The following is a 52,346-nucleotide window of genomic DNA, read 5'->3' as shown; positions in this document are numbered from 1 at the left end:
GCAAGGCAAATGCCTTACCCACTGTGCTATCGCTCCAGCCTCTCTTAGCAAACTTCTAATACTGTATTACTAATCACCATGCTGTACATCCTCAAAGATTTAATTTGTAACTGGGAGTTTATTTTGGGGAGAGAAGGGTCGAAGGGGGGTTGTATTTTCAGCCACACTGGCAGTGTTCAAGGATTTTCCTGTGTGAGCACTGGGGTGACTCCTGTACTACTACACCCGTTAAACCCCTTAACCATGTTCTGCCCAACCACTACCCATCCCGAATGCTGGCAACTACCACTCTACATTCTCTAAGAATTGGCTTTTGTTTTGGTTTGATTTAGGGGCACATTCAGTGGCCCTCAAGGGCTAGGCCTACATTTGTGCTCAGGGATTACTCCCAGCAGTGCTCAGGAACCATGAGGAGCTAAAGTTGAAACCAGCTGGGTTTCCTGCATGCATAGCAATAACTTTAAGCTATTCTGTGGAACTGAGCCTGCCTTTTTATTTTTGCAGGGAGTGGGCTCCCCCTTTGCAGTGCTTGAGAGCCACTTCTGAAGTGTGAGGAACCATGTAGTGCTAGGGATTAAACCCATGCCTATTGTACGTGAAGCACGAACTCAACCCTTTGTGCCTGATTTTATGCTGTTTTGGATGCCACACAAGGTAGTATGGCACTCCTTTCTCTTATTCCATGGAACATAATATTCTGAATATCACAAATGGAAATTTAAAAAAAAATTTCTTGGGTTGGAGCCAGAGATCAAAACGCTGTTGTGACTTATGACCAAAAGGGGATATGTGATACTAGGGATCAAATTCAGTCCTTGGCTTACACAGGCCATGTGCCCTGACTTATCTCCTGAGCCCTGGCTTTCAAGTTTTCTTTGGGGAATGGGGTTTGGGTCACACTAGCTTTGTGCCCAGAACCTATGAGGTGCCAGGACTAAACAGGGCTGGAAACGCTTTACCCCGTGTACAATCTCTCTGATCCCAGTTTGATTCTTTTCTATATATAAATAAAAATAGAATCGATGAATGTGACATTTTTAATAAAACTTGGACTTTGTCAGAATCTTTTGTAATCAGGAGTTTCCTCAGCAGGAAGGTGCGCATGAACACACTATTCTGCACAAGGCACTCTTACCCAAGCCTAAGACTGCAATTAAGAACATTTGATGGACAATTTATACCTTTGTTTTCCCATATAAGGACCACAACCAATGGTGCTTGGCCCAACAGTGTGGGGTCCCATGCTTTATTGCTTGGAGAACACGAGGAGGAATACACTCAGTGTTGCTTGGGGGTGAGGGGAAGGCAGTACCAAGAATCAAACTTAGGGTCTTGGGCTCAAAAGACAGTATAGCAGGTGGAGTGTGACTTGCAGATGTTGACCCAGTTTCAATCCCTCCACCCAGGGTGGTCCTTTGAAACAACTAGGAGTAATCCCTGAGTACAGAGGCAGGACTAAGACCTGAGCACAGATGGGTATGGCCCCAAACACACAACCATATACTTTACCATTGGAGTCATATCCCTGGTTCCTTGCTTGAAAAAAATTTTTTTAATGGCACAGGTGATTCTGTAGGTAAGCCATAATTCAAAAGCAGTTAATGGAGGTCAGTGTATTCCAGACCCCAGCACTAAAGGAATGTGGTTTACTGTGACACCCACTCATCCAATTTCACTATTAAGCTGCTAGGACCTACCTTACATCCATTAAGCTGTTTAATATAACTGCTAGATTGGATTGTCACTATGTTAAAATTATTGAATACAAAGGCACAGTGGAGTCTGAGAATTTCTGTCATGTAACTTCCTTTTGAACTTAGGCTGTTTCTGGCTTTTCTGGTGTGATATACAGTGGCATTTGGTCTGCTCCCAGCTCTGTGGGGGGGGGTCAGTCTCCGCAGTGCTGGGGAATCAGGTAGTGCAGGGTTCAAACCTGAGTTTCCCACATGTACAACATATGCTCAACCAATGAAGCCATTTTGTTGGCCCCTAAATTCAGTTTTCAAAAAGTGTTATTATTTTTGAAATAGTAACTGCTGGTATTGGATTGTTATCTTTATACTATGAAATTTCTACAAACTGGCTGTTTGTTGTTTTAAAACCAACCTCAGTAAAGAGTAACATTAAAACACCAATGTTTCTCTCTTAGCATATATAGTATTTTCACTTTCTATTAGGCTTGGTCAAGCTACCCGTGGCGTATTGGATATGCCAAAAACAGTAACAATAAGTCTCACAACGAGAGACGTTACTGGTGCCCGCTTGAACAAATCAATGATCAACGGGATGACAGTGACATTAGGCTTGGCTTTTTCCCTCCCTAGAGTCAAGCATAGTAAAAACAAATCACAAAAATAGTGAAAAGAACAGTAGAAAAGCACGAAGTAGTGAAAACACAATAGCTCTAATATTTTAAACCCACAGCTAAAATTGTAACAAACATTATCAACTGTAATTGACACTTCTGAGTATAAGGAAGGCTGGGGGGGGGGGGAGTGAGCTTAAACTTAATCTGCACTTAAAAACTCAGTATTAGGTTAATAAGTGTTTAGGAAAGAAAACTAGAAAGCAATGAAAAATAGAAAAAGCAAAGTGATACTGAAAGTATTTTAATACACAATTCACACAGTCCATTTTTGCACATTTTACATTCTCCTGGCATTTAAGAACACTGCAGAAACTGAGTTAATATTCACCTGTTAATACATACAAACTACTGAATGGTCAGAATGGTTCTTACCTAAGCATCTATGTTTAGTGATTAACTTTCAAGTAGGTTCACTGTCCCCTAAATGTGTCTAAGTTAAAAGCAAAATTAATTTAAAATCAAACATGACTCCCCAAAACTAGACAGTTTTACAAAGTCAGTTGCTACTCATATGGCTTTACAATGATACGTCAGATTAAAATCGGCAGGCACAAGAAGTCTTCCCAAAAATTCAAAATTTGGAGGAATTAAAAAGCAAACAGCATTCCAATATATGTTAACGTAAATTCCAAGTGTAATTGTAAAAGTCTGCTCAGCAAAGAGTCATTTCAATTGAAAGCACTATGTCTAAACATTTACACTAGAACTTATTTTCAAGCCTTCTGGAAATATTACTGCTCGTTAGATTCTTAAAGAAGCCCAGTATTGCTAAATTAGTTTTATTCTAATATAAATAATTCTGTCTCCATGGATAAAAGTATATTTTAGTTTATATTCATAATTTAGCCTTTAGTAAAAATGAAGGTTGAAAAAACAATATTTAAAAAATACAAAACAAATTGTTTATTATAGTGTAGTTTATTTAAAACAATATTAACTATATAAAAGTTGATACAGATTTGAGGCTTAAGTTCTGTAAAATGCAGTTTGCAGAAAAGTTTAACAGTTACTAGACTGATGGTAAGAGAAGCAGCATTTTTAAACTAATTATACAATTACAACAGCTTTATTCCTAAATTTCATTAAAAAAATATACATCACAGTGACTTTAGATCTAGGAAAAGAAGTGCATTAACTTCATTTGTTTTTCCCTTCCAGAAAGAGAGCAGCCACCTTTAAAGTTCCCACACACAAATACCCAATACACTTATCAATCCTTCCAAGAACTATAAACACACAAGAGGGGAACAAAATATACAGCATGTGCTTTTAGGAACATATCAATTTGCATTGAAATAAAATTGCAAAAACACAATGCAAAGCCACCACTCCTGCTTGTACCTAAATAAAAACCACAATCAACTCTCTTCTCCAACCCTGCTGATGAATTTCTAGCTGATTTTTCCTTTTTCCCTTTAGATTTACTTGCGTCACTCCACAGGCCAGCTGGCATTTGCCAGAATCCTTTACAGGTAGAATAGCCTTACTATGGGCAAGTTTTTGTTAATGCTGTTTCCTTGAGTTTATTTTTTAAGTCAATTTTCTAACAAGACACATCTTTTGACATTAAGCAGATTATAAACCTACAACCCTTAGAAAGTATATTCAACCGCAAATGTATGACTGCTAAAATGAAGTTATAATACACACGACCAAAAGGAGACAGAAAATTGCCAATTTTGTTTCTTTATAATAATTAACTATATGAAATATATTTATTTTCTGATGAATGTAAAGGGAACAAGTTTCTACAGAAATCTACTACAGAAGGTTCAAAATGGGACTAAATTACCGTAGACTGAAACAATAAACTACTAAAAAAATACTTATCTGTCCCAAACGCTAACTTGAAAGCAAATTAAAATTGAGTTAATACTATACTCAATATACCAGAAATTCAATGTGTTTCTGTCCATAATATAACTTTAGAAATTTTTAATTCTAGTGGGTACAAGAATCAAAGGTAATTCAGCAAAGTCTGTAAGAATCAATATCATACTTGTGCAAAGACAGAATTAGCAGTAAAATTATTTGACACGTGTGATTAGTGAACATAGAAACAGCATTGTTCTATGAACTTAGTAACTGTAGAGTAAAAAATGTTTTCATGCAGCCCTCTAAGCTGTACTACATTAATCTCTGTGTAGAGTTCATTTCTTTTTTCTTTTTCTTTTTTTGGTTTGGGCCATACCAGTGGTGCTCAGGGAGAACTGAATCCGGACGGGTCACAAGCAAGACAAGAGCCTTACTTATACTTTCTCTCCAGTCTGTCTGTAGAGTTCATTTCTATGGCAGATGGTTTACCCAGAAAAATTAATTTGAAATGATCATAAAAATATTCTTAGATTAATGCTCATCAAGCAATAAAAACCAACTTAAGTAACTCTAAAAGGTCGTTGGGTAAAGATACTCTGAAGTAAACTTTAATCTCAGACATAACATTATATATATATATAATGGCATTATATATAAATACCAATTATATATATAAAACCTATATATATAATACCATTTTTACAGAAAAGAAATAGTGGGCTTTTAGGAAAACAGTCATGTTCAAATAAAAACTAAGGATGGCACTACTATTTGAAATGTAGTAAAAGGACTTTTTGAACCATGTGCTATTCAGATGTAAAGGCAGTTCTGAGGTACAAATTAATGCTGCTTAATCTTTTTTGAAATGTTCTTATATTCTGAAAACCTAGTTGATTGTCATCTATCACCTCAACTTCATTACATCTGTCCTACTATAAAAAGTTTTATTTAAGACTATAATGCTTAATAGAGACTTGCTATTTTGATAGCCCAAACAGTAAAATACTACTTACAAAAGTTACTAATACCCCTAATGCCTCCCCCTCAAGAAAACACTGTGGTTGCTTATCTATAATCCTTAGTAGATAAAGCTCTGGAATCAGACAATAAAGTATTTTTATTTAACATGGTTTTTAGATTTTTAAAATATAATTGCTACAAATCCTTTCTTAAATAGCACCTTTCTTGAAGTTCAATAGATTTACATATTAAAGATTTTAAATATGCAATTCACTAAGTTTAAAATAATTAGTTTGAGGATTATATAGTTTGGGCACTCAAGACCGAAAAGGTGGGTTTGTAGCCAGAACTCATCAGTCACAATGGATGGTTATCTTTTACTGATATCATCAGGATAAAAATTAGAAAGACTCCACTGTGGATACTGTTCAAGACATTCTAATTTCATCTTCTATCCTGCTCATTCTATAATTGAATACAATGCCAAATCATTATTGTATTAATCAATAATGCAAAGTATTATGTCAAACATTGCTTTGCTCAGCAAGAAGCATTAAGTAGCTGCTGGTAGCTTAGACACTACCTTGGTAACAGAGTTGAGGCTATGATGACAAACACGAATATACAAAAGACTCTGAAGACAACTATTATTAATTGTAATTCTGACATTTCTTTTCAAATTAGGTAGGTTTTGTGTTTGCTGGATGCTTAATATTTTACTGGGGTCAGAAAATTACAGAAAAGGCCACATCACAAACATACAACACACAAAATTCTAAATGTGTCCATATCCTTAGTGTTTAATTCTGTAAGCTATCAAATTTTGCAACTTTCTACTCTGTGGCAAAGTTAATACAGGCCAAGTTCAAATAATATTAGAGTAATGGTATAAAGCTACCTGAAAAAAAGTCATCAACATGCCATTGCTACCGTGATACATATATATAAAAGATGCGTTTACTTGCCATTTGAAACTCACAGCTATGAGTTAGACAGTTCAAAGTTTAAAAAAATTTTTTTGAAAAAAAATACCCGTGCATTGAACACTCAAATCTCTATAGGTCAATAGCCAACAAACAACAACAAAAAAAACCCAAAAAAATAAAACAAAAGAAAAACCCAAAAGTGAATGAGTTGATAGTAACAACTTTTAGAACCCATCTAATTTAAGGACCAGCACAAGTGGTTTTAGTAAGGCCTTAAAAATTTTTTTAGAGAAAGTCAATAATAATACAAGTGTTCCCCCACTCAAAAACATCACCTCTCCCAAGAGCAACAAAGAATTACAATGTGATCTCCCAAGGAATAGTTCTTGTCAATGTTGTATAATGTGTAACATCAACGCTGTATAACAGCAAGTCAAGCTCAATCAGTACATCAACTGAAAGATAACCTTGAAACAAACAAACAAACAAAAAAAACCCCAAAAATGCAACTATTTTTATCAACAGCTAAGTAAAATGTATCTGGATAGAAAAAGTAATAATATGATACAAGTTATGGATGGAAGATAATAAGATAACTCTTCATTTTAAAGCACAAATTACTATAAAAAGTGACTAAGATCTCAAGTTATTGGAATCCCACTTCTGTGTAATTAAAAGCTGCTGCTGCAAGCTTCTGTTATAATGCGATCAGAAAATCTACGCAAGACTTCTACCTATTTGGTTCTAAAGTTACTTTAATCATGAGAAACACAAGCTTCTGTAACAGTGTATTCCAACAATCAGATATTCCCGTTTCCATTTGGCTGACCACAGAAATTGGGGTGCTCGAGAGCAGGGTTTGCTACTGGCTGATTGTTGCAACACAAAAATGCATACATAAAATAGTTAAACACAGCACACAATATTACACCAAAGTGTTTTTCTCATTTCAAGTTTATTAAAACTTTAGCAGTACAAATTATCCAGGTTGCAGATTATCAAAAGATCAACTCAATAAAGTCCACATTTAAAAAAAAAAAGAAGAAAAAAGACAAAACACGAAACAACCCCAAAACAATGAAGAAGAAAACAACATAAAAGAGATTCATCAGCAAGTCTCTTAAAACTTAACATTTGAGACAGAAAGGAAATAAGTTTACACAACTCACTCATCCACTTTTGTCTTCATCTGTTCCAGGGCTTGATTCATGATCAGATTTTTTATTTTTATCCTGCACTTGGTCATTTTCTTGACCCTTTGATTTTTGGTTTTCTTTTTCCACTGAGGATCTGGTCTTCTCATCCTCTATATTTTTCAATGTGGAGAACTTTAATTCATTGTCCTGACTTTGTTTTGTTTTTGAGAATGGACTTTGATCTCTATCACTTTTTTTCCCCCTGTTATTGTTTGAGCTATTGTGATCACGATTTTTAGAGTACGTTCTTTTCTCACCTTCAGAATTTTCTCTTCTGTGTGAACTCTTACTTTCTTGGTTTCTGTATCTTTCTTTATTTCTGCTTTGACTTTCTTCTCTCTCTGAACTCCGTGAATCTCTTCTCCTTCTCCTTCTATCTTTACTTCTAGATCTTCCTGATGTTGCTCTTCTTTCACGACTCCTTGACCTTCCTCTTCGTCTGTACTCCTGCTCTCTGTATCTATGGTATTCCTTACTCCTGCTGCGATCTCGGTCATGGCTTCTAGATCGCACTCTTCTGCTCCTGTCCCTACTTCGACTTCGTTCTCTTGTTCTACTATTATAACTGTGTTTGCTTTTAGTTAAATCACGTTCTCTACTCCTAGAATGGGCGCGTCTATCCTTTTCCTTACTTTTGCTATGATCATGCTCATTACTTTTTGATTCTAACTGTTTAGACTTCTCTTTACTTCTACTCCTTTCCTGCTCTTTTCCTTTAGAATCAGACTTTTCTTTTTCTTTAATGTTCTCATGATCCCTTTCTTTACTCCTTGACCTCATTCTCTTTTCTTCATGTCTATTATGCTTTGTATCTTTTTCCTTACTCTTTGATTTCTCTTTGCTCTTACTTCTACTTTTAGATTTGGCTCTTTTTTTCACCTTGTTTTTAGTATATTTATCATCTTTTTCTGAATTTCTTCTGATGTCTCTCTCTTTGCTGTTAGATTTATGATCTTTGACTTTCTTTTCCTTTTCACTTTTTCTGTTTGGGCTCTCAGACACCTGTCTGTGATCAGTCATTTTTTTCTCTTTTACTCTAACTGGGCTTCTTTGATTTTCTTTTACTTCATTTAACTCACTCCTAAAAAAAGAAAAAAAGATTTTTGAAAATATATTTGTGAAAAATGTGTCCATTAACAGACAAAATAAAAATCAATTTGAGTGACTATAAATATTTGACATGCACAGAAATTTTATATAAAGTACTTATTACTACCTCTGCAATAAATAATTAAATAGTTAAAACTTACTTATCCCCTTTGATCCATCTTTCACCACTTGATACCCTCATTCTTTGAGCTCTCTGCATTTCTTGCCTCCAATGTGGAGGAGTTTCACTTCGTCTGAAACGATCCCTTGATCTGGATCTGGAAGGAGTTCTGTAACGCTTGAGGAAAAAAAAACATAAAACTATGACAATAGCAAAAGAGTATATATATCTAGGTCCAAAGAGAATGATTTTGTCCTCTAACAATATAATTAAGTAATGTTAGAGCATATATTAGATATAATAACCCCTATAAAAGTCTCCAAGATCCAACTTGGAAGTATGCATTCTTCATATTTCAAAGCAACACTTCTCATGTTATAAGGAAGACTAAGTAAATACAGAGATATCCATTTACTCACCCCAATATTTATTTAGCACTTTAGAGGGTGAACTACTTTACAACATACTGGAGAAACAATAGGAAGCTAAAGCCTACTTAATTTTTTTCTTTTGACTTCAGATTCCACAGGGCTAAGAGAATACAGAGAGGGGCACACAATCACAGGTACTAAGCACAAATATGTCTACAATCAGAAAGAAGGAAACAGAAAAAAAAGTTGCTCAGAGACTAGGGAACAGATCTAATTTAATATAAAAGAAAACAGAACTAAAGAATTTCTATGAACTACCTATGAAGGGTGAGAAATTGGAGGGGAAAAAGGTAAGGATAGATTAGATGGATAGACGAATAATCTAGGAAATAGCAAGATAAATAAGACAAAAAGAGGAAAAACAAAATAACTCATGGGCGTTAGGTGGCGTCTGTTACCCAGACCAGGTACCAAAAAATAAGATCAGGTCTGACAAGGAATTTTTTATGATCGATACTATATACAGAGTTTAAGGTGCACACTGGACAATAAAATTACTGCAAAGTACTGTATTTCTCAGCATAAACACTGTACTTTGTTTAAAATACCGCAAATACATAAAAAAGCTTTATACAGTGGTCACACTTCAGCCAAAATGTGTTAGAAAATCTAAGAATTATGTGTAAAATGATGCAAGACTTTGGTGTCAAAGAGCAGAAAATGAGTTATCAGGGGGGTCAGAGAGATAGTGGGTATGGTGTTTGCCTTGCATATGGTTGATCAGAGTTCGATCCCCAGCATCCCATAAGGTTCTGCAGTCCACGGCCCACCAAAAGTAAGTCTAGAGTACCACTGTGTGTGGCCCAAAAGCAAAACCAAAAAGTGTTACCAGCATGCAAGTATAGAATGAGGTCATGAAAATGATATGACTGGCTATACATAATAAGAAGAGTTTAAAAAAAACTGAGACAATAATTTAAAGGTCACTAGCTTAATTTAAAGGTAGAAGAATGAATTGGCACAGGAAATTCAAAATAGAAGGGCAAGAAAGACAAGAAGAAAATTCAATGGAAGCAAAGGGTATTATGTGTATTTGTAAGTGAGAGATTAAGGGAGACTAAAAAATTCACTAGATTTTGTGTCTTGGAGCTGACCATACAACAAGAGTAATTTTCAGCAAAATGGTAGAAGCTAAAGTGAAATGACTGAGGACTGAGAAGGAAGTGAAGGATTAATTTACATAGTAAAATATCTTCAAAATTTTTGAAACATCAAAAAATATAAAATCTGATGTAGAGAACATGAAAAAGAAATCAAATAGGTTCAAGTGTGTGTTCTCTCTTGAACTTGTACTTTTTTCTCTACCCTCATAAATTACCCTAAATAAGTTGCAATAAAAACTATCTTGCAAAAAAAAAAAAAAAAAGAAAAAGAAGTAAAATATAAGAATAAAGTTAATTCTTAATATTTTAAACAAGACAAAGTAGGAAGAGAACACAAGAAAGCCCTTGTCTAGAGTGTATACTTTGCATACAAAAGGGCCCCAAGGGTTCAGATATGTTCCCCTTGAGCACCTCCAGGAGCAAGCTAGGAGCACTGAAGGGTGTGACAAACAAAACACACATATATATGCAAAATCCCCAAAAGACCTTGATCTCATTTTACATGATGTTTACCCATAAAATTTCAAAGTACCAACATAGAGAAGTTACTATAAAAAATAAAGAACATGTAATTCTATATCTGTATCTACATTAAAATTTAGTTATACGCTAAGAAACATTCCAAAATTACTTCAGATAAATACAATACTCTTCAGATACTCTGGGAAAAGAATCACCTACCCTTGGTCCTCTTCCTTTAATTTTCCTACCAGACCTTGTAACTAAAAGTCGTCTCTGGTATGAAGCAGGCTGGGAGTTAGGTGGATTACTAAAAGGAAGCAAAGGTTAAATAAAAACAAATTATTTTATTAAAATACATCTGAAGAACCTAGTTTTACTGATCTAACCATAATTTTTTTTTAAGAATATATAAAACCATTGATGAACTTTCACTGACTAGATAGGCCACTGGTATTTATTGTCCACAGTTAGGAATGCTAAAATCTTGCAATGTTGAGAACAACTATTTATTTCACCAACATGCCATTATGTCCTCTTAAAAGGTACACAGAAACCCAAAGATGGCTCTCAGTAGTAAAAAGTGCTTGTCTTGCAGACATGAGGGTGTAAGTTTGATACTTAGTGCTGCTGGTATTTGCCAAGTATGACTGTTCTTGCAGCCACGCTGTCAGGAATTGCCGCAGCAACTAAAGAAGTATCAGTACTGCAACAAGAGTATAACTCTTTGGCAAGGATGTGTCTGAGTACCACAGCCACCCCCAGTGAGCACTATAACTAAAAGAATACAAGCTCCTTAATTAAAGACTGTAAGGCCCTAGTGAGAATGTGTGTAAGCACCAAAAGTAGTTTGCAACTGGAGCTGAAGAGCTAGCTCAAAGGGTTGGCATGCATACTTTGTATAAAGAAGGCTTTGGCTCAATCTCCAGCACTGCAGGGTGCCCTGAGCAACACCAGGGTCATCCCCAGAGCAATATGCCAGGAGCAGTCCTGAGCAGCACTCAGTACGGCCCTAAAATAGAGTAAAAAATAAGATATGCATACAAATACCTCCAGTCAGCAAACAATATAAATAGGAGAGGGAATGAGTAATAATAAATCTTCTTCACTGGTGAAAATATACCGTGATGTAAGTTAGCAGAGACAAACTAATGCTATCAACAAAATGTTTGTATCAAAAAGAGAAACCATTTTCCCCCAGTTCTATGGTTCAATATTCAGTTATGGATAGCAATATCCACAGTGATTTAACGTACACAAATAACTCAGTAAGTTGACAATCTCTTTTTTTAGATAGTAGTTCTGTTTAATACTTATTTTCAAAGCAATTTTGTCTAAAATAAATAAAAACTTTTTCTGTTTTGTTCTGCATTACACCAGGCTGTGCTCAGGGCATATCCCTGGCTCTGCACTCAGGGACCACTCCTGGCAGGCTCAGGAACCATATACCGTGTTGGGAATAAAACCCATGTCAGTTGCATGCAAGGCAAGTGCCCTAACCAGCTTTATTATCACTCTAGCCCAAAAGCCTTTTGCTTTAAAAAAGGTCCTGTGGCAAAGAGTTTTTGGAGTCTACACGATAGACATTTACTTACCACTCTCTCTCTCTCTCTCTTTCCCGGGTTTTTCTTTCTTTTTCATCAGCTTTAGGAGGACTTTTTCTCATTAGGAATCTATTTTCAGGTATAGGGGGAATCTCTTCTGGACGAACAGTAGACTGTGGCTGTGCTTCAGTATTTTCAGCCTCACTTTCACTAGATGCACTAATTAAAAAAAAACATCATTTGGTTATTATGCATCTACCCCAAATTTTCACTAGTTGATATTTCTTTCCTTTATAAGAAATGTCACAAGTCATGAAAGCTTTGTAACTCTATCGCACGGTGATTCAATAAAGTACAATAAATAAAAGAAAAAGAAATGTCACAAGTACCCACCATCCTGTTCCCCTAAAGATGTTAACACAAAATACTCCTTCCTTTGATAAAATGACTAACCAATCTAACACCAAAACCAAGTATTTTCTGTGATCACAGTCTCAAAAAAAAGGCAGAGTACATGTCTTGTATATATGAGGTCCCGGATTCAATACCTGACACCAAAGTAAGTTAAAATAGAAAATGAAATAGGACCAGAGGGATATTTTATTTTATGGAACTGGAGTGCATACTTTGCATACTAGAAGCTTCGGTTCATTTCTAGCACTGCTAGGGGAGAACAGAATGAGTCAGGAGTAACTTCTTAGTATGAACAAGTGTGGAAGGAAGGAGAGAAGGAATATAAAAGGGAAATAGGAGTGAGGGATTCAAAATACAAAATTGTGACAATAAACTAGAAATTTTTTAATACTTTAAATACAGATCAAGAATTTTTTTAGAGGCAACAGCAGATACAGAAGTTTTAGCATATATCTAAAAAAAATTAAAAAGAAAGCAAATGTGCTGACATCACCTGGTCATATACTATCATGGAAGTAGAGGAAATAAAGGACAAAAAAGACACGACTATAGAAAATAAGTAAAGCCACTGCTGTTTTCCTATAAAACCAAATACATCATTTGAGTACAGAAAAAAATTAATGAAATGGTTCTGAAAAAATGGAAGTACTGAAATTTAACCTATAAACTGTAGAATATTTAAAAAGGTGTTATACTTTATTCAATGAAGTGTTTCTCAATATTTTAATCTTCTCAAATTACCAATAGATGTGTTTACTAAATAGAATACAAAGCTACTGACAAAACGACATGCCGCTGGACCGTGCACCAGGCTATTTCATTTGGGGTATTCCAAAGTGGATGGGTGAGACTCCTCCCCACCCCAAGGGACTCAGCCCTGGCGGCCGAAATCCTCCAAAACTCAACGGCTGCCATGCTCGCAGCCGCTCTCCACACGCTCGGACTGAGGCTCACCCATGAGTGAATCTGCAGAAAATCCAGGTATGTAGGACCTATAACTGAAAAGTCTGGGTTCAATGGAACCAGGAATGTGTGACCTCCCCCTCATATTTCCCCATGTTTGACAACTTGGCAGTCAAGTCATGCCCATAAAGCACCTCAGGCTGGTGCCACATAATCTCATCAATGGCCACGATCCACAGTCTGTCTGTCTGTCTGTCTGTCTCTATCTCTCAAGAGAGCATAAAATAACACATACCATACTGCAACATTAGGGGCAGCCTGAGAGAGGCGGCTGAGGCCCCTCCCTGCCACAAGGGACCCAGCCCTGGTAGCCGCAAACCTCCAGACCTAAACATGTTCAAGGCCGATCTCCACATGCTTGGGCCGAGTTTAACCCATGAGTAAACCTATTCCTGGTGACCTATACCTAACACCACACATACTCCAAGAGTAGCGCACCACATTAGATGGGGTTTCAAGTAGAAGGCAACCAATCTTAGAGGGGAAAAAAATCTTTACAGATATATATATACGCATAAGCACACAAGGCTCAACCTTTAACAACCTATTAGTAATCTCTTATAGAAGGGCCTAATGGCCCCTGGGTGAAATACAGCAATCTTCACACACACTCTCCTAAGGGAAGTTTTTTGGGAGCAGTTTCAGTGGTTTATTCATAACAAACAACACAAAATAAAATTTTTTGGTTCTGCTTTGGGGCAGGGGTTTGGGATTTGGGAGGAAACATCCAAAGTATGATGGTAGGAAGGTGTAATGGTGGTGGGATTGGTGTTCGAATATTAAGTGTAATCAAATATTGTGAACTACTTTATAAAATGAAATAAAAAGGAAAAATGGAAAAATAATACATAAAATATTGTTTCCAGAGAGAACTCTAATAAAAATTAAAAAATTTAAAAAATACAAAGCTTCTATTGTATAAAGAAAATGAACACCTTTTCTTGCTTTTCTTTCGCTTCTTCTTTTCTTTCTTGTGTTTTCGGGAATTTTTCCTGTGTTTCTTTTTCCTCTTCTTTGATTTCTCTTCAGAAGCACTTTCAGAGTCAGAAGAATCTGAAGAAGACTGGGAATCGCTTGAGCTATCTGAGTCACTGGACGATGATGACGATGATGATGATGACTTATGCCTTTTTTTTTCTTCTTTCTTTGCTTTAATAAAAGATACAAATTGTTCTTGATCAACACTTTCACATAAACTATTAAAGTCGAAATTTAGACTTTTCTGCAGATGCTCATTAAGTCAAAATAATTCATTCAGCTATTTGAGCTGAGGGGTACAGAAAGGAGTCCTGCGTCCTGATTAGAATACAGATCCCTAGGTTCGTGGATCAGAGGTGTATTTATAAATAAAGAAAATTTAAGGAAGTAATAGCTAAGTTTAACATGGTAACACTAAATTAATTAAAAAACCCTTCTGGGTAACACAGTTCAAAACTATTTGGGGGGGGGGGTAGTTGGTTGGCAGTTTGGGCCACACAAACAGTCCTCAGGGGCTACTCTTGGCTTTGCACTCAGTAATTTACTCCTTGCAGTGCTTGGGGGGACCATAAGGGATCTTCGGATCAAACTCAGGTCAGCCATATGGAAGGAAAGTGTCATATCCACTGTACTATCTCTATGACCCCTAAAAGATACTTTTTGTTTTATTTTGGTTTTTGGGTCACACAAGTGATGGACAGGGGTTATTCCTGGCTCATGCACTCAGGAATTAATTCTGGCGGTGCTCGGGGGACGATATGGGATGCTGGGAATCAAACCTGGACCGGCTGTGTGCAAGGCAAATGCCCTACCCGCTGTGCTATTGCTCCAGCCCCCAAAAGATACTTTAAAAAGCAGTAATATTTAAGAGTTCTAGATTCTAATCTTGCAGTCTTTGACTTTTTCTTCAGTATGAAGACTGGATGTAGAACTAAAGAAAAGAAGTAACAGAATATATGAAGCTAAAAACCATGATTTCATTGGCATAAGCTGATGCTTCAATATTCAGCATTCCTCTAATGATTGAGGAACATGGCTTTCAGAGTTGGACTTTATGCAGAAGAAACTTGCAACTCAGATATGCTGCTAAAGCCCCAAGAAAAAGCCTATTCCCTCCAGACAAAGGTCAAGGGAAAAGATGATTTGTAATGTCAGCAGTACCCACCCCACTCAAGCAAATACCAAGGGGGAAAAAAAGGTTCACCTTTTCCTCATGACTACATCAGCAAAGACAAAGTAGAGAACTGAGATATCCACTATTACATCTTTCCAACACATCATCCTATAACAGCAAGCATGGTTTCTTCCTTCCTCTGTCAGTGGGATGAATGTCAGTGGAGATAAAATGGGAGTCCTGAGCTCTGACACAAAGTTCCACAATGCAAGAATTATATAACAAATGCAAAAGAATCATAAAAGTTAGCACCTTTTGGGTCATTTCTGATTGTACTGTAGATTATTTGATTTGCTTGTCACTATGTAAAAAATTTTTCAAAGCTGTTCACTGGCTTCTAAGGGGTTCAGGAGGGTGTGGTATAATCCTTCTAACTACTGGTTTGACATTAAAATTAAAAAGCAAATGTAAGAACATTTCACTTGTAAAATATCTGAAATGCTGCTAAGTTTTTCAGGATCTACAGATATTTGTTGTAATTCCACATGAATCCTTAATACTAAAGGACATTTCAAGAGCATCTATGTAAAAGTCTGAAATAAATACTCAAACTATTCCTAAAAATAGTTCTTCTCCAAATAACAAGTATCCTCTTTTAAGTTTCAGTGCCTTCGTCATGTTTCTTAATTCCAGAATAAAAACACTGAACCTATTACAGAAATGAGTTTGTGGATTCTATCTTCTCTACTGTATAGATGGCTCATTTTAAACAAAACTAGTGTTTTGTAAGTAATGTTACCTTACCATATAAATGCAAATTTTTTTCTCATGTAACTGATTACTATCATATCCTGGCATTTGTATTTCTAAATACTGTTATACCAATGGCCCACCTTGCTACATGATCATGGTAGAGAACTTCACTGAACTCTGAAAAGACCAACAATGACCTGCTGTCATGCCAATTCCTTTAAAAAAAAAAAAAAGAAAGAAAAAAAAAGGTAGTGGTTTCATTCTTTAGTCCGAACCTACAGTATTATGTCCTTGGCAGCCTCTTTAGGTAAGATGCAGTTTCAAATCGCCTCTAGTGTTCTACATGTGTTAGAAGGTTCATTTGCTTGACTGCAAGCCTTCTCAGGCAATTCAAATAGCAAACAAAAATGCCTCCAGTTCCCTGCAAAAAACAAAACCCACTAGATTTTTCTAATTTTGCAACAACAAAGGAAAGGTCCAAAAAGATTGCCCAGACTCACCAAGACAGGTGGGTCATACAGTCTCAGGCCGGGGCCGGTGCCAGCTCAAGCTCCGCTGAGATTCGACCCGGGTGGCCATGCCTTTGCACGGCTGCTTTGCTGCTGAACAACCAGGATCCAGAGCCAGCTATATTCGAGTCCCAGCGAGTGCTTGCAGCCATGTCTCCAGACTGTGAACTAAGCTTTTGCTCCATGCTGCTCCAGGAAGGGAAATGATGCAATTTCCAACTTACATCTACCTGGACTTAATTACTAAAATAAAGAAATCCTAAACTGCGCAACTTTATATCTCTTCATTCTCATCAGTGGAAAACTAATTATCAATGTTTCCTTGTCAATAGGGCCGTATTCTTGGGGGATAAACTCCAACAAGAATAGTGAGTTCTGCCATGGCTTGGAAGCTGGCCTCACATTCTGGGAAAAAGGCAGCTCAGACAGAGAAGGGAACACCAAGCAAAATGTGGTTGGAGGCCACTCGGGGGAAGGGTGAAGCATGCTGAATGTAGACTAGAGACTTTATTGCAAACCACAACACCTAATTAGAGAGAGAACAAAAGGGAATACCCTGCCACAGTGGCAGGGGAGGGTGGGGGGAGATGGGATTGGGTGGGTGGGACGGATGCTGGGTTTATTTGTGGTGGAGAATGGGCACTGGTGAAGGGATGGGTTCTCGAACTTTGTATGAGGGAAACATGAGCACAAAAATGTATAAATCTATAACTGTACCCTCACTGTGACTCACTAATAAATAAATTTAAAAAAAAAGTGAGTTCTGTGTTGAAACTCCAACAACAATAGTGAGTTTTGTGTTGAAATATGGAATGTAATCAAGGTAAAGAGAAAAGGAAGTGAAATTTATCAGTTATGCAGGGGGGTGGGAGGTTGGGAGGTATGCGTTTTTTTTTTTTGGTGGTGGAATATGGGCACTGGTGAAAGGACGGGTGTTTGAGCATTGTATAACTGAGACATAAGCCTGAGAACTTTGTAACTTTCCACATGGTGATTCAATAAAATTAAAAAAAAAACAAAACAAAAAACTAAAACACAGCTCTGCCTAAGAAATAATAGCACTGTGGGCCAGAGCTGTGTAAAAAGAAAAATAAAAAGAAAGGGGCGGGTGGCGAGGCAGGTGAAGGAACGGAGCCAAGATGGTTGGTCTCACTCGCAGTTTATTCCGATCTTCTTTCTCCATTTTCCTCTGATTCTCCTCCTGCTTCTTCCTCCCCCATCCTACTTCATTCTCTCTCTCTCTCTCTCTCTCTGCCTCTCTCCCAGCTATCGGTCTCTCTCTTGATCTGTGGATCTGGCCCCCCAACCCACTCTTACAGCCTAGTTAAATCTCCCCAGCATGAGGGGGTTGGGGCATACACATAGGTGTGGTCAGCAATAGGGTAAGGTTCTTTTCCCTCAGGGGATGCTTCTCCTAGGACTTAATTCTCTTTCAGCAGGAGGATCCACCCAAGGGCAGAGTCCCATGAATGTGTTTCTCTTCTCCTCAGCCAGCAAACATATAAGAATTCATAATATTAATAATTTTGTACGGGCACAATAAGAGATGCATTAAAGCTTATAGAATTGCTCTCCTGGGGCCATCTCAATCTCAGACTACAGTGCTCAGGCCAGATCAGTCTTTCCTATCCCTGGCAGGGTCCCAGTCTCATAATTACTACTGGATCATGACAGCATTTGTCTATGATCAAGCTCTTAACTTATAGTTAAGAATTAGGCACTTTGGCCAGGCCCATCTCGATGCCAGGGTAGCACATAACTCACCGCTTGCCCTGGATCCTTCCCGTCCCACGTCGGGGACCCTACTTTGGGGTGCTAGGAACTGAGGGCAACTGAGGCTTAAGTGGAGAAAGCAGATGCCCGGGAGGGAATAATATTCGAGGCCAATTAAGTCTTAAGTTATAAAAACATAATATTGTCTTCTTGTGTCTACACAAAAAAGATATAGCTTTAAAGTAAATTATTCAAAAGGCATAAAGAGGAGAGAAAGGCAATGTTATAATATTCAGTGTCCTAGGAAGTTCTGACCTTACAAATTAGCAGAGTCAGATTAAGGGAAGAGCAGATAAACTGGTAGAAGTGGTTACAGATAAAGGAATGGGAGTGACTCGGGAGCACTTTGATGGGTGTGACTGATAAACCTAAGCTCCTTGTGGCAAGGGGGAAAGGACAAACCAATGATATCCAACAAGAGCAATAGTGGGCAGGGCATCTGGCTTGCACTCTGCTGACTTGGGTTCCATCCTGGGCATCTTATATGGATGGTCCTTGGAGACCAGGAGTGATTCCTGAATGCTGAGCCAGGAGTAACTTAACCCTGAGCATCACTGGGCGTGACCCTCCCAAAATTAAAAATGAAACAAATTTTTCATTTTTGATTTATGATAAAATTCACTCTGATCAATTTCTGATATCTGTACAACTACAGAGTAACACATTAACCTACATAATCTCAAACATTGAGTTTCTCCTCTTTCCACAGTGTGATCCACAACAGAGTAGGCATGCAAAGTGCAGTACAAAACAAATTTGACCTTTTAAGAACTCCTGGGAAGACACGAAAAAAGGATCAAATCCTTCCCAAATACGAAAACTGTTAGGTTGGTTTGTTAGCTTAGTGTGAGTATGAAGAACACACAGTAAGATACTACATGAAATTTCAGCACAACTTCCAGGCACAATGGTATAGGCAAAACTAGCATTTTTCTCATCCAGGTAGAAAGAAATACATTATAAAGACATAAATTTTAATAAGAATAACAGTCATTAACTTCCTCATTCTTTTAGAAAACATTCAAATGCTGATTTTTTTTTTCTTTTTGGGTCATACCCAGTGAAGCTCAGTGATTACTCCTGGCTTTACACTCCAAGAATTACTCCTGAGAGTGCTTTGGGAACCAAATGTGATGCCACAGATCAAACTCCGGTCAGCGACGTGCAAGGCAAATGCCCTACGCACTGTACAATACCTCAAATACTGATGTTTCACTAGCAAAAGAATTATCAAAGCAAATTTAATAATCATTCTATGATAACTATTTATGGTTTGAAAATGCAAGTTTTGTCAGGCCAAAGAAATAATACAGGTGCTTGCCTTGCACATAGCCAACCCAGGTATGAACCACATCTGGTCCCCTAAGCCCCCCTCCCCACCCAGTGATGCCTGATTACAGAGCCAGGAGCAAGCCCTGAACAGAGATGGGTGTGGCTCCAATCCCATCCAGAAGCATTTTTACTACCACAATGTCTTGCTGAACACATAAACTATAAAAGACCCATAACTTTTTAAAATAATAGATTAGATTAGAACAAGACTGCTGCTACTGAAGACAGCTAAGTAAATGAGAAAGAAATAAGTAGAGAATAAAAGATCAAATATTTCTCAGATGATGTGGGCAAAAGATTGCCTTCAAACCAAAACATTTCTATTATACTAACAATATTCTGAAAACCTGAATTTTTTTTTTTTTTTTTTTTTTGCTTTTTGGGTCACACCTGACGATGCACAGGGGTTACTCCTGGCTCTGCACTCAGGAATCACTCCTGGCGGTGCTCAGGGGACCATATGGGATGCTGGGGATCGAACCCGGGTCGGCTGCGTGCAAGGCAAATGCCCTACCCGCTGTGCTATCACTCCAGCCCCTGAAAACCTGAATGTTAAGTACATACATACATAGTCTAAAATCTGCAAGCATTAATAGACTATTTTCTATTAAAGAAAAAAGTATTCAGCATTACATTCTTGACCTCATAAAAACAAAGCACACATTATAGCTATTATTGTAAATAAGTAAAGATACTTAAACTCACGAACACCAAGAAATTTAAGTAATAGTTCTATTATGAGCTACAGCATATTCCTGCAGTGGCTTACAAAATCTATATATCTGACAGGACAGAGAATAAAATAAATTCATCAGAATCAAGTGGGATGCAATGACGGAAAACTTTAAAAAGATCCTCCTCTATGAGCATCTTGGGTTTTAAAACAAAGCAAAAAAAAAAAAAAGCAAAAATGTGTATATTTCTCAACATTATAGACCAAATCTGTATACTTAAAACTTAAGTACGGGCGGGGGAGGGGGGCTGGAGCATAGTACAGCGGGTAGGGCGATTGCCTTGCATGCAGCCGACCTGGGTTCTATTCCCAGCATCCCATATAGTCCCCTGAGTACTTGCCAGGGGTGACTCCTGAGTGCAAAGCCAGGAGTAACCCCTGTGCATCTCCAGGTGTGACCAAAACAAACAAACAAACAAACAAACAAAAAACAAAACTTAAGTACAGGGGCTGGAGTGAAGATATAGCAGTGGTAGTATTGCAAGTAGGGCACTTGCATGTGGCAGACCTAGGTTAGATCCCTGGCAATCCCATATGGTTCCCTGAGCAGAAGGCTAGAATTACTCCTGAGCACTGCTGGTTGTGACAAAAAAAAAAAAGAAATATATATATATATATATATAAAACTGTTTTAAAAAACAAAAACCAAACCTGAGAACAAAATGTTCTCCTTAGAGAGATTCTAAAAGGATTAAAGACACTTAAATGTCAATGATTTAGCAACACATAGTGATAGAAGCTCTAGACCTGAAGCCAACCACAGGGTTTGAGGCCTAGTTCCTTGGATAATTAAATAACCTCCTTTACTATCATCATCTATAATATGAAAGAAGGAGCTGGAGTGATAGCAAAGCGGGTAGGGCATTTGCCTTGCACGCGGCCGACCTGAGTTCAATTCCCAGCATCCCATATGGTCCCCCGAGCACCGCCAGGAGTAATTCCTGAGTGCATGAGCCAGGAGTAACCACTGTGCATCGCCGGGTGTGATCCCAAAAAGGCAAATAATAATAATAATAATAATAATATGAATATGAATATGAAGGAAATATTATTTTACGGTTAACCTGAGCATCAGAAATTACAGACGACACTCATAATTTAACCTATTAACTAAGGTTCAACACTATTACCTCAAGATTAGCAAAAATAGAAAGGGGCCATAGTCATAGTACAGCAAGTATGGTGTTGGCCCTGGTTGATCCCTGGCACTCTATGTGCTCTCTCAAGCCCACCAGGAATGATCCCTGAGCTCAGAATCAGAACTAAACCCTAAGCACTGCCTGATAGAGGCTAAACCCCCATTCCCAAAACAATAAAAATTGAAAAAAATAAGCTTTGTTATTGCTTTCTAAACAAGTTTGCAGATAATTTTACCCACTACTTTTAAAGTACCAGATCCAATGTGTTTACTAAATGCTACTAGTTACATATTTCAAGGGAGATAGTATTGGAGCTAAAGGATTCTGTCTTGAATGGCACCACCTGTTCTATTCCTGGCACCACACATGGTCCCCCAGCACTGCCAGGTGTTCCTTTGTGAGCACAGAATAAATAAGAGCCCTGCAGCCATGAGCACTACCAGATGAGGCCTCTAAACCACACCCACAAAAGATTTAAATATTTACTTAAGATTGTTTCAGATAATAATCTTCTAAAAGTTTTAGTTATGTTAACTTCAAAATTTCTGGCATAAGTTTCTTACACTTCACATGTTTCTGAATCTAAAGTATGTATGAAAAAAATTAACTTATTTGCCTAAAGTTTCTATTATTTTTATTATTTTCCCTCCAATGTCTGTTTCCCTATCACAGCATCTATTTGCTGAGCTATTTAGACAACTCCAGTTTCAAAAATAACAAGAATACAGAAGGATCAATTAATGTAAAGAAAAAAAAACCCTAGCAATTCTATGGTAAAATATAAAATTCCCTAAATATTGGGGGTAGAAAGATAGTATAGGGGTAAGGTGCTTGTCTTGCTTGGGACAGATACCAGTTCAATCCTCTACTGCCTACTGTGCCCTGAGCAACACCAGGAGTGATGCCTGAGCATAGACCAAGGATAAGCTCTGAGCATATGAAGTACGGCCCTCAAACCAAATCAAACAAACTCCCTGAAAGAATTCCCCCCAGCCATAACCTCATATCCATATGTATATTAGTGTGGACTACATGCCAACTATTTAATGTATGACTATGCTTATTTTCTGGTAAGAATTATAAGGGGCTGGAGCGATAGCACAGCGGGAAGAGCGTTTGCCTTGCACGCGGTTGAATCATGCTGGTTCGATTCCCAGCACCCCATATGGTCCCCTGAGCAGTGCCAGAGGTAATTCCTGAGTACAGAGCCAGGAGTAACCCCTATGCATTGCCGGGTGTGATCTAAAAAGCAAAAAAAAAAAAAAAAAAAAAAAAAGAATTATGAGAAATATATACTTGTACTTACCTTTAGATTTGGGAATTAGCTCTCCACAACTGAGTATCCGTACCTCAGCAAATGGTTTGCTAGCTGCATCTGTTTTCTGATTTTCAATCTCTCTTACAACTTCTTGACCAGAAATCACTTGTCCAAAAACAACATGATGCCTAGAGTCAAGAGAAAATGATTAAATAAAAGCTTTTTGATTAATTGTACATTAATTTTAAATGGGGCATAAAATAAATAAAATAATCTTTACCCATCTAAATGAGGAGTTGGTTTCGTTGTTCTTTCGAAAGTCATCAGATAGAAGAATAAAAACAAAGTCAGAGAAAAACAAAGTTAGCATCTCTAAAAAGGAAAAAAAAATAACTGCATTGGAAACAAAGTTGCAAACAAATCATGTTATCTTAAAATAACAGTATCTGAATTTTAAGTAGAACAGAATTCGAGACGTTTTCCTTGTATAACGTGTTTTGAAAAAGGAATTCTGGGGCTGGACAGTACAGGAAGTAAGGTACTTACCTTGCACTTACTGGACCAAAGTTCAGTCCCTGGCACTGTAAATGTTCCCTCAAGCACTGCCAAGAGTGATCCCTTAGCACAGATGTAGAAGTAAGCACAGAGCCCAGCCTCATGTGGCACAAACCACAATCCCTCCTACCCCACCAAAGAAGAGAAAAGCCTATTCTGATTACGAAATACCAACTCAAAACTGAAAGTGCCCTTCTTGCAATACTACCACTGCTATATCATCACTCCAGCCCCTGTACTTAAGTTTTGTTTTTTTGGTTGTTTTTTTTTTGGTCACACCTGGAGATGCACAGGTGTTACTCCTGGCTTTGCATTCAGGAATCACCCCTGGCAGTACTCAGGGGACCATATGGGATGCTGGGAATAGAACCCGGGTCGGCTGCATGCAAGGCAATCGCCCTACCCACTGTACTATGCTCCAGCCCGCTCCCCCCACCCCCCTTTAAAACTTAAAACTTAAGTTTTAAGTATACAGATTTGGTCTATAATGTTGAGAAATATACACATTTTTGCTTTTTTTTTTTTTGCTTTGTTTTAAAACCCAAGATGCTCATAGAGGAGGATCTTTTTAAAGTTTTCCATCATTGCATCCCACTTGATTCTGATGAATTTATTTTATTCTCTGTCCTGTCAGATATATAGATTTTGTAAGCCATTGCAGGAATATGCTGTAGCTCATAATAGAACTATTACTTAAATTTCTTGGTGTTCATGAGTTTAAGTATCTTATTTACAATAATAGCTATAATGTGTGCTTTGTTTTTATGAGGTCAAGAATGTAATGCTGGGGGCTGGAGAGATAGCACAGCAGGTAGGGCGTTTGCCTTGCACGCGGCCGACCCGGGTTCAAATCCCAGCATCCCATATGGTTCCCTGAGCACGGCCAGGGGTAATTCCTGAGTGCAGAGCCAGGAGTAACCCCTGTGCATCGCCAGGTGTGACGCAAAAAAAAAAAAAAAAGAATGTAATGCTGAATACTTTTTTGTACTATACAGCTGCAAAAAGTAAAAGAAAGACTGCTGTTAACTGGAATAGTGTGATTTCCAGAATGCAATGCTATCGTAAAAAGCATAATTTATATGACAGTATAAGAAAGGAAAAATTTGTGGTTATGTTTGCAAAAACGAATACAAGAAGATAAACCAGACACTCAAGAAGTTAGTTACTTACGTGGATGGACAGGAATGGGTAAAAAAAAAACCTTATCAGAACAGAGTCAAGAGTTAGGCTGAAGCTATAGCAAAGCAAGTAGGGCGTTTGTCTTGCACAAGGCAGACCCGGGTTTAAGTCCAGGATCCCATATGGATCCCGTATGGTCCCCTGAGCACCACCAGGAGTCATTCCTGAGTGCAGAGGCAAGATTAACCCCTGTGCACCGCCAGATGTGACCCAAAAACCAAAAAAAAAAAAGAGGCTGGAGTGGCTTTTCTTTTCTTTTCTTTTTTTTTTTGCTTTTTGGGTCACACCTGGAGATACACAGGGGTTACTCCTGGCTCTGCACTCAGGAATTACTCCTGGCTGTGCTCAGGGGACCATGTGGGGTGCTGGGAATCGAACCCGGGTCGGCTGCGTGCAAGGCAAACACCCTACCCGCTGTGCTATCGCTTCAGCCCCTGGAGTGGCTTTTCAAGAGTACAAGTGCATTCTTTTATTCTTTGATTTGTGGAGTCACATCTTTGTTTTTAAAAATGTATTTTTAATTGAATCACCCAGAGATAGACCATTACAATTTTTGAATACTTTTAGATTTTAGACCTTTCTAGAAACCAAGGTGTGGCACATGGCAATGAAAGGTCAGAGAAGGATAGGTATCTCCATTTCCTTTACTATAGGGATTAATTTTTTTCAGTCATACAATGTTTCAACACCCATCCCTCCATCAATGAACATTTCACACCACCAATATCCTCAGCTTCCCTCCCACCGCCCCCCCAATCATCGCCAGACTCACTCCTACCTTCCTTCCCTCTTACCCCCCACCTTTTTATTTTTTTGGTGTGTGCAATTAAGTATTAAGCGGTCATCATATTTGTTCAGGGAGTTCAGAATTTCTATCAGGAAGGTACAGCTGGAATTGTCTTTCCAATTGGGTGGCAGATTTGTGTTGTGGATGTGACTGCCAAGGCTTCCTAAAGTACAGGGAGGTGGGAGGTAGCCCATTGCAACTCTGAGAAAGTCTGGAGATTTCAGTCATAAAACTGGTATACCTGGGGCCAAAGTGATAGCACAGCAGGTAGGGCGTTTGCCTTTCACACGGCTGACCTGGGTTCAATCCCAGACATCCCATTTGGTTGGTCCCCCAAGCACCTCCAGGAGTATTTCCTGAGTGCAGAGCCAGGAACTCCTGAGCAATGCTGGGTATGACCCAAAAAGCAAAACCTCCAAAAAACCTCCAAAAAACCAAAACCGGCATACCTGAATTTTCAGTAGCTTAGTATCTCAGTGACACATTCTATTTTAAAAAAAGAAAAAAAGAAAAGCCTTAAGCACAGATAGGAGTGACTCCAGAAACAGCTCCTGAGCACTGCTAGGTGTGAATAACCTCCTCCCACCAAAATAAACAAAACTTCAAAAACAAAGTAACAAGGAAAACAAAATGAAATAAAGCCAGCAACAAATTATCCTAATGTATTCTGCCTCACAAACCACACAAATATAAATGGCGAATTCTAGTTAGTAGATCATGTTTCACTGGTATGGAGTATTGGACATGCCAAAACAGTAACAATAACAGGTCTCATCCACCTGACCCTGAAAGAAGCTCCAATCGTTGGGAAATACGAGTAAGGAGAGGCTGCTTAAATCTAAGGGCTGGTATGAATGGAGACGTATATCGATGAACAACGGGATGATAGTGACACAGTGACAGTGATGATTCCAACAAAGCGGGAGTGCTTGGGAAGAAAATGTTAGTCAGGTTTCCCACTACTAAAGAAGTAAAAATGCAGAATAGAAAAGCACCAGAATAGTCAAAATGGCATCAACAATATAAGTTCTTGGGAGACCAAGAAAGTTTAAAGCTATTGAAAAAGGAAAGCAAATTTGCTCTTATGATTAAAAAAAAAACAACAAAAAACCCACATACACTGTTAGGCTGGGAATTACTTCAAAAGGTTGCAGTGCAGGCTTTATGCTTTATATCAGAAGCAGCCCTTGAGGTACAGCCCAAAACCCTCAAAAAAGAAAACTAAAGCAGGCAAAAAAAAAAAAATTCCCCTCTGTATTTTGTACCAAGAGATCAGAGGCATATGGCTCTAGTTTAGTATCTGGCACCACATGGCTCCCTTAACACCTAATAATCATGGAGGCCCCTAAGTATTGCTAGGTGTGTGGCCCTTGGTGGTCCCAAAGCACTAAGGCCAGGAGACTCCTCCTCAGGCCTTAGGCCCTAGGACTGAACCATTCTACCCTACTGGCTGAGTTATAGCTGGGAGTGAGCCCCTTGGATTCCGTCTAAAGAGCCTTCCTCTCCCCCTCCACCAGATATATATCTATATATCTATGTACCTGTAGAGATAGTCTGTGAATGACTTCACTATACTCTTTACATTTAAATATTTTTGGAGATAATCTATGTAAACGTCCTGTTTCCTAAAGAAACCTGTTCCTTAAATTTACTACAGAGGCAGAGATCAGAGAACACAGGGGTGAAGGTACTTGCTCTGCATGCAATTGGTCCTGGTTCACTCCCCGGCACTACAATCCTGAGCACCATCGAAAATGACCCTGGAGCACAGAGCCAGAAGACTCAGTACTGCTAGGGTGTGCCCCCAAGTTATCTGCTGTCCACAGAGGATGTTTCCCTGATTCAATTATTACTGTGATGACTGCAAAATGGCGACTTTAATTCCATTTAGATTAGCTGCAAGGAAAGCTTTACTTCTTGTCATTCATTTCTGTATGGACTGAACTAATTTATTTATTTTAAAGACTTTCTTTTCTTTTCTTCTCCTTTGGTGGTTATTGGGTCACACAAAATGGTGCTATGAACCACTCCCGGCTCTGTGTTTGGAGGACTATTTACCACCAGGGATTCGAAACTGGGTCTCTCACATGAAAAATATTAGCTTAGTCCATTGAGCAATCTTGCTGACTCCTATACTATTGGCTTTTTGATACTCTAATACTGTATTTATTTTGATGCTCACACTCTCCTGATTCAGAATTTAGAACCTCATACTGCCCTGTGTCCTCTTAACAAGTCTTCACCACTTAAAACTTAGCAGCACATTTTAATACCTCTTTAAAAACTTCCCACTCATCCACAATCTTTTGTTTTCACTTTTTCAAGTACTGTCTCCTATGTCTATTGACTATTTTTTAGTGATCAATAGCAGACACAGAAAACACTAAATTATGAGATCACAAATACTTACATGAAGAACTGTGAGCCATTTGTATCCTTCCCTCTGTTGGCCATTGACAAGAGAAATTCTTTGTTGTGTTTAACAGCAAAACTCTCATCTATAGAGAAGCAAAGTTTTAAGCTACATTAGCTATAATTCCCGAAAAAATGCCATTTTCATTCCTCTTCATATCTTGTGTTCATATTCTGTTTAGTGCCAGACAAAATTTAGATAAAAATCAGGTTATGAGAAAAGAATTAAATATTAACCAGTAGTCTTTATCTTTTTAGCTTTCCTTATGCGAAGCATTAATATCAGTCCCCTTTCTTTCCCTCTGTTTCTCCTTAGTTTTTTGCGGGGAAAAAAAAAAAACCTTCCACATTTTTCTTCCTTAAACAAAAATAATGAAACCTTTCTTTTTTCTTTTTGGATCACACCTGGTGATGCACAGGGGTTACTCCTGGCTCTGCACTCAGGAACCACCCCTGGCGGTGCTCAGGGAACCATATGGGATGCTGGGATTTGAACCTGGGTCAGTCACGTGCAAGGCAAATGCCCTACCCGCTGTGCTCACTCCAGCCCCCGCTGAAACCTTTCTTTAGGAAAAGAAAGAAAACAGAGCTAGACATGTGGCTCAGGGTCTATTATGTGCCAGGTCCTGGTTTGGAACCATGTATCACAGCACTATCTCCTAGCACTACAAGGAGGTTCAAGATCCCTTAACACTGCTTGAAATATCCCAAATAAAAATACAGAAAAATCCTTTGTATAGATTATTATATATTATTCTGAGAAAAGATAGGCAGTCATTGTTACCCTGTGTCTATCACAGTATCATGCATTCCTAAGATAGCAACTTGTTCCCCTACCCATCCCACCTTTTCTTCTACGATGAAAACTAGGCAAGTGAAATGTGATATAAAATTGTAACAAAACTTGGATGTGAAGTATGATAACTACTGAATTATTTTTATATTACATCTTTCAAATGACCAATCAAAAAAATTGTAAAAAGAAAAATTAGAGGGGGTTAATGTGTTCTAGGGTGACACCTGGCAGTGTTCAGCAACTACTTGTGGTTCTCTGACCACAGGTAAGGCAAAGCATCTTAACATCCTATATTATCTCTTCAGCTTGAGAGAAAATCTTAGGAAAAACCCCAAATTTTTAGCATACCTAGGGGAAAAATTTTAATATTCATAGAAAAGTCAGGATTGTACTTGCTCGGTGGTACAGCTCTTCCCCTGCATGGACGAGGCCCTAAGTTTAATCCCTGCCATCCTACTCTTCCAAAACAATCCTCAAGAGAAAAAAAGGACCCACTAAAAACCAGAAGTTACTAAAACATAGCTCAAATTCCTATATAAAGCTATGTACATTTTTACGCTAGCATTACAACTGCTGAGAGTGTATTTTTTTTTGTTTGTTTTTGGTTTTTTTGCTTTTGGGGTCACACCCAGCAATGCTCAGGGGTTACTCCTGGCTCTGCACTCAGGAATTACTCCTGGCGGTGCTTGGAGGACCATATGGGATGCCAGGGATCGAACCCGGGTCGGCCGCGTGCAAGGCAAACGCCTTACCCGCTGTGCTATCGCTCCGGCACCTGCTGAGAGTATATTAAAGATTTATAATGTTTAATGTCTTGATACCTGTGGACCGGTGAAAATACAGTATTTCATGGACTAAGACAAAAAGAAAACATTGTTTTTAATATTTTTGGGTGGGGGAGGGTTTCCCAAGAAATTTTCAGGGGGCCCAGGAGCCACTCAGTTATACCAACCATGAGGGCCACACTCAGCAGTGTATGTGGGGGGGAGTGGGGGAGGAGACAGGGGGTATGGTGTGGTGCTAGACTCAGGACCAAGTGCACACAAAGCATGAATCCTGGCACCTGAATGATATCACTGGTCCCTATATATTAGTTTTAAAAAATCTAATATTATAAAATGAGGATACTCATTTTCTGGGTAATAATTAAAGATTTGTTCCAATATCCTTAAGTAATATTTATTGTAATGAACATGACTTTCCAGTTGATGTTAATAAAAAATTCTTGCAAAATGTAAACATCTACTATCTTCCATTTGCATGCAACTATCCCAAAGAGACTTGAACATATTAATTTACTTCTTGGTATAGAAATATTTGTGCGAACTCCTTAAAGATCTGTTGACAAAGCTAAAAAAGCATATATGCAAAACTAGCCATTATTCATTCCTCACAGAGGCTTTACATGGGGATTTTCACTCTTGAAGAAATTGCTTTACTGCCCTCAGTCTGACATGGTGTGAAGAACTGTCCTGACAACTGCCTTTTGCAAAAATTTCATTTTTAATCTTCAACACAAAATTCACGATAATAATTAGTTTATTTGAAACGTCTTCACAGCTAGGTGCTCCCAGTGGATCACACAGGGAATGGATAGAATTTCTGGATGATCATATACTTTTGCTTTCACAATCACACCTGGACAATGTTCAGTCCTGCTTGCAGCATCAGCCACATTTCAAATACTCATCAAGAACACTAAAAATCAAAGCTAATGGCTCATCCAGGTAAGTTAGGATAGCAAAGAACTCTTCCCCAAGATCTTTATCCTCATGAAGAAAAGTGGAAAAGCATGATTATTTACATCAGTTCGCCTGTCAAGTGGAACAAAATATCTTCATCTAGTGCCTCTACATCTTACTCTTCATCATTATCAGTGGCCCAGTCAATAATTTTCGTCAAGGTGCAATCTCAAGTGATCTAGCCTACAATTTGTAGCAGCCTGAGGATCAAAATTTCCTGGGTAACATTTAAGATGAAGGCCACCAACAGTAAGAATTTTGTTGGTTTTAGATATCCAAAAAGCAACTAAATAAGACACCTGAAGCATGAACTTACTGCTAGTTGTTATGTCTGTTAGACTTTTCTATCTTCTGTGTAATCTACAATGAAACCAAGCTTCAGGTTCTCACTGTTGGTGTCTAACAAATTTGTTTCCTTTTTTGTTTTGTTTTGTTTTCTGCCACACATTCTGAACTATCAACAAATACATTTCTTTATCCCTGTTTCTTTAGAACTTAAGCAGCAGAAATTAAAAAAAAAAAGTGTCACTACTTTTAACAACATGTGTGTTCTGTTTTGGGTTGCTTAGGGAGTAGGGTTTCACACCACCTGCTGATGCTCAGGTACTACTTCAAGTTCTGTACTCAGGGGCCCTGACAACGTGAGACCCTGGGGTGCTGGGAAGTGAACTAGGATGGGCTGCATGCATGGCACATGCCCTCACCCCTGTATTATCTCTCTAGTCCTTGTTTATTTTCCTTTTTGGTTTGTGGGCTGCACCAGGGCTTACTCCAGGCTCTGTGCTCAAGGATAACTCCTGAAAGGCTGGGGGACCATATGAGGTGCTGGGGATTGAACCTAGGCCAGCCTCGTGCAAGGCAAGTTCACTACTCACTGTGGCCCTGTTTTTTTCTTTCCTTTTCTTTTTTCTTTTTTGCTTTTTGGGTCACACCTGGTGATGCTCAGGGGTAACTTCTGGTTCATGCACTCAGGAATTACTCCTGGTGGTGCTTGGGAACCATATGGGATGCTGGGAATTGAACTTGGGTCAGCCGTGTGCAAGGCAAACACCCTACCTGCTGTACTATTGCTCCAGCCTCAAGGCCCTGTAGTTCTTGTTTTTGTTTTTAAAGTTTAAAAGTTACTATTTGATCTTTTTTGTTTTTGAGGGGAAAAGGAAATGGTTCTACATTTTATAGTATAGTGACACAAAATAATTTGCTTCCCAATATACCAAACACACGATTAGCAAACAATATGCATAGGTACAGCGAGTTTAAGAGTTTTCCGGGACAAAGGATGCATAAAATCCCAACTAAAACATGTTGTCTACAGGTAAGCCGACATAATGCACATTGACAAAACAATGCATGTATGTACACCAATGCTTATACTTCTCCTTGAGTAGATCTATCTTGCTCTACTTTGCTACATGATCCATATGCACTATGGACTAAGCTGCAAAAACATTTTTGGGACTGCAAAGAAGTTTCTGCAAACTAGCAATTGAAAACCATTGCTAAGTATCATTGAAATTTTTCATGTAATACTATATACAAATGTCCAAAAGACAGAAAACCCCTACCTTGAGGAAAGTCTATTATGTAGATACTTTATAAGAAAATTAACCTCTATCTCTATATTCAGTGCGTAGCTGGGTACTAGTATACTGTTCAATAAATAGCCCTACTGATTCATCAAAGATCAAACTAGTAAGACATTAAAAATAATTTAAATATAAACATTTACCTTCAAAAAATCCTCCATAAATAGATTCCCCTCCTCTTCCATTTCCTAAAAATGAAAAAATATATATTTTTAAGACAGTAATATCCTTGAAGGTACCACCTATAAAAAATTCTTAAAACATAGGTGCAAAATTATTATAGAATTCTCTTTAATATTCCTTTGCATTCAATTTACTGGATGATGACTTCCTTTAACTGTTTGTCTAAAAAGCTCTTTAAATCACTCTTAATAAATGATATTTATAAAAAATGAATAAATTTAAAATGTCTGCACAATAAAATAAAAGTAGGTGCGTGAATGACTTTGAATCAACAGTAGCCAAAGGCTTACAGCAAATCAGAAAAGATATTAAAGATAAGACTGACATGATCCCAAATTACTACTTTTTTCCTCTGAAACAGCGGTAAGAAAATTTCAGACAGGGTGCCCCAGAGGGGCGCTACTGAGAGCCCTCCCCGCCCCAAGAAACCCAGCCCTGGCAGCCGACCTCCATAACCCAACCGCCACCACGCTCCAGGCCATTCCCCACTCACTTGGATGAGCGTCACATATGAATGAACATATTCCTTGACCGTGCAGGTGCAAAAGCTGTGAAAGCGGCCGCACCACACATCATAAGACACTCTCTACCCATTCTCCGTAATTGCCACACCATATTTGATGGAGTTCAGACAGCAGGCAACAAATCAGAGGGAAATATATATATATATGCATATATACATATTTTCAGATATATATATGTGTGTATATATATATACACCAAAGCTCACATCACCCAAACTTTAACAACATGTTAGTGATATCATATAGAATGTCTTAATGGCTCCTGCCAAAATAGAACAATCTTCACATTGTTTCCTATATGGACACTTTTCTGTAAGCATGTTCAGCAGTTCTTCATAACAGACAATACAAAATATAGTCTTTCGGTTGTGTTTTGCGATAGGGATTGGGGTTTGGGATGGAAACATCCTGAATTTGGTGGTGGGAAGGTGTAAAGGTGGTGGGATTGGTGTTTGAATATTAAATGTAATCAAATACTGTGAACTAACTTATAAAATAATATCTATATATAAAGACAGTTTCAGAGCCTATTAATACATGGCTAAGAAGGTCTTTTATCAGAAATTACCATTTTAAAAAATGTCTTAAAATAGTCTCAGTGTTTTTACAATAATCAAAGGTTAATATTACAGTTACCAGGTATGACCAAATCAAGTACATACATTAAAAGGCTACTAAGAAATTACTATACTATTGCATAGTTTGACCAAAAATCAAGTAAAATGAGAAGAAAACTGGATGAGTCCATATTCAGAGACTTGCCTAATAATATTCAACAAGAACATAAAAACATATTTTCTCAGTCTTACCTTCACTGAAGTCACCACCTTGAACCATAAAATCCTTAACAACTCTGTGAAAGAGACAACTTTTATAATGCAATGGTTTCTGAGTTGATTTTCCTGTCCCCTTTTCACCTAGACAGAAGAAAAATTTATGGGCCATTTAGTAAGAATAAAATGAACAAAGTACTATAAAAAAAATTAATGGAGAGCTACTGTCCTTAAGAAAATATACCTCTCTTGAAACACACACACACACACACACACACACACACACACACACACACACACACACAAACTAGAGAATTTTCACTATCATAGTTTTTTTCTTTAATTCATTTAAAAAAATAGGGGCTGGAGCAATAGCACAGCAGGTAGGGCGTTTGCCTCACACGGAGCCAACCGGGTTTGAATCCCAGCATTCCATATGGTCTCCCAAGCACCGCCAGGAGTAATTCCTGAGTGCATGAGCCAGAAGTAACCCCTGTGCATCGCCGGGTGTGACCCAAAAGGCAAAAACAAAACAAAACAAAAAACCATGCTTTCCTGGAGAATATACAATTCAATTTCAGGTAAAATCCCATTACAACCAATATTTCTAAAAACCACATTCATCTTGTAGTCAATGACTTGTAATCTGCATGTTAAGAGGAGGAAGAAACATGCATGGAGAAATCTAAAATACGTAAAATCAAAAGTAAAAGCAATCTATAATCACATGGGCAAATGAAAATGTCAACAAACCTGTACAGAGACAACGAAAGTTCTCGCATGTTTTGGGACACACATCAGAAAATAATTCAAAGACAACTCTTCCAGCTGAAAAAGACAGGAGTTGGTTTAAACTTCCTTACTTATTTAAAATATTAAAAATATTGGTTTATAAATGTTAAACAGGAACAGTGATTTTCTTACCAGGTTGATTATTAATGGCGATGTCAAAAAAACAGCGAGGACGCTGCACTTTTATTCCCATGACTCCAAAATTTCCAGTCTATGAGTAAAATACAGTTTCAGGCAACCAGACTAAAAAGGCAAAGATGTTTTATAAATTTCTGTAAAACACACTAGAAATTTAGCTTGATTATATATACACACATGTATATATAGTCTCTCCATGACATAAATCACACAGGGGTTTTAATTTTTGCATTACCACAGGTGTAACTGAGATCATCGTAAATATCATATATGAAAGGCATATGTGCTATCACTGAATTATGTCCCCAGTCCAATCCTTTCTTTTAGAGAACAGTTTATACTTTGTGGGTAAAATAGAAAAGTCAACAGAAGGGCTTTGGGCCAGGGAGATGGTTCAAAGGACTGAGCACAAGGCTTGCATGTGGGAAGCCTGGGTTTCAATCCCTGGCACTTGAGCATCACTTACGGCAGGCACCCCTTGTGCAAAGATGGTAACAGACCCTAGTAGCCATAAGTGAGAGAGAGAGAGAGAGAGAGAGAGAGAGAGAGAGAGAGAGAGAGAGAGAGAGAGAGAGAGAGGAGAGAGAAGAGAGGGAGAGAGAAAGGGAGAGAGGAGAGAGAGGGAGAGAGACGGAGAGAGAGAGAGAGGAGAGAGAGAGAGAATAAAAAGTCTAGTAATTTGCCAATCAAATCAAATCTAGATTAATCTAACACATAAAATATAATATTAAGTTTATGTGATTAGTGAAGTCAACAGGCAGATTACTTTCAAATAGAGTAAAAAAAATAGGGGTTGGAGTGATAGCACAGCGGGTAGGGCGTTTGCCTTGCACGCAGCCGACCCGGGTTCGATTCCCAGCATTCCATATGGTCCCCTGAGCACCACCAGGAGTAATTCCTGAGTGCATGAGCCAGGAGTAACCTCTGTGCATCGCCGGGTGTGACCCAGAAACAAACAAACAAAAATAGAGAAAAACAAAATCAAGGGCAAACAGATCCAATCCTGTCCTTTCTAGAAAAATGGAAATAAATTTTGATTAAATTAGTGTTTTAAAAAGATTCAAATTCCTAAAAGTAGGGGCTGGGTCAATAACACAGCGGATAGGGCGTTTGCCTTGCACGCGGCAGACCCGGGTTCGAGTCCCAGCATCCCATATGGTCCCCTGAGCACCGCCAGGGGTAATTCCTGAGTGCAGAGCCAGGAGTAACCCCTGTGCATCCCTGGGTGTGACCCAAAAAGAAAAAAAAATTCCTAAGAGTATAAAATAAACCACCAATAAAAAGTGGGATATTTAATAATAGTTATATTGTAGAATTACATTTGAAGTAAAAGCGTAACATTATTTACATACAAGGTTTCTCCAGGCTCAAACATCACCTCCTTCATGCAAATCATAAGCTCCAGTCCTTTGAGTGGCTTCTCAAGCCCCTGAGGCTACTTTCTGATCACCAATAGCCTTACTTGTTATGCTAGTGTAGCACCAAATATTACCATTACTGAGATACTGTTAATAGTTTTATGTAGGTAACAGGTAGCTAATATTTAACATTCTTTTAATAAGGTGCTTATTTTTAAAAAATGTTTAAACATTCTAAAAAAAGTTTAAACATTCTTAATGTTTGAAATTAAAATGTTTAAATTATAATAGTAGGAATAATAAAAGTGAGAAAGCAGACTGAAAAATTGGGGGTGTGGCTCACATGGTAAGCACATGCTTTGCACATGCTCTGAGTTTAGTTTCTAGTACTGCATGTATAGGAGCACTGCCAGGTGTGGTTCTTTTTCTTTTTTAAAAAAATTAATTTATTTTTTAAATTAGTGAATCACCGTGAGGGTACAGTTACAGATTTATACATTTTCATGCTCGTGTTTCCCTCATACAATGTTCGAGAACCCATCCTTCCACCAGTGCCCATTCTCTACCACCAATAAACCCAGTATCCCTCCCACCCCCCAATCCCATCTCCCCCCACCCCACCCTGCCTCTGTGGCAGAGTATTCCCTTTTGTTCTCTCTCTTCAATTGGGTGTTGTGGTTTGCAATAGGGGTGTTCAGTGGCCATTGTGTTCAGTCTCTAGTCAACTTTCAGCACGCATCACCCTTCCCACGCGTGGCCTCCAACCATTTTTACTTGGTGTTCCCTTCTCTATCTAAGCTGCCATTTCCCCAGAATGTGAGGCCAGCTTCCAAGCCATGGAGTCAACCTCCTGGTACTTATTTCTACTATTCTTGGGTGTTAGTCTCCTACTCTGTTATTTTATGTTCCACAGATAAGTGCAATCTTTCTATGTCTGTCTCTCTCTTTCCGACTCATTTCACTTAGCATGATACTTTCCATGTTGATCCACTTATATGCAAAGTTCATGACTTCATTTTTTTCTAACAGCTTCATAGTATTCCATTGTATAGATGTACCACAGTTTCTTTAACCAGTCATCTGTTCTAGGGCACTCAGGTTTTTTCCAGATTCTGGATATTGTAAACAGTGCCGTGATGAACATATAAGTGCAGATGTCATTTCGACTATATTTCTTTGCTTCTCCGGGATATATTCCCAGCAGTGGTATTGCTGGGTCAAATGGGAGCTCAATTTCTAATTTTTTGAGAAGCGTCCATATTGTTTTCCAAAAGGGCTGAACCAGTCCGCATTCCCACCAGCAGTGTAGAAGGGTGTGGTTCTTAAAACCAAAAAAAAGAAAGAATGGAAGATACAATAACAAAAAACTTCTAAAACAGTAAATAACAAATGCAAAAGTTACATCTGCCCATAAGTGAGACTAAAATGTAAAATGTTTTTCTGAAAATTTAGATTTTTCTGAAAATCTAAATTTCAAACAGTATACGTATAATTTTTAGGCTATATCAAGCTCCAAAAGATCTCTATGATTTATAGGACTCCTTCCCATATCAATTTAGTGTTTGTTTTTAGGCCACCCTTGGTGACACTCAGGGGATCATATGGGATGCCAAGGATTGAACCTGGGTTGGCTGCGTGCAAGGTTAAGAGCCCTACCCCCTATACTATCTCTCCAGCTCCCCATTATCAATTATTAGTAGTAGAAAAATTTTATTCAGGGGGCCAGAGTGACAGTACAGTGGACAGGGCATTTGCCTTGCACAGGGTCAACCCATATATACGATCTTTGGCACCTCAAAGAGTCTCCTGAACACCAGCAGGAGTAATTCCTGAGCCAGGAATAACCCCAAGCATTACCTGCTGTGTTCCCCTCCCCTGCAAGAAAAAAAAGCAAAATTTTATTCACATGCAGTTGTAAAAATAAATTTGGACTTTATTCAGTTCCCCCAATACTAATTTTAGAGAAAACTCATTTTAATAGCACACTTGAGTCATCAAAATCTAACAGTGTTGATGCAATCCACTTATCCCATTTACACGTCCAGTTTTACTTGCACTCATCTGTTTCTATTTCCATACAATTTTATCATCTACAGGTTCATACCATCATACCATATCAATTTTCACATACCAAACAAACCACAAGTCAGAATGCTCAAAACAAAAGGAAATGCCCAAACTGCCAATAATTTATATGTACTGCTTCATCTCTTCAGTGTTAATCAACTTTAACACCTACACATGTGAACTGAAGATTAAATTATACCTGGATTATATTGCCTTCAAATTTAGCCCCAATCGCCCTTTAGTGCATTAACAGTCATGATCCAGAGACTCACAAATGAATCTGGAAAGAGAGCAGCATGCCACAGAGATGCTTCCAGAACCCAATTATTTAAAATTTTAGAATTCCAGGAGCACATGGTTGTAACATCTCACACTATTCATAACAAGCAATACAAAATAAACTATTTAGCATCTGCCTGTGGGGCAGGCTTGAATGGTAGTGGAAAAATTAGAAATAATGGTGGGTGAAGGTAAAATGGCGGGATTGGTGATAAAATATTGAATGTAATCAATTATTGTGACGAAGAAAATAAAATTGAAAAATTTTCTTTTTTTTTCTTTTTGAGTCACACCTGGTGATGCTCAAGGGTTACTCCTGGCTCTGCACTCAGGAATTACTCATGGCAGTGCTCGGGGGACCATATGGGATGCTGGGAATCGAATCCGGGTCGGCCGCGTGCAAGGCAAACGTCCTACCCGCTGTGCTATTGCTCCAGCCCCAAAATTGAAAAAGTTTAAAAAACTTGCAGGCAAACAAAAAAAACAAAAGCAAATCTAGCCCCAATATTGGTACGTTCACTTTTGATATTGTTGCATGGAAGAGGGGGCAGGGGAGGGGTGAGTGACAGCATAGTCTCATAACTTCTCTACTTTGCATTTCTAACCAATATAACAAGTGTAATAATGGCTTTATTTCCTGGAAACAAAGCAGAAGTAATTATCGATACTCTAGAATATAGGTACAGGTTTCCTTAAAATAAGAAAATCCTAGCAACTTCGATACCCTGCCATATTTGTCACATCATGAGTTACTTTATTGTATCGTTTTATGGTTAAATACTTTTTTTTCCTTCACAAATTAAAGGTTTATGGTAGCCCTCCATCAAACAGTGTACAAGGATGTATACACTCTCAGCATTTCAATTAAACACTGTACTAGAATTTCTTTTCTTTTCTTTCTTTTTTTTTTTTTTTTTTGCATTTTGGGTCATATCCGGGTATGCACAGGGGTTCTGGCTCTACACTCAGGAATCACCCCTGGCGATGCTCAGGGGCCCATGTGGGATGCTGGGAATTGAACCCGGGTCAGTCACGTGCAAGGCAAATGCCCTACCAGCTGTGCTATTGCTCCAGCCCCTGTACGAGAATTTCTAACCATTCAAACAAAACAATAAACATCTAGAATGAATGGGGGAAAAAAAAGACAGAACCATTTCACAGAAAACTGTGTACAAAATAAGTCTCTCATTTTATAAGTGAATTTAGCAAAACTGCAGTTATTTCATATACAGGCAAACTGATTTTACCAATTGACAATGCTGTGTGGCAATGCTGTTTCTGACATGTCTATCTGCAAATTTTCAACAGCATGTCTTCAATCACATCTCCACTGTATTTTTATAATTCACATATTTCAAAATTTTATTATATAAAATATGAGACTAGATTTTATTATATTACAGGGATCTGTGACACATCATCTTTGAAGCCAGTAACCAAAATTGGGTGATATGAATACATTTATATACAATAAAGATTTTTTTTAATAAAAATTTTATTTTATTAAATCACCATGTGGAAGATTACAATACTTTCAGGCTTAGGTCTCAGTTATACAATGCTGAAACAACCATCCCTTCACCAGTGCCCATATACCACCACCAAAAAAAAAACCCCACACAGTACACCTCCCAAACAATAAAGATTTTAATCAATATCCTGACTATCCTACCAGTCATTATTCCCTTAATTTCCTTCCCACTACTAAGGTCCTCCTATTCCTTGAGACTTACTCAGAAACTTACAACGGCCTCTAGTATCTCAAGTAAAGGAAGACTCACACAACTCTCACTTTAAATTAGAAGCTAGAAATATTTAAGACTACTAAGAAAGCATGTGGAAAGGCAGGCTGCAAACTAGACCTTTTAGCCAGTAAGCAGTAAGTCAAGTTGTGAATGCAGAAAGTTCTTGAAAGAAAAGTGCTACTCCAATGAGTATACAATCACTTAAAAAAAAAAAAAAAGCTTTGGGGCCAGAAGCAATAATACAGTGGGTACAGCTTTTGCCAAACCTGAATTTGATCCCTAACATCCCATATGGTCCCCTAGCACCACCAGGAGTGCAGAGGCAGGAGTAACCCCTAAGCATGGGGTTGGGGGTGAGGGGGAGATGACAACACCCCCCCCCCCCAACAAAAGCTTTACTACCAATACAGATAAAGTTTTAGTTGTCTGAAGAGATCAAACCAACCTAACCTTCCCTTCCCTTCAGCAAAACCTAATCCAGGACAAGAACCTCATTGTTTTTCATTCCACAAAGGCTGAGAGAAGTGAGGAAACTGCAGAAAGGTTTAAAAAGTACCAGAGACTGGGGCCAGAGAGGTAAGACAGCAGGTAAGGCATCTGGGCAATCATAGACAAATACCTTTTACCGTCCCCAACTCTCCCTCCCATCCCCCCCAGCACCGTCTAGAGTGATATCTCAGTGCAAAGACAAGAATAAAATAAACCCTGAGCACAGATGGGTGCCCCCTCTCAAAAAAAAAAAGGGGCATAAAAGACTTCTATGAGATTTATAACAAGAGTGCAAGGTTAAAGAGAGAATGAACACTTACCTAAGAGATCTAGCTAAGATTACAGATAAAGGTAACACTCAACAGATTGTTTCAATGTAGGTAAAACTGCCTTTTAAAGATACTATTATGATTTCTATAGCTGACTTATTTTTTCTTTTCTCCATTTTATTTGAACACCATGGTTTAAAGTTACTCATATGACTTGTTACAAGCAACACCAACCGCACTAGCACTATCATTTCCCCTCCACCACCATCTCCGTTTTACCAACCACCCCTCAAGCCTGCCCCATAGAAAGCCAACAATAATTTATTTTGTATTGTTTGTTACCACTAATGGTAAATGGAATGATTGAAAAATATTTTAGGAGAAAAAAAGTGTGAAAACTTGTATCTCACCATAAGGACATCAAGTCTTGTCTTGAGGGTTACTAAGCTGTTGTTTCAAGTTAAGCCTTCTGTGTTAATATTTTTGTTAGTCGAGATTGGTTGGCTTCTATATTACATTGCCATCCAATGTGGTGTGCTACAACTGGAAGGTCAGTATTGTAAAGTTGGGAGATGCCATGTGGCTGAGTGCTCCAGAAACTCCAGAATGTATAATTGGGCCATCTGGCCAGAGAAATGTAGTGACTTTGAGGAGTGAGTGGGCTGTATGGGTTTCAGTACAGTGGGAGCTGGCTTGCCCCACTCCTGAGAACACCCAGGTCTCAGCCAGGAGTGAGTATCTGAGAAATTTTTGCAGAATAGCTAATAAGCCTTATTAAAAAAAAATCAATGCAGGGCTTCAAAACTTCAAATGATAGGTTGATTTGGGGGGAAGGGGTTGCTTGCTTGGACCACAATCTGCAATGCTCAGGAATACTCCTGGCAGTATTCAGGAAACCATATGGGATACTGGGGATCAAACCCAGGCCACTGTGTGCAAGGCAAAACGCCTTACCCATCTATACTACGTCTCTCTAAATGAAATCACAAAGTTTAGATAACAGCACATGGTTTTCAACACAGTTTACTAATTACTTTAACCATTATTGAAATATTCTGCTCAGAAAGTTAAGATCACTCACTAATAATATACCCATTCACTCAAGAGTTCTGATGGAGACACACAAAGCAATGAACACTGTTTTCATGCCTGCAAACACAACATTCATTCTGTAGTCATAGATTAAGGAATCATAACAACTTTGAAAGTCTTAGAATTTAAGAAATTCATTCCAAAAGTTTATAGCTACCAGATTCCTCTGATGAAGCTGAACAAAGTTAAATGAAAACCTTCTGGAGTCTGAGGATGTAGCTAGATAGTAAAGCTAATGTCCTGAGGGAATTAGGTTTAGGTTCTATCACTGGCCCTGGAGGACAGGAAAGGAAAAGGAGAAAGTGGGGTAAGAGAGAGAGAGAGAGGGGGGGGGTGGTGGTTAAAAAGCAGTCATCATTCTGGACGCCATTCAAAACATTCATGATCATGGCACAAGGTCAAAGTAAATCAACATTAGCAAGAGTTTGGAAGAAGATTTCAACCAAGACTTCAGTGAAGGAAGGAATGCAGATATGGCAGAATCAAAAAAAAAAAAAAAACTGGAATGAGAAGTGGGGCCTTTTGTGATTTAATTACAATACAATCATGGTAGAACTTAATAAGGATAAGGAGTTGCTTGTTTTGGAAGTTCAATCAAAGTGAATTTTTGAGACGAAATCTTTTTCTTGTGAAACTGAACACTGTTAAAATAACAACTGACAACTGGAGATTTAGAATATGACGTGAATGTACTTTGACAAAAGCAGGGTTTGAGAAGATTGTCTCAATGTAGAAAGAATTTCTACTGTGGGTAAGTCTACCAAATAACATCACATGCTACAGAGATCTTTTGTGAAAGACAGCAGATATTGCAAACTTCATTCTTATTTTAAGAAATTTTAAGTGGGGCTGAGATATAGTACAGCATGTAGATGCTTGCCTTGCAGCCGGTCTGAGTTCAAACAGTGGCACCCCACATGGTTCCCTGAGTACTGTCAGGAGTGACCCCCAAACAAAAAAAAAAACACGTTGTGATCTCAATCCAATTCAGCAAATCACCAACTTGATTAGCTAGTAATCAGCAATATCTGACTGAGCAAGGCCAACCATCCATCAGTGAAAAGATTTTGACATTTTTGGAAACAAAGTAATTTGAGGAGGTGAAGTCCTTAGCATGCTCAGGGGCCCTGGGAGCTAAATGCAAGTATTTGTTGGCTAGGTGGTCCAATGACACGACTGGAGAATATGGTACCACTCAAGTTCTGTCTTGCTAGAGATTATTCAGGTCACCCCAGCACTGTTTGGAGGCCACCAGGGCTGAACCAAACAATATTTAGGGTTCATACTGGTGCCAGGAATTGAACTGGGTTGAGCACGCAAGGTAAATGCCTCAATTCTGTACGATCTCTCTGACCCATAACATGTGTATGTATTTTTTAATCTATTCTTCTACCAGAATAGAAGCTCTACAGTATGATTAACACTTTCAAATACTGTCTTAAGTCATATTGTCTCAAACAGTATGTCGGTGTGGCAGAAAAATCTGTATTTAATAAATTAATAAACATGAAAAGATAGACACAAATGTGAATAGCTTTTGCAACATAACAAAAGAGAAATCTTCCAAATGTCCTATAATGAAAACAATTGAATTCTACTATTTAATGTTATATAACAATTCAATTATAGTAAAGCATGTAGATGCTTGCCTTGCTTGGGCTGAGCCTCATACATGAGCGAAGTCTCATGGAACCCAGGTAACGTGGAACTTTTGTTGTCTTGGATTCTGGGCTCAACGGGACCCAGGAGCAGAGATCCTCTGCCCGCTTCCCCCAATTTCCGGCAACCCAGGGGTCACACCCATAAGCCACCTCCTGCCAGCGCTAGATAATCTCCTCACCGGCCAGCCCCCAGAACTCACGGCTGCTTCTCCTAGAAAGAGCATAAAATGAGGCTCCCATAACCATGCCACCAGACTCCACACCAGGCTGTTTCCACTCGGGGTGCCCCAGGGGGGAGGTGGGTGAGAGCCCTTCCCACCCCAAGGAACCCAAGCCCCAGCAGCTGACCTCCACTACCCAACCGCCACCACACTCCAAGCCTTTTTCCACATGCTTGGGCTGAGTCTCACACATGAGTGAACATATTCCTGGACACATCATAAGACACTCCCTACCCATTTTCCACAAAACCATAGAGTCAGTCTCTCTCTCTCTCTCTCTCTCTCTCTCTCTCTCTCTCTCTCTCTCTCTCTCTCTCTCTCTCTCCCTCCCTCCCTCCCTCCCTCCCTCCCCCCTCCTTGAAGAGCCCAGCAAGATACTGAGAGTATCCCGCCTGCACAGAAGAGCCTGGCAAGCTCCCCGTGGCGTATTCAATATGCCAGAATCAATAACAGGTCTCATTCCCCTGACTCTGAAAGAGCCTCCAATCGTTGGGAAAGACAAGTAAGGAGTGGCTGCTAAAATCTCAAGGCTGGGACAAATTACATGTAGGAAAAAAAAAAGTTAGTAACAGAAATCTCTGTTAACAAATAAATACTAGGGGCTTACGGTTCTGCAGGGTTTTTTATGTCTTAAAGTTTAGACATTATGCATGTATTGTATATATTAAAAATCAGGTCAATTTAGTATACTAGAATTTTATGGGAAGCATCGTCATTTAAAAATATTTAGTCTGGGGCCAGAGCGATAGCACAGCGGGTAGGGCGTTTGCCTTGCATGCGGCTGACCCGGGTTCGATCCCCGGCATCCCATATGGTCCCCCAAGCACCGCCAGGAGTATTCCTGAGTGCAAAGCCAGGAGTAACCCCTGAGCATCGCTGGGTGTGACCCAAAAAGCAAAAAAAAAAAAAAAATATTTAGTCTTCTCGCCTGTACTGTGAACCTTAACACCCAAAAGGAGAGAGAGAGAGAGAAAAAGGGACTGTGCCTGCCACAGAGGCAGGGGGGAAGGGAATGAGGTGGGAGTGGCCAGAGGGTTACCGGGAACATTGTAGTAGAGAATGGACACTGGTGGAGGCATGGGTACTTGAACACTGTATGACTGAAACATAATCACATAAGTTTGTAAGTCTGTAATTATCTCAGTGATTCATTAAAAAAACAAAAACAAAAAAACGGAGATTTCTGTAGCACTGTTGTCCCGTTGTTCATAGATTTGCTTGAGCGGGTACCAGTAATGTCTCCACTGTGAGACTTGTTACTGTTTTGGGCATATCGAATATACCATGGGGAGATTGCCAGGCTCTGCCATGCGAGTGGGATACTCTTGGTAGCTTGCCGGGCTCTCTGAGAGGGATGGAGGTATCAAACACAGGATCGCTGCATGCAAGGCAAACACCCTATCCGCTGTGCTATCGCTTCAGTCCTCTGAGATTTCTAAACTAAAAAAAAAAAAAAAAAAAAAAAAACAAAACTCTAGTCTTCTCAATATGCATGTAATTAATTATATGGTATCATAAAATTAACTGGAAATTCTTTTATGTTCTGTTTAATTCTGGGTATTTCAAGAATTGTCACAATTTAATAGACTTACCCTCTAACTGTACTATAAGAAGGTCTTTACAACTGGTGTTGGCGTGGATGTGGGGAGAAAGGGACTCTCCTTCACTGCTGGTGGGAATGCCGACTGGTTCAGCCCTTTTGGAAAACAATATGGATGATTCTCAAAAAGTTAGAAATTGAGCTTCCATTTGACCCAGCAATACCACTCCTGGGAATATATCCCGGAGAGGCAAAAAGATATAGTAGAGATGACATCTGCAGCGCTGTTTACAATAGCCACAATATGGAAAAAAACAGAGTGTCCAAAAACAGATGACTGGCTAAAGAAACTCTGGTATATCTACACAATGGAATACTATGTAGCTGTCAGAAAACATGAAGTCATGAAATTTGCATATAAGTGGATCAACATAGAAAGTATCATGCTGAGTGAAATGAGTCAGAAAGAAAGAGACAGACATAGAAAGATTGCACTCAGATGTGGAATATAAAGTAGCTGAGAGGTACAAGCTTACAATGTTGCAATTTCTGACAGATATTTCTCTGGACTTAGTTACTAAAATACAGAAATCCAAAACTATGCGGCTGCTAGTTCGGCCTCTCGACCTCATATCTCTTCATTCTCGGCAATGGAAAACAAATTATCAAATGCTTTCTTTTCAGCAGATCGACTTTAGAGGGGAGAAACTCCAAATCAATAATAGTGAGTTTTTTGTTGAAATATTGAATGTAATCAAAGTAAAGTGAAAGTAAAGTGAAATTTACCAGTTACACATGCGGGGTGGGGGGCTGGGGAAGTGGGGGGAAGGGAGGAGTATACTGTGATTCTTGGTGGTGGAATATGTGCACTGGTGAAGGGACGGGTGTTCGAGCATTGTATAACTGAGACTTAAACCTGAAAGCTTTGCAACTTTCCACATGGTGATTCAATAAAAGAATAAATTAATAAAAAAAAAAAGAAGGTCTTTAAACTATTTGCAGATTTGTTCTAATGCTTTTGTTCAAAAGAATGAGTGGGGAAAGGGTTTTAGAACGATGTTCAAGGATACAGACTCATCCTAGAAGCACTGTCACTTAAAATGTTATGCCTCCTCAATATGGGTATGACTAGTTATATGGTGTATTTAATGCAGACACTTCAGTTTTTTTCTTTTAAAGATCCAGATTTGGTGAACCAGAGTTATATATAGTGGGAAGTTTTTGCCTTACACATGGCAGACCTGGGTTTGATCCCTTGGCATTCCATATGGTCCCCTTAGCCCCATCAAGAGTGAGCCCTGAGCACAGAGAAAGGAGTAAGTTCTGCACACTGTTGGGTGTTGCCCCAAGACCTAAATAAAAACTTTTTTTTTTAAACATAAAACAAGAAAGACCACACATACTGTATGTACTGCTTAAACGGTACATGTTTTGAGGCCAGCATGTCAGTACATCAAGTAGGGAGCTTGCCTTCCCTGAGGCTAACCCAGGTTTGATCTCTAGCACCATCAGTACTGATTCCTGAGCATACAGCCATGACTAACCCCTGAGAACCACTCGGGATGTCCCCAAAACAAACTAACAAAAAATTTTATGTTTTACTTTTACAGATTTTAATAATTTGTTCATTAACCTATGACCCACAACAAATTGATAAACTGCATCTTACCATGAGTAGAAAAAAATAATTTTATTTTCTCTCTCCTTGACTTCTCTAGTACGTTTTCTACATATTTCATGGCAGTATCTTACTTACACAGACACAGGAAAACTGGGTAAGTTACAAAAAGGTAAGAAAGTAGTCATGTGAATACTTAAAAACTTAAACAAAGGGGCCTGAGCATAGTACAGTGGGGAGGGCATTTGCCTTGCATGCAGCAACCCAGGTTTGATTCCCAGTATTCCAGGAGTGCAAAGCCAGGAGTAGCCCCTGAGCATTGCTGGATATGACCCAAAAAGGGAAAAAACAATACAAAACAAAAACCCAACTTAAGCAGAAAGTGATGACCGCAAAATATAGATATTGAAAATGGATCCTGGGATCCGATAGTGTCCTGTGCATTTGTCATACTAACTTAACTTAGGTCCTTATTAGTCCTATAATTCTGTTATTAGTTAATACTCATTATGAGTTCCACAAAGGAACTCAGACAAAACTGAGGCAGGCACAAATGCCATTCCAACTATGACAATGGAAGAGCCTTAGGGCTCAATAGGCATATTGGTGCAAGGGCAATCAATGTCTCAAAGAGATGGACTCTAACCAGAAGAAAATGGGCCTTTTATGCCTCCTTCAAGAACCAGATGTAGCCTTTGGGATTAGATTCTGGGATTAGGGGAACTAAAACAGAGACCTGTAATTGAAAAACATGACCAAATAAATGCTCCCTGGAAAGTCACCTTGCTCTAATTTAACTCAGATCTAAAGTTAGAAGTTATTACCTCAATACTTACTGTACCTATGCAAAATAATTACCATTTTTAACTAGGAACAAACTTAATCTACTAAAGTAATTGTAAGGATGGAGAGAAAACCACACTTCATTTCAGAGACATGCCTATTTATAGAAAAAAACAAATTTTAGTCCCACTGAGAGATAAAAAGAATTACAGTTAAAATCCAAAACAGAATCAGCTACATTGTTTTGAAACATAAAGTAAGTCTGGCCCTTGCAGTGGGGTTTGGGTTAAGAATTAAACAAAGGCCTTACTTATCTATAACAACTTCTTCACTAAAAAGAACTCCTAAAAGACAAGGACAGCCTCTCATGCACCTCTACCCCCTCCGCCCCTCTCTGTCCAAAGACATATCCTTTGTTCTCCTCTCTAAAACATGTCTAAATGGAGCAGATATTCTAACTACTGGGTCTGGCCTGACCAATCAAGGCACCAAACCGATTCCAAAAACCACTTTAAGGATTTGGGGAGAAAGTGACTGGGCATTTAGTGAACTCGCAGGTCTTTCAATTTCTTACCCACAATCAAATATTTGGACTGGAGCAATTGCACAGCGGGTAGAGCATCTGCCTTGCATGCTGCCAACCAGGGTTTGATTCCTCTGTCCCTCTCGGAGAGCCCGGAAAGCTACGAGAGTATCTCACCCACACGGCAGAGCCTGGCAAGCTCCCCATGGCAGATTCGATATGCCAAAAACAATAACAAGTCTCACAATGGAGACATTACTGGTGCCCCCTCGAGCAAATCCATGAACAACAGTGCTACAGTGCTATTCAAATATTTAGCCCAGGTCTCTCAGACACTGTAACAAAACTTGTCTCATTCAAAATCTTTCCAGTTATAGATGCTGATGCTGTGCGGAATGCACAATCCAGCTGACATCTACAGAGAGCCAGAGAACTGATCCATTGGGTGGGTGGGGGAAATGCGCTTACCTGCAATCTGCACTTCCATTTCCAGCAGGAAGTAGCTAAAAGACCTCCACCCATAATTCCCTACAGAAACCGAAGCCCACTTCCGATCCCACAGTAAAAAGGGGGAAAATGATATACAGACAGGAGAGAAAATGGGCAGAGATTACAAAGAGACAGGGGCCCATGAAGTGTACCCAGGATGTGCAGAAGATAATCCTCTCAAACATCCTGCTCTTCCTCAACCCCTTTGTTTTCCCATCTTGCATATCTTAAATCCAAGGCAAAGTGCTCATCCATCCATTCCCCTAGTTTACAAGATATAAAGGGTTTTCACCTTTCCCTTGCAACCTTAAGGGGCTGCTCCACCTTTCTTGCCTTTCCCTTCCTCCACCCACACTCCTCCAGTTTTATGGGTCTTACACGCAGCAGTGCTAAGGGCTTACTGCTCCTGGCTCTGAGTTCAGGGATCACTCCTGGACCTCTGGGGGAAAGGGGGTGGGGAGGAGAACGGGGTGCCGGGGATCAGCCATTTTTGTAGAGCAAATACCCTACTCGCTGTACTATCTCTCCTATGCGGCTGCCCTTCCCCTTTCCTCTAAAAGTTTCTACTGAGGGGTAGGAGCGACTGTACAGCAGGCAGGGCGTCTGCCTTGCACACACAATCAACCGCAGCACATAATCAAGGCTTACGCGGGAACCCCCCCGCCCCCCCCAGGAGTGATCCCAGAATGCAGAGCCAGGAGTAAGCCCTGAGCACAGCGGGGTGTGGCCAAAACCACAAGTAAATTAGATTATAAAGTTTTCTACTGCTTTCATCCATTTCGTCCTTTACTTTCAATCTTGACTACCTGAACGTGCTATAATGATTGTAAGAAGACAACTTTGATGTCTACCCTACAAAAACAAATAAAAAATCCAAAAATCTTAAAAACTGGGGACACACACACACAGAATCCTCAGGATCTGAAGGCAACAATTCTGTATTATTAAACGTCAAACAGCGCACGACATTTAAGACATGCAGTTTTACTACAGAAATAATCCCATCTCAAACGGTTAAAATGAAGAGGGGAGAGTACGCTAAACAACAGCCACATTTTCAGGTGCATAAAACCTATGAATGAGGGAAGCAGCCATTCTAGTTGTCTGCGCCTCTTCTAGATTGTATGGGCGATTTCAAAGAGGTTCTCACGCTCCCCCGCCGTTACCAACCCGTCAATCTGCGGCTCAAAGTTGCCCAGCCTCACACTGCGGAAACACATCACTATTCCTCACACTTAGCTGTGACCACGGGCGCCCAAACTTGGGGCTCTGCACAGCCAGGTCCAGTTGGCGGAGAGAAATGGCAATCAACTGCACAAAATGGAGCTCTGATCGCAGTCCCCTAACGACGGGACATCCTCCATTTCCACTCCACACCTCTACTTAGTTCCCTGAAAATACCATCGTGGTGGGGGGCAGGGGGCCGGCCCGCACGCTTCCCCTCCGACACATGGAGCTCCATTACCTTCCTCCTCGGGAACAATCCTTTCCTCCCCAAAGGCCTATCCTGCGCCCCGCTTCTCCGAAACCTGGGGGTGGGTGGAAAAGGTGTGCGCGGGGTGGGGGGGAGAGGGGAACTTGGGGTCAGCTCGGCCGGCCGCCGGCAAAGAGCCCGGGCAGAAGTTTCCGGAGAAAGCGTTAAGGGAATGGCCTGGGGCCGCTCCACTGCAGTGCACGGTCGCCGCGGTGTGAGCGAAGGTCGGGGCCGGCGTTGGGGGAGGGGGTGCGGGGGGGAGCCTGTCTTCAGTCCGCTCCGAACCTACCCTAGAGATCCGGGGCGGGGGGGGGGGGGTTGGTAGGGGTGCTCGGCGGCCACTGCCCACCCTAACCCCGACAGGCGCCAGACTACACCTCCTTCTTTCCCGCCAATCGCCCCCACCCCGTACGCGGCAAGAAGGCTCAATCTTACGATCGGGAAGCATCGGAAAGCACCCGGGCTCCCTAGAGTTCAGGCCGCCGCCGCTGCCGCCATATTACAGCTTGTGCGGCAAAATGCGTCAGGGAGGGCGGCGTGCGCCCGAGCGCAGAGGGCGGGGGCTGGCCCGGGGAGGACCGTTTCCCCCGCCCGGACAGCGGCTGCAAGCGGCGCCACCACCCACAGCGGACCCTCGGGGGTGAGGGTCGGTGGAGAGGAGGGCGGGGGGTGGGGGGGACACGACGGCTTTCCAGCCCCGGAGGGAAAAACGGTTACCTCAACCAGGCCTACCGCGCCGGCTCCGCCCCTCTTCACGGCGCCCCTTCCCGCTCGCAGACACCGGGCCCGCGGCTGGAGACGCGTCCACCGAAACGGCACGGGCCCCTCTCCACCTACCTGCGCCCGGACCGATCTCCTCTTCCCAGGGTCTGGCTCTTTGAAGCGCTTCAAATCTACCGCCGCCAGAAAAGGCGCTAAAGCCCACTAACCGCCTCCCTCCCCCCACAAGCCAGCCCCGGCGTGGAGGGGAAAGCGTCGCGCCGGAAGTGCGTCACGCCCTGGTTGACGGCGGGGCCTGGCGTTTCCTTCCCGGCCTCACGGCGGGGCCCTCCTGGTGGGTCAAGTTGTTGGCTGCGCATTAGCCCCTGCGTTCACAGCGAATTTGATTATGATGTGAGTGATCAGGAAAGTTTGTGATCGTCAGGCTGTTTCAAGAAAACAAGTATTTTCGTTGGGGAAACGTGGATCCAGCCTCGGCCAGGATTCTGAGAAGGATGCCCTACCCCCTGGGAGCTCCCAGGTCAACGTGCAGTTAACACTGGGGCACAAGTTTCCGCAAATAGGTGTGAACAAAATTTCTATGGAGGAACGGAGGAGATTATAAAGGACTTCGAGGTTCTTAGGTGTCGTCTTTCAAGTAATCTCACAGCTACCTCACTATAAAGGTGGTGGAATAAAACTGGGCACAAGGAAAAAATTTGCAGAGGTATTTTAGTCAATCATGGAAGGAAAAAACGTTCCATTCTAGGCTAAAAAGTTCTGTGATCCTTCAAGCCATTAACACTCCGGCCTCAGCTACAATTAAATTTACGTAACAGACCACCATACCTGTTAAGACAGAACCAGATGTCCACCTAAGCAAAAAAATCTTCTCATGCTTTTTTTTTTTTATCTTTTTATTTCATACACTTAAGTCGTTTCTGTTTCAGAGATACGTACCCCTAGAGTTAAAAATAAATCTTTAATGTTCAGCCAGAATGTTAGGAATTACCATATGCATTTAGAGACAATTTCTTCGTTACTTTAAAAATTGGTTGATTGGAGCTGGAGCGATAGCACAGTGGGTAGTGTGTTTGCCTTGCACACGCGGACCCAGCTTTGATTCCCAGCATTCCATATGGTTCCCTGAGTACCACCAGGGGTAATTCCTGAGTGCAGAGCCAGGAGTAACCCCTGTGCATCCCTGGGTGTGACCCAAAAAGAAAAAAAAATTGGTTGATATAGGTGCCAGAAAGAGTACAGAGAGAAAGGCACTTGCCGTGCATGTCGCCAACAGGTATTCAATCTGAGGCATCCCATACGGTCCTCTGAGCATTGCCAGGAATAACCCCTGAGCTCAGAACCTTGAGTAAGCCTTGAGCATCTCTAGGTGTGGCCCAAAAGCAAAAAGAACAAAAGTGTGTGTGTGTGGGGGGGTGTTCTTGGTAGAGAACTTGGCTGGAGCACACACCTGGCATGAACAGAGGCCCTGCATTTGGTTTCCATGCCCCACCTCCACCTGCACTACTGGGTTGACTCTCGTGACCCTAAAACGGAAGGGTCTGATAAACATCACATCACCAGGCCCACCATT

General features: G+C 39.8%; 1 protein-coding gene across 8 annotated transcripts; it reads right to left on the bottom strand.

Moving 5' to 3' along the window:
* Window positions 1–2,593: 2,593 nt before the first annotated feature.
* PPIG (peptidylprolyl isomerase G) lies at window positions 2,594–51,025 on the bottom strand. Of its 8 annotated transcripts, none has more exons than XM_055120259.1 (14): window positions 50,489–50,657; window positions 45,219–45,322; window positions 34,440–34,518; window positions 34,269–34,343; window positions 33,552–33,659; window positions 32,179–32,223; window positions 27,910–27,997; window positions 23,259–23,288; window positions 23,027–23,166; window positions 14,325–14,538; window positions 12,064–12,231; window positions 10,691–10,778; window positions 8,516–8,652; window positions 2,594–8,346 (listed from the first exon to the last, which is right to left on the bottom strand). In XM_055120259.1, exons 3-14 carry the CDS (start codon window positions 34,498–34,500, stop codon window positions 7,239–7,241), a joined length of 2,262 nt encoding a protein of 753 aa, XP_054976234.1. In that variant the 5' UTR covers window positions 34,501–34,518; window positions 45,219–45,322; window positions 50,489–50,657; the 3' UTR covers window positions 2,594–7,238. The 8 variants fall into 8 exon arrangements, with proteins under 8 accessions (XP_054976234.1, XP_054976231.1, XP_054976228.1 ...); XM_055120256.1 differs by having other exon boundaries at window positions 34,440–34,550; window positions 50,489–50,656; XM_055120253.1 differs by lacking the exons at window positions 45,219–45,322; window positions 50,489–50,657 and adding an exon at window positions 50,891–51,025 and having other exon boundaries at window positions 34,440–34,550.
* Window positions 51,026–52,346: the final 1,321 nt, after the last annotated feature.

Source organism: Sorex araneus, chromosome X (genome assembly GCF_027595985.1).
Source record: "Sorex araneus isolate mSorAra2 chromosome X, mSorAra2.pri, whole genome shotgun sequence".
NCBI classification, from domain to species: Eukaryota; Metazoa; Chordata; class Mammalia; order Eulipotyphla; family Soricidae; genus Sorex; species Sorex araneus.
This window is presented reverse-complemented; position numbering and strand designations above follow the sequence as displayed.

Coding starts and splice junctions, on each gene's coding strand:
- PPIG (XM_055120253.1), bottom strand. CDS start 34,500: ATGGGAATAAAAGTGCAGCGTCCTCGCTGTTTTTTTGACATCGCCATT. Junction 10,779..12,063: donor AGAGAGAGAGAGAGAGAGTG/GTAAGTAAATGT, acceptor GCTTCCTTTTAG/TAATCCACCTAACTCCCAGC. Junction 8,653..10,690: donor TTAAAGGAAGAGGACCAAGG/GTAGGTGATTCT, acceptor TTTTTCCTCAAG/CGTTACAGAACTCCTTCCAG.